This window comes from Varanus komodoensis, unplaced genomic scaffold, assembly GCF_004798865.1.
Source record: "Varanus komodoensis strain SLA01 unplaced genomic scaffold, ASM479886v1 scaffold11, whole genome shotgun sequence".
Lineage (NCBI taxonomy): Eukaryota > Metazoa > Chordata > Lepidosauria > Squamata > Varanidae > Varanus > Varanus komodoensis.
The window spans coordinates 8787326-8859414 of record NW_025335317.1 but is presented as its reverse complement, the minus strand read 5'-3'; the positions used below and the strand labels follow the sequence as shown (position 1 = coordinate 8859414).

The window sequence follows — 72089 nt, the reverse complement described above, 5'->3', positions numbered from 1 at the left end:
CGTTTGTTTGCATGTGAATTGGTACAGATGTAGGGAGGGCATGTCTGGTGCACAATTTTCAGTCCAAAAATTTTCAGCCCATATTACTTTCCTGGAGTAATATGAGGATCAGAGCACAGTTCTTTCAGATTTCATGATGCAGTCCTTGGCTTAAAAATGTGTTAATACATGCAAATTTGGAGGAATTTGCATACAAAGTGTGCATGCTAGAGAATGTTGCATACAAGATGAGCATGAAAAGAAATAGGAGCTTTTGTTCAGGCTTCTCACCACACTTTAAATCAGAGACAGTTATGGAAATTAGATTAAATGGAGCAAAAAAATTACACAGAAATTGGACAAAAATCGACATGGATCAGTAATAGGTTGGTTTATTCATTCCTAGTTAAAATTCTTTTGATTGGTCCGAAATCAGCTGATCCATTGGCTGCCTTCACACAATATGCATGGTTATCATAGTACATGTTCTTTGACCATGATCTGTCTGACAGATAATCACGTGAGTTCCAAGTTACCATGACTTCCGTCCTCCCTACTCAGTTCTCCTGTGGTTGACATGTATCCTATCAGCCACTACGCCTGAGATTCAGGCTCAAGGTGTGTTATTTCCTGCATATATTTCTTGCTCACTGGAGAAGAGCCTGATGCTGGGAACGATTGACGGCAAAAGGAGGAGGGGACGGCAGAGGATGAGGTGGCTGGATGGAGTCACTGGGGCAGTGGGTCTGAGCTTGGGTGGACTCCAAGGCATGGTGGAGGACAGCAGAGCCTGCAGGAATGTTGTCCACGGGGTCGTGGTGGGTCGGGCACGACTTTGCGACTAAACAACATATGTTTCTTGTGTCTACCTCATTGATCCACACAAAGAAGCTGGATGGCTGAAGCAACTCCTACAGTTGCTGATCTTTCCTAGTTGTATGCCAACACTATGGAAATCCAGGACTATGGGTTCAAACAACATGACAAGCCATAGGGGTATGAAGAAACTACTGTTTCTTATCATGGTTTCTAAAGACCAAATATACCATGGTGAAGTACCCTGATTGGGTTCAGACAATACAACAGGCCCTTGGTATTGAATGGGATATAAATATTTTAAATGGGTAAATAATTCCGTGTTTTGTCCAACTCAATGGAAGTCAGCAGCATGAAAAGCATATTTCCCAGATAGTGAAAAAACATTGCATGTGTTGATGACAGGAAAGTACTGAACAAGGGTGCCTAAATCGCTTGTCTTTCTTTTCCTCAAACTTGCAGGTAACATGCAAAGGGGGATCTCATGCAGCACCCTTTCAAGGAACCCTTCCAGAACCCCCTACAATCCTACACATGCGTCAAGGAAATACAGAGCTAGATGGCTGGGCTTCCAAGTGTTCTTCTCATATTAACTTGGAGTTTATTCCAGGGCTTCTTTTGGAGAAAAAATGGAAGGGTGTGGATGATTGCTTTGCTCAAACCCACTTATCAGAGAAGGCTTTTTCTCTGCTGCTGAAGGTTCTAATGGGACTTTTGGGATAGAAATGCTTTCCCTGGGGGTGGGAAAATGCTGAGAATGGTATGTGTGGGCAGTAGGTGCCAAAAACCATACCCTGGGGGTTATTCAAGGGGTGGCTTTGTGACTACCCCCAATTTGACCACTGTAAGATCTGTCTGCTGCCAGTATAAGAACTGACAAAGCCATTGATACTGATGGTTGTGGGGGAAGAGATAAATCCCATTCCCTCATAGATAATTCAGGGAGTCCTCACTCCTAGTTTATTTCTCAGGATCTGTTTCCTTATTCTAGGCAGTAAAAAAACCCCAAATTCAACCCAAAATTGGCCCATCAACCCAAAGAATATATACCACAGATTTATAGCACAATCCTATCTGTGTGTACTTTGATCACTCTGATCATAACACACACACACACCAAAAAAGTCTGTGTAAAATTGGTAGATTTGATAGCCATTCCTTCAAGCCAGAAGACTGGGAACTGTGGCTCTGTGAGTGGAACTATTCTTCTCTAACCTTTATTCTGCACTTTCTAAGAACTATTAATGGTGCTTCATGGTGGTGAATCCATTTTGGGGATGTAATGGTTCAGCACTTTGGATAGCATCTACAAAGCTCAGAATAAAAGCTGAAATAGATAAGGGGCCACACTGACACAGGAGACAACAGCCAGCCCTGTCAGCTCCCTTTACAAACCTCACAGATTTTACAGGATTTCCCATGATAGGTACACGGTTGTGTCTCAATCTCAGCTTTTACGGAACAATCAGGAAAGAGTCTGTTTACATTATATGACCCACTGCAGAATCACATTGTCTTCCAGTTAAACTATTTACCTCCTTGTGAGAAAGGTTATTATATCTAAAATAGAGACTCTGGCAGTTTATTTGCAAATTACATCCAACTCTTGAATGGAAATATAAATATTTTACTATTAGTGCATTCAAAGGACTCTTTAGCTATGCAATGAGACTAATGGCTAAGAACAAGGTGAAATAGTAATCCTCATGTCAAAACAGACATAATCCAGGCATGCAACTATGAAATCTACTGATCTTTCTTGGATCCTTTCTGGCAAGCAGATAGCCTGAATATCAACTTCACTGGTTGTGAGAATGTTGGAATGCTAATAGAGCATTAAAACTGCGGGGCTTTATGGCTTCTTTTCTAGATTGGGTTTTGGTGTCTCGCTGATAATTTTTACACCCTTCTCAGCACAAACTCTCCATATCATTAGCACCCTGGGAACACTTCCTGGCACAAAATTAACACCAATTAAAAGAATCTATCCTTGGCATTTCCTCCTCCTCTTGCTGAAAAGAGGTGAGTTAAAACAAAGTCTTATCTTCCTGAGCACAAGCAAAGAGAAGCAAAGGGAGCAGAGCTCATAAATATCTTCGCCCAGCCACTGTCCATAAGTGATTGTGTAATTATGCAACCCAGACATAAATCCACCTGCATATTTGAAATACCATGAATGCATTGACAGCAGTAAAACTTGGGTGGGAAAGGCCTAAGAAAAGGCCAGAAATAAAGGGCAGAATGGAAGGAACAGCAAGCAGTACAGCAGGGATGAAAGGGCTCGTCTTGACCCCAGGGACTCCCTACTTGACTCCATATATCCCCAGACCATGCCCTTCTGTGTATTATTGTGAGTAAGTCATGCCATGGGCAAGTAGGAGTGACAGGACCCAAGATCCACGAGGAAGGAAAATGTTGATGCGAGTCTTCAGCACAGTGCGAACCAACTGGGCCTTTGGTCTGCATCTGGGGCAGGAAGAGTGGATGAGAACCAAAGTTGGGGTCATGTCAGGAGGGGGTTCATCTCTCACCCATTACAGGCTGCTCAGATAGATTAGCCTTCTCTGAGGAGAAGGAGGCAGAAGAGCAAGGGGAGTTGACTAATTCAAGGTTACCTAGTGAAGTTTTTCAGGCAGAGGATGAGAATCTGCCTGCCTTGGAAAGGTGTGTGTGCGGGTGCGGGGTAGGGTGGATTCTGGGTGGAAGAGGAGCAGATTCCTCTGAAGCCGAAAGAATTTCTTGACCTGATCAGTTGGTGGCAGGAGAAATGAACTGCCCAGTTAGAGGGTCTCTGGCATTGCCTTTGTCCAGCCCTCACACAGCAAAAACCACAGTCTGAGGGTGGCGCCAGAAGCTTTACTGAAGGGGAGGGACAGAGGGAAAGTTTCAGTTTGGGTTCAACTCTTCACATGGGCAGATGTTTCTGCCATCACTGTAGTAAACGGTTATTTGGAGTTTGTATGGTTTCTGTAACCAGTTAAATTTTCATTTAAAAATTGCGCCTCAAAGGTTTTATACAAAGAAGGCAAAGAGGAAAGGGATCAGCTCATGACATGTGGGAAAGGGAGATCTCTCATCCTTCTTTTAGGGCCTTCAAAGCATTTTGTGTGCATTCTTATTATTCTATTCTATTCTATTTTTGCAGATAAGGGTCTGAGATTTAGAGAGAGTGACTTGCTTATGAACCAAATCAGATGTGATTCCAGGGGGAAGTTGCATCATCAGAAGGGGGCATTCCACAGGAACACAGCATTGGGATAAGAGTTGCTCTTAAGGCAGTCCATGGAGCTCCTAACAGACATCTTGCTCAGATTGTCAATTATCTCTCTACATTTTATGCTGCTGTTTAAGGCAGATAATATACGTGGGAGAATCTTGCTTGTAACCAGCATGCCGTCTGCTTTCATGAAAAGGGTTAACCCAGAGCACAAATGTGTTCAAATTGATCTCACTGTATCCCAAAGATTTAGGAGATGTGTTGATATGGAGATGCTGGTTGAAGCAGGAAACTTTTCTACACCAGCACAGACTACCTGTCCTTCACTGCTGTAGTCCTTCACTACAGCAGTACCTGGCATTTGAAGTTAGAGGCATGTTTGTGTTTCAACAGAGTTCTTTTGAGAAAACTTCCTTCTTTGATGTGCAATGTCCTTTGCATTTTGGAGAGAGAATCCAAGGGTGTTTTTCCAGGAGAAGGTCCTCAAGGTGTCCTCCACTCTATGCTTGGGACGTGTGAGGAATCTGCTTCGGGGCTGGGAATCCATTGGATTTCCTGGGTGTGGTTCCTGGATTCTGGTCTACTCTGTGGAGTCCCCAAGTCCAAGTTCCTGGCAGATGTGCCTAGTGTTGGGAAATGTGCCCCACACCCTGTGTAAGCAGCATCCCTCTTCCCTGCCACGTGCAACAGCCTTTGCTTGTGCTGCTGCACCTGATGCGGAAGAAGACTAACAGCTGTGCAGCCCTCGTTTTGCCAGGGCTCATGCACCTTCTCTCAACTCAGTTCAGTTTCCAAGACTGGGCTGAATGTCAAAAGACATCTGTGAATGCTAGACGGCTGGATTATGTGGTGCTTCAATGCATCTGTGCTCTGTGCCAACCAGCAGTGCCAGTCCTAAGTTTTGGAGGGCCTTGAGCAACACTTCCTCCATGGACTGCATCCCTCAATAAGCCAACTTTTCACCACCATTGTCACCAGCTGCCATTGCTCCTCTTTCTCATCATGGTCTCTACTTCCTTGCTCAACAGGCAAAGAAGGAGTGAGCAGGTAGGCATCTGCTACACCTTTTCCTCACTTCCACCATTATCTAGGACAGAGTGAGAGGCAGGGAAGAAGCAGGTTGCAACAGTAAATAGGAGAAGCAATTCCAGGGGTTATTTGCCAGTGGCCCCCTGCTGGTCCATGGATCCCTGGCAGGTGCCCAGCCATGCCTGCCTTTGCCATCTGCCTTGTCACCAGAATGGAAGATCCCATTCAGAATTGGCCTTTGCTGTCTTGCATGCAGTGGTGGTAGCACTCCAGAATATACAGTTGGATTCTCTGACCCAGCCTGACGTACAACTGGCAGGCATGGGTACAACCACAGAAGCATCACCACCATTCCTCCAAACCAGGAACATTCCCAAGACCTGCAATGTAGAACTGATGCAAAGTATCTCTGATAAGATGCTTTGGCCAAACTTTGGTGTGCCTTGATGGAAGAAGGAGCTGGAGAGGGCCAAAAATCCATACCTCTGTTCACATTCCCACAGCCACCACCTTTATTTGCTCCCACTGCCTGAAGTAAGAGCTGTTCATTTTCTCCCCACAATTCCTCTACAGAGCAATGCTACATCCAAGGCTCGGAGAGCGAAGGTCTCCCCACCGTCACCCCTCTGCTCCCAAGAGCCTTCCTAGGCCACCTTTGCCTTTAAAAGACACTGGTCTGCAGTGCAGTCATTCTCAAGAGGAAAGGCAGAATATTTATTTGTTTTTAAATCAGTAAATAGATCATTATGTAGCATTGTTCTGTGAGAGAATATTGTGGCCACAAGCCAGCGTTTTCTCGGGCAAGCACTTCTCCCTCCATGGGGATTTGGTGCCCTAAATTTCACTCCCTCCCAAGAAAGCCACAAATTTGATGGGCCATGCATAGGGCATCAAAGGAGAGAAGGATGCCAAGAACCCAACTGACATTAACTGGATTGCCCCACAGTTGCAGGAATTGCTCCTACTCTTCCTTCTAGGAGCTGACCGACTGAATATATATATCGAGTGAGAGAGGTGTAAGAGAGAAACGTATCTCTGATAATAATCCCAAAGGAAATAAAGCACAATCACTATCCTTAGGAATCGAGTGTTGGGGAATTACTGTGTTTAAGAGCCATCATTCTAAGAGGAAACATCCCCCTAATATAGAGACATTATGTACTAGCTCTCCTCCCAAAATAAAACAGTCTTTTATTACTCTTTTTCAATCACTGCTTTTAAGAGATTTATAAACTGGTGGTGCTGAAAAGGAAGAACGTTCCCTTCAGCAGGTCACAGCTACTAATAGCCACAGCTATAAGAGGAGATGTGCTAAACTGTGGGACGACATCCTCAGATGCAGGCTGTCTCCATTTAGACTTTGCCAGGGATCAATCCATGTATTGCCCACAGAAAGTGTGGAGCAGAGCAGAGGGGGCTTGTGAGGCGACAACACCCCCAAGATAGCCATTCTACCATTTTTCTCCAGCTGCTCACAACTGAGTTGATCCACATCCCTGCTCACCCTTCACGCTATTTTGCATTCCTGTTCTCACTGTCTGATCCCAGCCAATCAAGGATCACAGCATGAGCAGGGTGGCATTATACTGCTGTGGAGCTGATCTTCAGGGGCTGATTGGCTGGGCAAGGATGGTCACACCACCTACCCTCCTGCTGTGAACACAGGGTTGTTTCTTGGCAGTGATGGCATCCTGGGAATGCTCCCTCATCCCTGGGAATGCTCCTCGTGCTCACTTTGGTACCGAGATGGGGTGGGATACTCATCCTTGTGTTCTGCTAGCAGTCTGGATACTCTCCCCGGCTTTTACAGTACTTTTATTGCGGTGCACTTATAGCAAGATGCAGAACAAGCTAAGAGGGAGATTCTTCAGCTGCCTAGGAAATGCAGAGAGGTGATTTCTGAATCCATGGGAAGAGTGAACCCTTGGGCAGTCTTTGTACCCTTCCCGCTTAGCATCAATGAAAGAGAAGCCCTATTCTGTAGTCCACAAAGCTGGCAAGTTGGGTGGGTGGGGTCCTTCTGCCTCTGCCCTACTTTGGATCCCTCAGATCTGACCCAGATCTCATAGTTTGTCCACCTGGCTTGCATGTGCGGATGAGCCACCACCCTTCAGTCACAACCGCAGGCAGAATTTCCAGTGGCAAATTTGGCGCCTCAAACCATAGAACCAGCAAATGCTTTCAGGAGCCTGTTATTACCCATTTGTATGCAGTAATGAATTCAATTGCCTCCCAGGTAAGGAAGCTGGTGCTCTTTAGCAAGGCAGAGGTGCTTCTACTCAACAAAGGAGTTTGAAGAGCAGTCAAGAGCATGTGGGAAAGCTGCTTAGATAGCAGCCCTTCAGGGCTGCTGGGGAATATTTAGACTTGGAAGGGGAAACTGGTGGTTGGTTTCATCAGTGGGACTGATGACTGGATTGCAGCAGATGCTGCTGCCATTGCTTACTCGTTTTCACTTCTCGGTGCAAAGCTTGATTTGGGGTGCAGAGAGGGTCATCAAGCAATAATGGGCTTGCATAAAAATGAGGGATTGTTGCTTGTCTCCAAGGGAAAAATCAGACTGTCTCACAGATATGATATGAAACAGCTCTAAGCTTAGTTCGGTAGATATCACCCCTGGCCCATTAGGCCCTTATTCAGTTGACTAAGTGAGATTTCTGTTGAGTTTTCGCACAAGTAGGGAATGAGGAACTAAGGACCAATATCATTTGGAGCAGGCTAGATATGTGCGTGAAAGCACAGGACTCTGGGGCTAAATGGCGAGGGGCACTTTTCAGAAATTAATCACAGATCTTTTGCAAAGCTGGCAGTGTTTGGTTAAGAAAAAGAGTTGGGTGTATCTAAGGATGGACAAACCTGTTGATTTTGATTTCTTATTTTTCCAGATTTAACTCCGACTGACCCGAAACAGTGAGGATTTTTGGAAAAATGTTCACATGACAATTCATTTGTGACTATTTTTCTTAGTACCTGCAATTGGCATAATATACACACATTTGCACACAGTTTTCCTAAGACAATTCTTTTTTCCTGTCCAATTGATGCCAGAAAATCATATTTTTGACTGGAGAATTCCATTGCAAAATTTGGAAAAAGTTCAAAGTTTGAAGGTTACTGAGTTGAGATTTACTAACTAGTTCAAAAGTGCACATTAATTGCATCTGTATTAATTTTAAATGAAATTTGAACTGAATGCTGTCCTGTTCTTGGTTGTAACCTTTGAGTATCTGGGACTCTTGACTTTCAATATAGATACTGTTGCATTATATGAAATACTGTATATGTTTTATACGTATGAGATAGGATGTATGGATGGATGGATGGCTCATTTAGGTAGGGAAGATTCAGAAACAAGCTGATATACACAATGAAGATACAAATACTTACTGAAACTTGCATTGCAATGCGCATTCAGTTCCCACTGAACTGAATGGATGGCACCATTTGTTGTGCACAGTTACACCACTTCTAAATCATTATTATACAAAACTTGTAAATTTAGGTCATAAAACAAAACTGTATCATTTGCAAAGCCAGGATGACATTTGAGGCACCAGCCTCTACAAATACATTTGAGGTTTCCTTTTCGTTTTTAATTATGTACAACTTCACCTATATGAGAATTTAGTTCCTGCTTGGAAATCGGAAACATGTCCCATTCACAATACTGATGTGAACATGACCAGGAATATGTGGACCATTTTCTCAAACTTTTATTCATGTTCAAAAGTGTGCATTTGCACTCATGCACACTTCTGGAAATGTGCCCTTGTCCCATTGTACAAATAAGTGTGCATGTGTGTGTGCATGCATGCTCGTATTTGTGCAAATCCCTCCAATTCACAAATCTTGTAGGGAAAATTGGTACACTATTAAAAATGCACACTTCTCCCTTACGGAGATGTAAATGAGGCAAAAGGAACATTGAAGAAGAATTGGGTTCACCTCCACATTCAACATTGCATGTTCACCTACCCCGTCATAGGAAAAGTAGCAAATGTCAGCATCTTTTTAAATAGACAAGCAAGCATAATGTAATACTGACCCACAGCGGTGTCTTCTGAAAGGCTAAGGAGAGCCATGTTCCCGTTAGTGCTGCTGGCGCCGTTGTCAAAGAAATAGGGTGCATAATTTGCCTGAACTGCGAACCAACAAAGAAAACAGAACCCAGAGAGAATCCTTCTGTAAACTGCAAGTGAATTAATGGCCTACTACTGAATACAAAGCAAAGATCAACCCCCATGGGAATAATCCAAGTTCATAACATATCCAATTACACTAATGGATTGCATCCAGCTTTGAGAAAGTTTAAAGGCATCTTTAAGAGATCCAGTACTATGTTACTCAAAATGCCAATGGGAATGAAGGAGTTAACAGAGCATTACATAAACACACATATAATGCACTGGAAAGGAATTAAGCAAGATCCCACTGTACATTCCAAAGTATCCTGCTTGTTGAATTAACCTTCGCAAAAGGTTCCCTAACCATAAACTACTGCATGTTTTCATGAGCCTCTTTGACCTCCAGGCAATCCCTAAGAAATCTAAACTATATTTTAAAATGCTCTGATTTTCAGGGATGCCTACCAAGAAGCCGAAAGGAAATAATTACTTACTTGCTACAAGAGAACAGCAAAGTTCAAAGAAAATAAAGAAAAGAAATTAGTCATCATTCTAATCACAAATCAAGATTTTTTAAAATACCACATACAGCCCAGTTGAATCTGCAAACATTGCAATCAAGAGGAGAGAAAATGAGATCGGGGGGACTAGTAATATTTGCATTGTTAACAAGAAACAGTTGCAAGGCCACATTATCAAGGATAAGAGCAAAGCTTAAACAAAGGCAGCTATCCGCTCTTCCTGAAGTAGCTGAGTCGTTTTCTGTACTTACCCAGACAGACATGCATCAAATTGAGGAATAAGGATGGGGGGAAGTGCCATGCTTGCTTCATCTCACCAAAGTGAGGGTCCGTTTCTTCCTAGGTTTGTGGTTCTGGTGGTAGCGGGGGGGCGAATGATGCCCCCAAAGCCTCAGCAACGTGTCCTTCGGACCTGTGCAGTGGGGAGCTAGGCGAGAGGCAGGAACAGATGTTCAGATGTTAAGTGGATGACACACGACTTAATTTCTGAGGAATTTAAAGGCGCTCCTTCCTTCCACCTAATTAGACCAATTACTTTGCAAGGAGCCGTGGGACTCATTTCTGAGGCAGACTTTGGAGGAACCAACACCACTCTCAGCTGGGCTGTTATTGTTTGTGCTAGACTCACATCGCCTCACTAAGTGTTCTGCAGATCTGGAGGAAAAAAAGGTAAATCAGGGATTTTTTAAAAAAATTCCTTCTCTGTCTAGTGTCATTTCCCATCATTCCCCAGAATAAAAGTGGGGACTAGTGGCTGAGGCATGTTTTTGGTTTTATCATCCTCAGAAAACTTACAAATTCTCAAAACTAAATCAATTTTATGCTGACTTACTGAATAAGCAACAAGATGTACCTTTTTTCATAATCACAAAATCAGGGCAGGAAAACTGAAAGTAAATGTAAAGAGGGTCAAGTGCATATCTTGATTCCAGATTCTACTGGGCTATTTTGTTGTTTTCAAGGGTGACTTTCTAGGATGTTGAAAATGGTTCATTGAAAAGTCAACTAATTTTATAGCCCACACAGATAGTATATTGAAACAATAACTCCATCTGAAGTGCTTAAGTAGAGCTTTTGTTTCTCATTTTGTTGTTGGTTTTTCTATAGTTAAAACTGTTAATGCATGGTTAAGATTAATTAAAATAACAGCATTCACTAAATCAAGGAATAAAGTGATCAAGAAAGCATTTGCCATCAGCCTTTCTACCTATGGACAGGAAAAATGTGTTTTATAAATGATTGAATGAACCTTATCTTGTGCATTTTTACTTCCAAATGCATCCTACTGAGTGCAAAGGGGACTGCAGTCGAACTGAGCTTTCCCCAAAGTTTGATTGATAGAATAACCCAGCAACAAATTAATTTACAGAGAGAGCATGATAATGCGGCACTTGTACCTAGAATGGCCAAATAAACAACTTAGGTACCAAAGTATGATGGGATGTTTCTTGTTTCTGTTGTGTGTGTGTTTCTATGACAGATAGTTTGCATTGATTGGATCAGAGCCAGGATGAGAACTAATGCAACTGGTGAACTCAGTCAAGGCTGCCAGAGTCAAGGGGCATCATTACTGGAAATAACAACACAGCTTGCGGCAAGAAGCGCTGTTGCTGGAGTGTATGGCTAAACAAAGGAAACACCAGGAAACTACCCTGCTCCACAAGTCCCTTTCCAAGAGGTTTCAGTCACATGGTCAGGAATGAGGGAGAATTTTGTCTAGCTTGAATTCTGAAGTGCACCAATTTAAGCATATTTTTCAAAACTAGAAAGTGGATGACATGACAATTATCTTTCTTTTCCAAATCTTGTCATGCAGTTGTTAGATCAATCGAACGAAATAGTGTGGATTCTAGGGAATGATGCTTACAATAATGCATATTTTAGGAGAAATTGCATGTAAAAATAAATGCATGGGGGGTGTTTTATTCTGCAGATTAATGTGGAATCAGCAGAAACATGATTAAATACATGTGAAACCAACATGGACTAGAAATCCAGCTCTATACAGTGACCTCTCCCACCTCTGAGAAAGATTCCAAGTGCTCAAGCAACAACCCAAGAGGAATTTGACAATTTAGGTTTCTCTTCATTTCTATTTTTCCAATACTCGATTGATCTATCTTTAAGATCTTTTAAAAATGTCCACATGACATTTATGTGCAATGTTGCCCAGCACATGTATTGTTCTGCAAACAAACCTCCAAATGTAATGCATTTTAATGGTATTTTCCTTAATATGCAACTTTTGCATGCCCTTTCTGTTAATGTACACATTTTTGTACATTTTTAATTGGAGAAGTCCATCACGACATTCAGAGTCACATGAATTTGGAAGGATAGCTGAATTTCAGTGTGTATTGTTTGGAAAATGTGAAATTAGATAGACAAGAGACTGATCCTATGTCTTCTAGACATTGTTTGGGAGGGTGGCCATGATACTTTGGCCTCTCAGATTCAAGGCTGGAAATGGAACGCCAACCTCAGAGTTGGAATCTGTGCTCCATTTGCTTCCCCTTTTTGCCTCTGGGGCAGAAAGAACCAGTGTGGCTGCCTCTCTGAGGATGACTTTGGAGAGGGGCAAAGGAGCATTTTGGGGGGCAGGGGGAGGGGAGACTGCCAAAGCCAAAATATGATGTATTCTTTTGCAGCTTCCTTCTTTCCCATTCCAAAGCCAGTTGACTGAAAACAACTCTCTAGTGAGGATGCAAACCAGGAGCCATGGGGAGGCAGAAATCACTTCTGCCTTTCCTCTCACTCTGCCCTGGGTTACCATGAGCCTCCAAGTTTGGGGGTTTACAAACATCAAAGATGCCATTCTTAGGATGCTGAAATTAATTGGGTAACTAGATTACTTTCTTCCCCACGCTTACCACAGTCATGTTCCCCAAACTGTAATTCCTGGGGCTATCCAACAGCCCAGCTTGTGTCAGCATTGACCCACCTCGGTTTTCCATCCCCACCTCTTTCTGTAGTGTATCGAAACTGGATCAGATCCCTTGTTAAACCTCTTTGATCCATCTCACCATCTTTTCTCTCACCTAGAAGCACTTCTGTCCTCGCTTCATCCTCACTTTACACAATGATTATACCAGCAATAATGGGTGGCAAAGTTGACTGGGGGAGAAAAGAAGGACAAGCCAATCCAAGAATGGTCAGGGTAGAATGGAAGCTGGGATCTGCATAAACACAGTGCCAAGAGGGTATTGGTGGGAAGGAAAGACATGTGGGAAGGGAAGCCAACTTGGGGAAAAGCCATGGCTCAATGGGAAGAGCACATGTGTTGAATGCAGAAGGATTGATCTCCAGCATCTCCAAGGCTTCCTGTGCTCCTTTGGTTCCCTGAGAGAAGAAGCTGGACTCATAACCTGGCTTCCTCCAGAGAAGAATGGCATGGGGCTTCCATGGCCAAGCAAGAGAGGTAGCAAACTTACCCTGCGTCATTTGTGTGTGTGTGTGTGGAGTGGTGAGTACAGGTTTTTGATGGCCTCCAGACAAGGCATCCCTGTGGACCCCCTCTCGCCACCCACCCACCCATCCTATGTATTCTATTTATATCCCACCTTTTTCCTGTCCTACGGTAGTGTATACAATCCTCCCCTCCATTTTATCCTTGAATCAATGCTGTGAGGCAGAGAAGGGTGAGAGTCAGTGAGTTGCCCAGAGTCACCCAGTCATGGCTGAGTAAGGACTAGATTCAAAGAAAAGCCAAGCCAGGACTGGACATTTTATTCGATTTTATTTAAATCCCACCTTTTTCCTCTTGCAAAGGACTCAAGATTGCTAACGTGATCGTCATTCTCTCTATTGTATCCTCCCTAGAACCCTCTGAGTCCTTCCACTTCCCTGTCCTAAATCTCCTTCCAACCCACTAAATGGAATGATCCCACATCCAAGTGTTATGAGAGAGGGAGAAGAATCTCTCCTTCCATTTCTCCACACCTTGCATTACTTTAAACACTTCTGCCATGTCTTCCCTTACGCAACCTTTTTCTAAGCAGAACAGCCCCAGCTGCTGTAGCTGCTCCTTACAGCAGGGGAGTTGCTTCCCCACCCCCAGTCATTTTAGTTGCTCTTCTCTGCAATTGTTCCAACTCGATAATGTCCTTTTTCAGGTAAGGGAGGCCTGAATGATACACACTGTTCTAAGTGTGGTTGCACCACATATACGTACAGTATAAGGGATGTACAATCATGGCAGCTTGTAATTAGGATTTTAGGAAATTCTGTTCTAATTTTGCCTAACGTGGCATTTACCTTTTTCACAGCAGATGCACACTGGATTGATATTTTCATCAAGTTGTCCATGACAACCCCAGATCCCTTTTCTTGACCAATAATTGCTAGCTCAGATCCTGCTGAATCACACATTGAAGCCTTTTGTCCATTAAAAATATCCTTGCCCATAGAAAAATGGCATTTCGGGGGGAAAGGTTCAAAACCTACTACTCATTCTCACGGTTTAGTGCCCCATTGCAAAGCCACAGAATTCCCCCCTCCCCATTGTTCTCTGAATCGTACAGCCCAGGAAAAGCTGTTCTGTATTAGTCTGCCATGTAAATAGGTCAGAACTCTCTCAGTGATGCTAAGTTGGGTATACACACTTCTAAGTGGTAATTATGACCCAGAATTTTGCACATGAACATCAGTGACGCCAGTTTGCTGCCATTTGCTTCACCTATTATATCTATACCAAGAAAGAGAAGCTGTGAAGGAGGGAAAAAACCCTCTGAACCTGGTCTCCTTTACAGGAATGTTGTTTTATCAGAAGCACTGTGGCTTTATCTCACTGGCACCCAACCTAAAGAGAACAGCTTGTGACTGTGCAAAAGTTTCCAGGCTGTTCTCCTGGTGTCACACCTGCAGGAAGGTGTGCAAAAGCCCAGGAAGGGTGCACCGCATCTCACCTTCATCCTGGGATGTGAACTCTGTTTTACAACATATCACTTGCCAACACCACCACGGATTTAAATAGGACTGGGAATTATTGACAGAAAGCGATACAGAGCAAATAACATGTGCCATTCTAGCAGTTCCCAAATTCATCCTTTCTCAGTCACATCCGATGTGCTAACAAAACAAAAGGAAAAAAAATGCATCTACTATTACTTCATGCTAATTGGAAATTTTCTAGCACATTTCAGAAAATGTATCCTACTTTTAATGATGGCTGAATTTGAAATGTGTAGAACAGTTAAAACTTTGCCATGGTCCAGGGAGGCATGCCATGGACTGCAGCTTCCCAAACATTTAAAAGGCTGGAGGAGGGCAGGTGAGAAGTTGCAGTAAAGGGGACTTGGGGTGCTTCCAGATGGAGGTCTGTGCAGTCCGTCCGTCCTTTCCTCTGTCATGGATTCTTTGCAGTGAGATAAAAGAGACAAGAAGTAGTGGGGCAACATGGGAGGGTTATGACTGAAGGATGCCGTTACGTGGACCCCAGGTAAAATTCCAGAAATGAAACAGGGCAATTGCACCAGAGAACCTAGTCTGAAAGCCCCTCCGGCGCTTCTACTCTCTCTCTTATTCTCGCTCAATTGCCAGCATGTTTCTCTTTTAAGCATCGTTTGTATCAATTTCTTAGTAATGCAGACCCAAGGAAGGGCAAATCTCTTGTGTAAGAAGCAAAAGACTGACCTAATTCTCCCTATTGCAAGCCACAGCTTCTCCTTTCCCCAGGTCCCATGCCAGAAGGATCCGCAGAATTTCCCTCCCAGTGTGGCTTGCCTAGCTTCCAATCAAACTGCCCAGAGCCCATGGGCTGTTTTAGGGTTCTGGGATAGCTGGCTAGCCAGGGCAACAAGCCACTCTCATTATGGCTCTGGCAAGGATAATGATGTTCATCTGACCCCTGGCTTGGGAGAGGGACGCATGGTGGGGGAAATAAGCCACTGTGTCTTGTTCAGCCACTGTGATGGAACGAGCCAGCCCAACATCCCCCTCTGCCCCAGGACCCCATGGCATGCCATTGAAAAATATACAACAAAGTAAGATATAATGTGATCTATCCGTTTTCAAGGCCATCTGCTATACAAAATATGTAGAAGACCAATGGGGGCAGTTGGTGGTTGTGCAGCTGGGGCTCTGCAAGTGTTTGTGGACTTCCTCTTTGCTTGTCTTGCTTTGCAGGGCCAGGCCAAGTGTGAGAGGACACCTGCGGATGCTGAAGGGCAGATTCCAAATGGATTCCCCCCAGCCCTACACACTATCCAGTTTCTGAATGAAGGAGTGCTCTAAAAATGTGTCCCCTTTGCAAAATATCATCTAATGACAGAAACTGGTTGAGAGTTTGGAATTTGCAGTCTGTTTAATGGGAAGCTGTGCTTCTAACACATTTCTTCACAATGTTATTTTAGGCTGTCTCTAGCAGTGACAGCCTAAGAATAGGACTGTGGGGAAGTCTCTTGGGAGCATGGGAGGACCCATTTGCCCTGGCTTGGAATTCCTCCAGGCTTTGGGGGGCCTCTGTGCAGGATGCCTCCCGCAGGGACTTTACCTTCTCGCCTCTGTTTGCACCAGCTCCTGCTGCTCTCCTCCCCTTTCTTAGCACTGCTCCCACCTGCTTGCAGGAGAAGCAGCATGCCAGGGAGCGAGGAGGCTGGGCATCTTCAGGTGCTCCTTCACAGCACTCCTGTTGCCTGTCCAGAACAAGAAGGGTGGGGTGGGGGGGGGGAAGCAACTTGAAATAGGGAAGAGGGGGAGTAGGTTCGGGGGGGGGGGGGTTTGTTGGCCCCTGTCAAGTGCCCAGCCATGCTGACCCTTGATGTCAGCCCTACTGGCAAGATGTAATATTTAAAGGGGAAAATTAATATGAGTCCCACCCTGGTACCAGTTTATTATTCCCAGTTTTGTCACTAGGAAGAATGCAAAGGGAGAATGTCATATAACTTAACAACAGGAGCAATCTCATTCCAATTAGCTTCTAATTTAACTATCATCAGCAGAAACACCTCCAGTAAAGAATATGCTTTCATGAGCCAACTGGCAGTAATTGCAAAATAAATACTTGCCACAGAATTCAAGCTGGCCCCATCTGAGCCTGACAAACAGAAAGCACTTCTAGTCAATATTGTAAATAGCAGAAGGAAAAAAACCATGATGCCAAGGCTTGGGGATGTTCTTTATCTGATCATAAATGGGAAATGCATATTCTCTCTCCTAGGGAATGCAAAACGGTCCATCGTTATGACTGGATTTTAAACCACTTTCATGGGTCAAAAATACTTGTAAACAACCAGGTTTTTAGGCCAAGCATAGGTGCACCTACTTCCCAGAAAGAGGAACAGAATATTTTTCAGAGTAGAATAAGCTATGAGGTGGAGTTGTTAGTAAAAATAGTAGCCTTTCTTCTTTCTTTCAGTAACATTTGGTCAGCCCTACACTCCTCATTTTCCTGTTTCAAGTAGAAGCCAATATTTTTCTTAATTCATTCTTTCCAAGTCAAACCCGAAACCTAACAATGAAATACTGTATTACAGCTCCTTTAGATGATATTTGAATGAATCTATTCAAGTATAGACCATGTACCCCAACATGTTCTAGGTATAGCAATGTAGGCCTTTTCTCTGGAATTGTCATCCTTTGTACTCTCACATGCAAATCACGCAGTGCTTTAAACTATTTACCTCCAGCTTCTGCTCCATTACTTAGCTTTAAATGGCAGGGAAATTGGGACGTATCCAAAGCAGAGTTTGGATTAGGGTATCTCTTGCTCGCTCTGTCTCCTTTCTGTTGTCCCACGCATTCTATTGCATTTTAATCCTGCCCTTCTGTTTCCTTCTAGACCAGCATCCATCATTCTGAAATAAGTAAGTGAACACTTGCCATGACTAGTTTTCGGAAATCCTCTTGGTTCTTGGGCAGCGACATCTGTGGCTCAGGAGTGCAAGACGTGGGCCTCCGTGCTCAAAATTACGGTGCCTTTGGGCTCTGCCAGTGGATGATGGATGTCCACTTGGCTAGGTCCACAGCTGAGTGAATGGAGCATGGAAGGGGTCAATGGAAACCTAATTTGCTTGCCCTGTCAGCCATAAAAAGGCATTATACAAGCAGCTGCCCAATGAGAGGAAAGGGGATCAGTGCATAGGAAACTGGCCACTAAGCTATGCAGCAGGCAGGTTTGGTCCCACAGGAGTTGCGTGGCACCAAAAAAGCAAAGAGGACAGATTTCCATATGGTTTGCATGGGCTGATTGATACATAAGCACACATTTAGAAAGAAGTGTAATGATTGTAGAATTAGAAAGGCAGGGCATTTCATCACTGTGCAGAAGACTGTGAACAGGTGACCGGTGAGACTGCTGTGGTTTGCTGCCCAGGTCTGAACTGTTCATAAGAAACTTCAAGGCAGGGGTGGGCAATGTGCAGGCCATGGGCCCCCCTGATGGCCCCCACCATAAGAAACATGCTTTGAAAATCCACGAAAAAATGGAGTACACAGTGCCCAGAGGGGCTCTTGTAACCATTCCTGCAAACAGACTAGATTTGCCTTTCTGGTGCTCCCAACCAGCCGGCTTATAGCAGGAATAGGGAAACTCTGTCCCTCCCAGTGTTGCTGAAAGACATTCCCATCAATCTTGAGCATTACCTGGGCTGGCTGGGGCTGTTGCGATTTGGAACCCAACATCTAGATGGCCTCAGTTTTTCCCCACTCTAAAATCTAAATTACATTGGTTGGCCACCCAGTATGATGGGAAGGAACCTAGGAAGTGGTGTCCAAGTGTATACAAACTCGCACATGCTTGTGAGCCAGTCTGTTGCAAATGAAGATGTTTAAATGCTCACATGATCTGCTCGCTTCTACTGGCACAGGCTGACCTGGTTTCTTCATTTACACTCCAGTGCAGGGGACAGATGGCATTACGCTTATGTGAGGATTATCACCTAGCAAATCCAAGTTCTTATCCACTTCCAGTCAGAAGATGGGTCAAATGGAAATTGTGAACACTAAATCTTCCGCACCTGAAGATACTGATGGGAAATGTTCTAACACATGTATGTGAAAAGCACAAGGTTCACAGTTTGACTCAGTAATAATGGAAGCTTTCATTCCCCCAGCCCCTCAAGGTCAGAGACAAGTACCATGCTGGATTCCAGATTTTATCTACTCATTTGCAAAGCAGACATTTGCTAAACTTGTCCTTCTGTTAAAGACTGTTGAAATGTAGCTAAACACACACAAGAATGCATGTGAAGTCCTGTGGCTCAGTAACAGAAGTGCATACAGATAAATAAAATTCCTTCCATCCATCCATCCTTCTCCAGGACCCCATTCAGCAGAAATCCTAAAGGGAGGCAGTAGGCAGCACCTATTTCTTTGCAATGAGTGAGCTGCAGGAATCCACTAATTGAATGGGGCTTATTTTCAAAGATGAAGCAAGCTGTAGGGCATGTTTCATGATCCCTACTGAGTTACAAAAATAACTCAATAGGTGCTGCATCTGTCAAGCAACTTAAGTTTAGCACCCTCCAGCTGTTAGTTTAAAGAGCATCTTCTAGCCCTCAGAAGAGCAAGGGCTTTCAGCTATCTCAAGAAACATCAGCTGGCCATTGGTAAAGGTAAAAGTAAAGGTTCCCCCCCACACACATGCTACTTGTGTCCTACTCTGGGGTTGGTACTCAGCTCCGTTTGTAAGCCAAAGAGCCAGCCATTGTCCAAAGATGCTTCCATGGTCATGTGGCTGGCATCACTAAATGCCAAGGCGCACCAAATGCTGTTACCTTTCCCACCAAAGTGGTACCTATTTATCTACTCCCATTTGCATGCTTTCAACTTGCTAGGTAGATAAGAACTGGGAAAAAGCACAGGGACATCACCCCATCGTGCAGATTCAAACTGCTGACCTTCCGATCAACAGCCCAGAGGCTCAATGGTTTAACCCGCTGTGCCACCTGCGTCCCAGTATTCGTATTCATGGGCAAACTTTAACAAGAAAGGAATAGTGGCCATGTGGAGACTCTACTGGGAAAATGTCAAGGAGGTTCTTAAGGTTCAGTGAGTGGTCGAATAAACTTCCCCAGGGTCCAAACAGCAAAATAGCTTCTTGAAAGTATGCCAAGTCCTCCTGGCGCTTGGCTTGTTAAGAAGAGCATCAGCGATAATAAGGCCAAGCATCCTGCCTTGGCAAAACAAATGGAGCCGCCTACCGTGGTGAAACAGGCATGTGCTCCGAGAAAGAGGGAGGGGGCCTGGAGGCATCCTGGCAGGCTTTGCAATACTGGCGGAGAGCTCTAGGGGATGCCTGGTGAGAGAGGCTGTCTTCCAGTTCTCGGCCTCAGGGAGGAAGTGACTCATTGCTTGCCCGGGCATCTTTGGAGGTTCACAGAAATAGGTCTGGGGTTCAGGGAACTGATGGGCCAGAAAAGGGTTGGGTAACGGGGTGTTTTGGTTTGTTTATTGCTGCATCCATATATAATCAAAGTATTTAAAAAAAAAAAACTATAGGGCAACTTCATCCTCAAACTTAAAGTAGGGTGCCTTGGTGGGACCAGGCTCAGAAGACTTTCTTTTCATTTGACACAGGATAAAAACATTCCTATTCCCTGTTGGGCTTCATGTTTCAAAAGCAATTTGTATATCCAACTGAGTGATCCTTCCTTCCTTCCTTCCTTCTGCTAAAGATATTGCTAACACTTTTGAATTTAGAAGATTTGTGTCCTATGAAAATTCACGTGCATGGATTGCGTGAGCATTAATGACGCACCCCTCAAAGCCAGTCCTTAAACCAGCTTTTCTCATCTGCAATGTCAGGGCTGAACAGGGCTGATTCTGTCTCTAGATTGCATCAGCTCACTCTGATCCATGTAGAGCTAGTTGGACAATACTGATGGATGGCTTATGGCCATTTGGTGATTGTGTGTTATTCAACATATCAGCTGCCCAGGTCATTTTGTGTCCCAGATATCAGTCCATGATTTGACAGGACCAGCAGCAGTATCACCAGAAACCCTCCATGTGTCCTCTGGAAACCATCTGGATCTATTAGCATCTGAGAATGGGGTATTTTAATAGGTCCCTGACCTTGCAGTGGGGAAAATTTGCCATGAATCTTAATCTCGGCAGGCAGTGATCTGACCATGACTAAGGGACCAATTCAAAGTCTTCACCTTCAGATCACTATCCCCATACCTGGCTGAAGAAAGCACGCGTCCTATTCCATGTGTTGTGCTGATGACATGTTGGGACAGTCTCACGGTTGCCACGGAGTCCATGAAATCCCAAGCAGCCCTAGGTAGGGCTACTTTGTGGCATGGATGTTAATGTCCCCCGGGACCATCAGCTGGGGGGACCTCAGCATCTCAACTGAGACCGCCTCTATCAGCTCAGGTGTGGAATTCCCATAGAGCACAGCAACCAGCACTCAGGTCTATCCTGATGAGAACTGGATACCCCAGTGTACATACCTCCTCCCTGCTTGTCCACCAGGCCTCAGGAATACATGCCAGATTGGCCACTTCATCTACTATTAAATGATGGATGAAGCAGGTTGTATTCGGACCATTTTGGCATTTAGCAGCAGCATCAGGAGACCTGAGGGGAGGTTATAAAGCACCCACCAACATGCAGGTGTGAGGAGGACCAGAATGTGGCACAGCTGTTAACTGTCTGGGCTGCGTTCCCCTTACCTGGCTAGTCTTCCCAATGCATCTTCCATTCTACTGATTGGGTCCTCCTTGGATCACCTTGCTTCAACCCGTATCTTCTCCAAGGCATGATTTCACACTCAGGGAAGGGGAAAAGCCATTTCTCCTTCGCCACAGGCATTAAGCAAATCAAATAGGCAAAGGCATCTGGTGTGGGTTTGTGTGGCCCTTGACCTTGTTTACCAAAGTGGTTCCCCCGAAGGGGCAGCCAGAATTGGGGTCCTCTCCCTTGGGGTCACTGGCACGCTGCTTGGAGGGAAGGCCTTTGGAGTGCCCACATTAGCCATCTGCCAGCTTTCATCACTTGACAGCAATGGGAGCTTTGCTCAAAAGATGGTGCTGAGACCGACAAAAGCAACCTACAGCCTGGAAAAGAGGCTGGTAAGATGGTTAAAATTAATAATAGCAAAGTCTTCTTTCATCTCTCTTGGAAAATGTCCTGGTTTGCTTGCAGGCTTCAGTTTTTGAACATAAGCACATGCAATTTGCAAGTTTGGATACACAATTATGCAGAGGATTAAAAAGTGACTGAGCTAATTTCAACACAAGACAACCTGGAAGTCTGCCCTCTACTGGGCTGTTTTTGAATTACTATGGTTTTGGCAAATCTGTGCTTATAGGGGAAAGTTTGCCACAAGTAAGCTAACCACACAGAGAAAGTTTTTAAAGACATGATTCTATGTAGGTGCAGCCAGAAACCTACCTGCAATTCCCAGCAAGCCCCAGTAAGCCATACTGTCTGAAGCATCCTGGCAGATGTAGGGTTTACTCCCTAAATAGGTATAGGATGGCACCCTAATATTTCAGTCTGACATTCCTGAATATGGAACCATTTTGTTAGGAAGTTGCTCTAATGGATGTCTAAAAGAAAGCCAAGATGGAGCACGGATGTGCCACAAACTAGGGAGAGCTGGGTTGAAAAGCCCTTTTATTTTCAAATTTACTTAGGACACAATCCTAACCAAATTTATGTAGGGAAAAAAGGCCTACAACTCCCAGCAAGTCCGAGCTAGCAGTGCTGGGTGAGGCATGCTGGGAGTTGTAGGCCTTTTTCTCCTTTTCTCTCTGAACTTGCTTAATATTGCATCTTTAGTGACCAGGCCCAGTTACCAGTTCTCCATCTTACTGACCCTTCACAGAGCGGATGGTGAAGATGGGGTGCCAGCATGCCCATGTGCCACCCTGAGCAACAGGGAAGAAGGGTGGGCAGAAATATGAAGAGGAACTTCCATGGGGCCGCCAGTCTTCTTGGTGGAAGACTGGCATCAGGCGGGTTTGAAAAGGAGCCAGGGAAGCTTGAAAGAGTGGCAGCAACAAACGAGACATCTTCATTCAGCTGAGCCAGTCATAAAGCTAAGAGAAAATGATGCGCCACCAACCTCTCACCTCTGGATTGCATTTGTCCTGATACTGAGAGGGGAAGACAACCCTGCTATGTGGGAACAATACCTGGTGCTCTGCAGATGTTCCAGACCACAGTTCCCATCAGCCTCAGCCAGTCTGAACTATGATGGGTAATTATGGAAGTCTGCATTCAATATTAAACAATATGGCTGCATTCAATATTAAACAAGAAGGTGCTGGAACCCTCTGAACATTTATTTATTGCATCTTTGAGCCAGAATGTATCTTTACAGGTTAGAACGGGAAGCGAGTGACATTTCATGTGAGCACAATTAGGATTGTAAACTTAGAAGAGCTCCTCTGGATGGATGGGTGAAAAAATCAAAATGTCTTTGCTGCCGGCATGATCGAGAGTGAAGCACGGGCCCAAGTGAAGAAGCAGTTATCTGGGATTCTTCCCACGGTCTTCCATTTCGCTGGGTAAGAAGCCCACCCACCTCCCCCACAAGCAATTACACCGTGATGGCGGTAGGACCATTGCCTATCTTCTCGGGAAAGAAAAGCCAGGTGCTTCAAGACAACCAAGATGGAACTGCCTCCCCACATTCAGGGGGGTAATCAGTGAAAGGCAAAACATGGGATTCCTACACCCCTTGTTTCCATCCCCAGCTGGTGTATTGTGCAGCACAAGGGCCATATGGGAAGCTAATCTGAACAAGCAACGAAGACTTTGGAACCCGACTTAGAAAGCAAATCACAACGATGGAGCAGGAATATATTGCGACTGAATGGGCATCACTGAGCCAAGTTTGTCCAGAGGCAAGAGAGACCCCACAATACATCTGTGGCTTGTGCTTCTTCATCTTTGCCTTCAGATTTAAAACAGTGGTGAAGCAGGCACTTTAAAATCACAAGGCTTACAGCACCTCCTCCTGAACCCCTTGTGAAACCCTGCAACACAAAATGGGAGAAAGAGCAAAAACCTTACCAGCTGGTTCCTTTCAAGGATGCTCCTAGAACAGGGGCAGGGTATCTTTTGGGGCCTGCTGTCGCCGCTGACATGATGAAAAGTTCATGCAGGTACCATCATGAATAGCTGGAGTGGGGCACACCATTAGCCAGTCCCTAGGATCTGGGAACAAGGTTTGCGCTTGGCAAACCCATAATTCACATGCCCATAGAAATTTGATTGCTGAAACCTGATTTTCTGCCCCCAACTTATTACTGGTATTCAATTGTCCTTATTCAAATTTAACTATGTTAAATTTCTGCCCACCCTGATATAACCTCTGGCCCTGAAAATACACGTGCCTTTGGAACAAAGAGATGACTACTTTTGGAGTCAATTGCCTGAAGAGGTGGTGGGTTCTTCCACAGTGGAGGCATTCAAGAGGCAGTTGGACAACCATCTGTCAGGAATGCTTCAACCTGGAGTCCTGCATTGCACAGGAGGTTAGACCTGATGGCCTTTCCAACTCTACTGTTTGAGGATTCTAGGATGTTAGGATTTCTCTTCCCTCCTGCCCATCCCCACTAAATTCCCTGAAAACTATGTGGGTTTGGTTTGGCCAAAATCACCAAGGAATTTTGACCAAAACAACAAACTGAGCTAAATAGATCAAATTTTAAATGGCGGAATACAACCTGGCAGCTCACAGACCTCAATGTCAGAGGATTGTGGGCATTCAATGGGGGTGGAAGTGAAGGTTCCCTCTGTGTTTCCCTTAGCCTGCCAAAGAGATAGGGCAGGTTTTCCTGCTAACTGTGGCTCACCTCCTTCACCTTGCATGATTCCTGCAGTGTCTGGCTGTGTCCTGCTTCGCCATGTCCTGCTTTGTCAGGATGAATTGTCATTCTTGCCTCACTGGATCATGCCAGGCTTCATTGTCACCTTGGCTTTCCTCCCCCGGTTTTGCTGCCTTGCCACTTAGCCTTGCTTTGCTGCTCCTGGACCCTACCAGGTTATCCTTCCCTAAGGCATCTGCTCCTTACTCTATTGCTTCCCTGGTTATTTACCTCTAGCCTGTTCTATGGCTACAGCTTGAACTCGCCGTTACACCTTGCCATTGGACTTTGGACACTGTATTGCCTCTGATTCATTTCCTGTTGCCCACACCCCCGACGCTGGCATGCAGGAGGTGGGGATGAAAAAGATTTCTCCAAGTCTCGCCCTTGAGGAGTCCCAAGGAGGCTCCATGGACTTCACTGTGGAGCTCAGTAGACCAGATGACACATGCAGAGCAGAAGTTCTGCCTCCATGCCATAGAGTCTAGCGAGTGAAGAAGGTTGTTGATGATCATCTCTCCATTTCGAGGAACCAATCACCCACAACGCATCACTTCACAAAATGCCCACAGGTTTAAAATCTGGGCTCTCTCAATAGGCATTTGATATGATTCCCTTTCAAACAGCCTTCCCCAGCTCAGTGCTCTCCACCTGTCTTGGACTTCAAGTGCCATCAGGTTCAGCCAACATGGACAATGGCTGGGAATGCTGGGAGCTGTAGTTTAAAGCATTGTGAGGGAACTCGGTTGAAGAAATCTGGGTTAGGGTGACAGACTAGGACTGGGGAGGCCTGGGTTCAAATTCTACTAAAGCTGACCACCTTTTGTCAGTTCATTCACCAACAATTAATTTATCATGATCCGAGTAGTAAACAGTCTTACTTACTCGTCAGGATTACTTACTTGTCATTTTGCAACAGCAGATCCTCCTAGATTTTAGACCTGGGGAACGATAAACCAGATGTTATCAACAGAATGTAATATCAAATGCCCAAATACAAAGGAGCCTCACTCATGAGCACCAAGAGGTTGAAGGAGAACACCACCAGGGGAAGAAGCAGGCTGCGGTAGTGAAGAGGAAGACAACTCCAGGGGACTCTAATCCATGGGCCCCTTGCGCCTGTCCAGCCATGCATACCCTTGACACTGACTCTGGCAATAAATGCAACTCTTTGAAATAGAATAATAATTAAAAAACACCGATCATGGTATCAGTACCTTTCAATACAACTAACACAAGCATACACAAATACAAATGAGCTCATAAATCTTCAGAGGTAATTAAAAACCCTTTGAATAAACCTTGGGTAGCTCAAAAGCCAGCCAGCCCTTAATCTTTCTGGGAGCCTAGCGCCCTCCCCAACCAAAACCTGAGATTCCACAGAGAATTTGTTAGGGTGTCATTCAGTCCACTTTGGTAAGCTTCCCAGGAACAGCCTGCTGTCCATTATGGGAAATGCTGGGTCAGCCGAGGGTTCGGATGAACTGTATCAGAATTCGTCCCTTCAAGCATCCGCAGACTTCCTCTTGTGCTCAGCCTGGTCTCCCACAGCAATGGGCAGGCTGCTTTCCTGGCAAGCCCTTCGTGAGTAGATGTTTCTCCAGCATCAGCTGCAGCTGCTCCCACCAGGTTCTTCCTGACTCCGGAGAGGGACGCTGCTTGTGCAGCACGTGGCGCTCGGTTCCTGGGGAGCGCCCCATGAATGCAGGGTGTGCTGGTCAGGCACGTGAACTCTGGGCCACTGAGCCACCTCGGAAGGATTCCTCACACAGCCATAAGTCAGACCAACCCAACCAGACAATGCTTAAACTTTGCCATGTATGCTTTATAGAGCAAATTATTTACCTGCACCTTCAGCTGAAAAGACGCCAAGGCAAAGGATCAAGATGAACAGCAAGCCGAAGAGTTTCAGGAACTTCATGGCTGCACCAGGTCACCGACAGTCTCTCAAGAAAACTGAAACAGCTCCGTGCAAGGCTCATTTATTTTTATAGCTAGCAAAGCACATATGACTGTTCATGATAGGAGAAGATTCAGCCTTTGCACTAGTTTCTAGGAGTGTCACCTCTGTGCTGGCAAAAAATTGGACACCTTCCAAAATCAACATGACACATGAAAATCAGAGAGCTATTGTCATAAAGTGACAATTCGATTGCCATGATCAGAATAGTAAAAAGTCTTACTTATCTCTGTTGGGAATGAGCTTGAGCTGTTCATTTTGCAACAGACACATCAACATTTAAGTGTGGACTGTTTGTTAAGTGAGATGCACTACTGGATTGTATCATGTTTGTGAAAGTGGGGAAAGAGGTAGGGCAAGAAAGCCAACGAGGCGACTCTGACCCCTCCAAACTCAGAAGTTGACGGATATCCTATGTGTGGTGAGTGGAATGTGAAGGTTGAGGTTGCTTCTGCAGACCTCCTGCCACACAAAGGCTGATATCTATGGAATGCGCTCCCCAGAGAGGTCCACCTGGCGCTGTCGTCATTTGTTTTTCGGGGCCAGGCGAAGACCTTTTTATTCAAAAGTCATTTTAACTGTTAATACTATTTATTTATTTTATTCTTCGGCCAAGGCGACTTATTTTATATTGTTAACTTGTTTTTATATTTTTATTGTGTAATATTTTAATTGATATATTTTGTGAGCCGCCCCGAGGCTTCAGCGAATGGGGCGGCATAGAAATTTTCTAAATAAATAAATAAATAAATAAATAAATATCAGCTGTTTCAGTGCAGCAGCTTGAGCATAAGGAGAGGTGGTGGAGGCATCACCAGAACCTTGCATACACTGGTGGGGCTTTTCTCTTCTCCTCATAAAGAAGTACAGAAATGGTCCAAGGTCACCCTTGCAGTCCTGGAGCCATAGCTGGGGTTGTTCTTGTGTGGTGTTGACTGACTTCCTTCTGCATTCCATCCGCACGGGTGGACACCACAGATAACTGTTTCCCACTCCTTGCAAGTGCATGGCACACGTGTGCTCAGATCTCATAGCACCGGGACTGGAGAGAAACTTATTCCTGCAATGGATTGCCACTGCTGGACCACACGATTAATTCTAAATGTTCCAGCATAGCTTTAGAATAATGCAAAAGCAGTATTGCTGCTGAACATCAAGAAAGCAAAAATCATGAGTACAGAACAGTTACAGGACTTTACTGTTAACAAGGAAGAAATTGAAATTGTGAAAGATTTTCGATACCTTGGCTCAGTCATCAGTCCAAAGGGAGACTGTGGCGAAGAAATTAGAAGAAGACAGACTGGGAAGGGCAGCAAGACAGAAACGGGAAAAGTTCATCTAGTGTAAGGAATGGAGACCAAGGCCAAGATTGGTCTCCAGAATACACTATTGTATTCCTGATCACTATGACAGAGCGTGAAGGCTGGACAGTGAATTAAACTGACAAGGAGAAAATTGAGGCACTCAAACATGGTGCTGCAGGATTGCTCTGAGAATACCCAGGGGTGAAGTGGATCCTAAATCAAACCAAGTCAGAGCTTTCCCTAGAAGCAAAAATGACAATGCTCAGGGTGTCATCCTATGGACACATCATGAGAAGGCAAAGCTCACTGGTGAAGACAATCATGCTTGGAAAAGTCAAAGGCAGAAGACCAAACATGAGATGGATGAAGTCCATCCAGGAAATCACAACCTGGAATTGACAAATGCTGAACAGGGCTGTCATGGATAAAACATCTTGGAGTTGGAGATGACCTGATGGCACATGACAACCACTACAACATAGCACTATAAGGTCAGAGTTTATTCATTTATATCCCATCCTTCACTGTGTCTCAGGGCAGTAATACAATAAAATAAATAAGGCACAGCATCAAGATATTACAATAAATAAAACCCAATCTTAGAACAATATTAGCATTAAAAATAAAGGGATGATAAACAGGTTTTGGCTTGGCGCTGAAATGAAGAAAGCATCGGCGCCAGGCACACCTTGCTGGGGAGCCTGTTCCATAACTGGGGTGCTACCCTTCTCTGTGTAGCCACTCTTCTGATCTCCTTCAAAGAGGGCTCCCAAAGAAGGTCTTCCGATCCAGATCATAGTGCGTGGGCAAGTATGTATAGGAGGCGCTCCATCAAATATCCAGGTCCCGAGCCATTTAGGGCTTTATCAGTCATCACCAGCACCTTAAACTGGGCCCGGACATCAATCGGAAATCAGTACAGATGGTACAGGACCAGCGTTATGTGCGTACCTAAGCCGGACCCTGTTAGCAACCCGGTTGCTCTATTCTGAACCAACCAAAGTATCCGGGTCCAATTTAAGGTCCTGGTGATTATGATCCTTGTACTTGCAGGACGGCCCAGTGGCAAACACCTCCCATGCCAAATGTTCTAATCACATCTGGACACTGCCAAAGTCCAGATGTGACAGTACCCCACCCAGCAAAGGCTCCAAAGCTTTGAAGCTTCTTTCCATGACTCCAGAGCGTACCTCAAGGAAGTAGGGCCAGAGCTTGTTTTGTCTACATTCCTCTGGAAGGCAAATAAACATGGCATTATAGAGGAAGTAATGGTGCCATTTCTCTTCTACTTTAAGCTACTTCCACACTAGCATTGAATCATCATGCTTCATTTACTCATATATGAATGTATAAGGACTTCATGGGAGTCCTTACCACCTTGGTACCCACCTTTTTCCAGGGCTGCTTTTGTCTTTTCAGAGAAACTCAACTTGTTTTTGAAAAGGACTGAAGAGCTCTGCAAATTTCCATGGGTGCCCTTAGTACTACCATTTCATTTAAGAAGTGCAGTTTTGATGTGAACTTTATTTGGCAGGGGAAGCCCTCACAGCAAAGGATATTCATTACACAGAAACATAGAAACAGAGCGAGTCAGAAGGGACCTCCTGGGCCATATAGTCTGACCGGCTCCAGCCGACTCTGCTCATGCAATCCCCAACATGTGGTTGCCCAATCTTTCCGTGAACACCCCCACTGATGGGCCTCAACCACCTCCCTTGGAAGCCCATTCCATATCCTAGGGGTCCTAACCATCAGGAGGAGCTTCCTGACATCTCACCTGAAGCCTGGTCCTTGAGCTTTGCCTGACTGGAACATGTCCCACCCTCCACTGCAGGGAAGAACAGCTCATGGTCCTCTTCCACATACCTGTAAGTCACTCAGAGTCTCCTCTTCTCCAGGGTGAAAGGACCCAGTTCCCTCAATCTCTCCTCATGTCATGCCTCCCAACCTGGCTACCATTCTTGTGACCTTCTGCTGAACCAATTCAGGCACCATTGTATCACCCACACATTTTATAGCATCATTCCTACAATTAGCATTAAAATGGGCACATAAAATGTTGTATAAATAAGAGAGTGCTCTAATGCTGCACCACTAAGTGAAAAAAATGAAGGAAAAACTTTTCCTTTAATACTTCCAGTCTATATTGAACACACTACTTTTTGACATTTCATGGGTATTAATGTTCAACCATGGATAATGCAGTCAGTTCTAAAGTAGTCTAGGTTCAGATAACACAAGCAGCTGTAGTGTTTTTTGTTTTGTTTTAGCATTGTTGGTCTGCTGTGTTGTCTGAACGCAGTCTTTCCCGTATGTATTCTCTAAGAAACTGTCCTTTTGCAGTGTTGTTTGCTGTACTTCCAAATTCTTTGAGGATACATCTGATAGCCATTCTGATGGCCCACAGCATACTACTAGAATTGCTTGAATGAATGTTTTGTACTAGAACGTGAACATACTGACATGTTCTGAGGCTTTGAGTGGCTTACATTTTTACTTTCCCCAAAATGAGAGTGTTTGGAAACTGGTTGAAAAGAGTAATGCTTAGTGTGAAAGAACCTCCTAGGGAGAAATAATCTATCTGTTCTGCTCTGTAGAGGAACTTGATTCAAATACAGCTTAAGCATATACCGAGCCCAGAAGTCACTTAGGAAGGCTATCTTCCCTCCAGCTTTCTCAGATCCCCTAATTCCTCCTCAAAATAACGGTTGCCATCTGCCTTACTCCCAACCCACTCCCTCATCGAAGGCTATATTACCAGTTTCCATATCCTGTCTAAAACGGCACTGCAGTAAGTACAAATCTAAACATAGGTGATTTTAAGATCTATATTCATAGTTATCATTACAGAATTCAGCAGCAACAAGTTGCTGCACCTCTTGAACTTTAGCAAATTTATTGTGCTATTAAAATAAAACATCAAGATTATGAGTGTTCAGAGATTTATGTAGGAACACCTTCCTTAATCTGTTGCCTTCAGATGTTTTCAACTTGAGGTTCCACCAGTTCCACCTGGCATGTCCAAGGATTGGGAAGCTGGAAGTTGTGGTTCAAAACACCAGGTGGATACCAGCTCGGGGTCAGCTGATCTTGTACTATTGCTGCTAATCAGCACTAGATGCAGACACTACTAGGAAATTGTGGGTAATAAACATAGCACACAGGTTTACTCCACCACCTGAAAGTTAGAATTGCAATGGATAGTTTCTGAGGGCTGCCTGGGGAAAGGAGTAAAAAGTTCATTTCCCCCAACTGCAAGTCAAAGAACAGGGATTTTTCTTTCTACCCCAAATTGCATACAAAGAAATTGCACTCAGTATATTAAATGCGAAGTGATTTGCTGAAAATAATTGCTGAATTTATTCCCAAGGCAGGTTTTAGAAAAGTTTCCTATTAGGGTTATTCAAGAACTAAAGACAATGTGTGAAATCTGCTGCAAAAATCAATGTTGGGACAGCAAATAATTTAGATTTATTTGCCTTACGAGGCAATTGGTACTGGCTACCTTGGCAAACACTGGGCCCAATGTATGCGAGCTCCCATGGAGGAAAAACTGGGCCTTATCTTTCCCTGTATCTATGAACCCCTTCCCATATAGCTTCTCAGAGGATGAGGAATGTACCTAGCTCTTAGCAATTATAAACATGTTTTCTTGTTTTGGAAAAGTACTTATTTTGGCCTGATCTCTAAGATAGTCACAGTGCCTAAGTAACTTGCTTTTAAGAAGGTCCGAGTTACAGTATTGTATACAAATGCCCCATTTGTTGAATAGAATGGCTGGCTTTGGATAAAAATGTAGTATTACATGACATATATGTGATGTAACACTGACCACCTAATTCTTTTAAATTTTCCTTGAGAAGGATATTTTAGGAAATGAAAATGGCTTCAGTTATTAAAGTAAAATTTTAACCAAATCAAGGTCTTTCTATATCATCAAATAAAACACTGATAAACTGCTGGGCTAGGACTTTTATTGTTTCCGAAACTGGTACAAGCATATATTGGCATGGTAGAAGGAGAATAAAGTCATTGAACTGTTGCATAACAATGGTTCAATAGATGAGTGTTAAAGAAATTACGAGGCTACAGCACTTTCCAAAATAGCTTTTATTCTACCTGATAAATTTTCATACATCTGTTCTGCCAGCTTATACAAATCTTAGTTGCAAAAAATGTGGTTGTTGAATTAAAGGGACACCCCACTTGAATGTCTTTTAGAACTCATTGCTCAGTTGCTCAGGAAAGAAGCCCCTCACTTGCATCTTGGGATAAAATCAAAAGAAACTTATGACAGTGAAGTTAATGGGATTTTGAGTTGGGAGTAGAGAAGAAAACGTTCTAAAATGAAATTTGCTTCCCAGCTTGAGTTTTAAAGGAGTCTGAAATTCCCAACTGGTGCCCATTCAAGAGACTGCCTTTACCATGCCTTATTCACCTTGCCTTAACTATTTTTCTTTTCAAAGAGAAGTTACAGGCTTGATGGTAGTTGTGTAACAGCAGAACAAATACTAGTTAGTAGTTCCCCAATTTTCTGCTGATGTGCAAGGAGAATCCTAATAATTATCCTTTTAAAAATTAGGTATCACAAGTCACAAGTAGGTGGTGGCTACACTCAGCTGTTATCAATATATTATGCATTTCAGCACAGTTAATCGGCTATAAATAGTTTGAGAACATATCTGTTTCCAGTGCCTTCCAAAAAGGCTTAAATGGGGTTCTCCTGGGCTATTCCTATATATGAAGGGAGATTACAGCATAGCATAGAGCTTCACCTTTTCAAAGGAAGGAACTGAACTGATACCTGCAACAAATATACATATATTGAAATTAACTTCTCTGCCATTCACCCCCAATTAGAGAGGAGATGACTGAATGTGGTATGCAGCAATCTAGTTTCCACTCAACTGTTTAAAAGTTAAACAGGAAAATGAGCCAAGTCACATTACACTGAAAACACCTTAAAGGTCATGTCGAAGTGCTTAGAATGTCCGGCTTCTACATGAAAGCTGCTTGTACACAATGGAAATTTTATTAGGTATTATGCACTAAGCAGACAAGCCAAAGTGCCTGATGACCTGCCAGTATGGTCTGCCAAAGGAAGTGGCTCTCTACTTCTTCCTGCCGCCGCCGCCAGTCGCAAGCATAGTGGCCACTCTGATAAAGATGTTGAGCGTGTCCATGTAAATACCCATACACCTGAAACACAAGAGAAGCAGGCCCAAGTTCAACATACCTCAGCAATAAAATAACTGGCCGAGATTCTGCACTGGCCTCTCTCATGCAGAAAAGGACGACCTGCTTGCATTGTAGGAGCATCCGATTCTTATCTAAATTCATTTAGTCTGTTAGAACAGCCCTTGCAGTAAGTCCAAAAAATTACTACTCTATGCTAACTTTTACTAGCCAACCTGCCCACCCATCTTCATTCATGATTCACGGTCAAGAACCAGAGAATTTCATAGCTCTCCCTTGCTTAGCTGTCTGAAGACTACTATTACAGAATATAATATATATGCGCATGCTTTTAAGACTCACTCAGCTGGTGTACTGGCAACCATCTAAAGAGTTACCAGCAGCAGGTGTAACTACTGCCAAACCCAGCCTCCTATTGTGCCTCTTACTTTCTAACTTTAAAAGCCACATAGAGCACAATGACAGTAAACCTTTTACTAAAGGATGCATAATTCCAGCTGCAGAACTGCAGGCTGGTCCAAACCTAGTAATCCGTTACTTTGCACCTCCGGGGAGGTGTGGTCCAACCACATCTGGAGGACTGTAGTTTCCTCAACTCTGGCATAAGGCCTCTGTAAAGTTTGGGCCCGGGAGGGGAAAGACTACTGAGAACTCATGTAAAGCTCTGACGGGGTCAGTGCAGAAACTATTTGGAGAACCTTGGCAAAAGTATCCAACGTTTTCCATGGGTCCTTCTGGCTCTGTCGCTCACTTGTATTACAGCTGGGCTCAAAGGGGCTGCAGGCAATTTGCCATGCATCTGTCAGCCTCCCCTTCCCAGGAGCAGTGTGCCAAGCACACTGTGCGAGGGCCTGCTCTTCACCAGGTGACTCTGTTGCATCATTACACTAGGGCAAGGCCAGGGCTGCTACGGGGGGGAGCACTGGCACTACCGTGTGGATGTGCGCTCCATGCCCACAGGCTTCTCTGCATTGGTGAGCCCACTGTTAGGAGACTATGCATGGATTTCTGGCACAGCAGGGAGGACCCAGAAACAAGCCACATTTTCTAGTATTCCACAAGACTGAGCTTCTCTAAATCTGGCCTGTCAGTTTATGCTACATTTAGCAAAAGGATAGACTTACGAATTGATGGGATCATACTTCTGGAGACCTACACCATACAGCGGTTGAGTCTCTGCACGTTTTACCACTTTCTGAGTATCATAGAGCAGGAACAAACTAAAAAGGACCAAGCCCCCATAAACGGCCACAGAATAGAGGCCAGCGCCAAATGCAGATGTTGGAGGGAAGAACATGGATCCTGAAAGACACACAGAAAGGATGTCAAGAACAAAGCATGCATTCTCTGACTGTGCACATACACTAGACATGCAGAGCTCTTTCAAATGCTACAAACACAACATAATGGAAAGAATTACCAAAACCAGCTCTTCATCAATAATGGGATCACTGGATGATCCTGAATATGGCATGACACTGTTTCAATCTCCCTTTTGTAATGTTTAATTGGAGCTGTCAGATATTTGCTCTTCACAAGTCCTCAAACAGGCAAAGAGAATCAGGTGATTCTAGTCTCAATGTAAGGATTTCTAATATGGTGAGAAATGTATGCAATGCAGGATCTATTTGCACTGCATATATGCTAGGTGAATAGCCTGAATACATAAAGCTCAATGTTAAATTAAATGTTCAATTAAATTAAATGCATAAAAATCCATGTACATATTAACTGTATCAAATACTTTTGATTCTGGGCACTTGAGGCACGTTCTTAAGGTAGCACAGTCCACTTACCAACGGAAGAAGCAAGCACAAGGCCAAAGCCGACTCCCAGAGGGGCCCCCATGTTCAGAAATTTCTCGCTTGGTGCGCACATGGCCACAGTGGAGAGCCCACCTACAATCCCTGCTGTGTACCAAGCCGCTCGGATGAGCAGAGGGCCGCCCAGAAGAGTGAGAGGAGCCACCACAGCACCCATTACACCTAAGCAGAAGAAAGACGGAGCTGTGGTTAATTCCGTGACATATCTGCATGAGGGGCACACTGCCTACAGTCTAGCATTTTCAGTGGTTTGTTTATACAGTGGAATAACCTAGCATCACGGGGCATCTGCAATTGGGATTTTCATGAACTGTTTCTCTTTCAGTGCAGGTGCTCGGTGAACATGTGGAGCCAACACAAACACGGAGAAGATGGGGTGGGAAGCATTGCTTTATGTTCTTCTCACACACACACACTCTGAGCCCAAAAGTCCTTGTCAGTGGCAAGTACTCAAGCCACTAATGTATGGTGCTGAGGCAAGCATAACATCCTCTGCAATAGTCAGAGCACTCTGACTTCTATTCCCCCTACCCTCCTTTATAGAGCAGCTACAAACTGTGATCTATGTTAGATCCAATTTAAATTCTGGAGGTATACTGAGTGGTATAAAATAGAGGGACCCAACATGTTAATGCAAAGGCCCTGAAACAAATTTCATAGCTATGCAATAGTGCCCTCCACTCTAGAACCTTTTATGCTCCCAAGCAACAGTTGATTCAAACATATTTTAAATGTGTGAAAGGCTTTTATTAGCTCTTTATCACAAGGTCTGAGGCAGAAAGACAGAGCGACAGAAAGTTGTCTAAACTCTCGTCACAGGTTTGTGGCTGAGGGATAGCTGAACAAGAGACATCCACATTCCTACCTTGTACACCTACTCACACTGCTGATACTGAAGTTCTCAGATTATGCCAGCTCGACTGTCTAGAGCAGGTATTTATTTCACTGGCTGGGGGCAATTTCCTAGGCTCGAAAGCCTACGGTGCATGCATGCATGCGAAGATGAGCAAGTTCTAGCTGTAGATCCTAGGGCTTTTGGTCTGTTTGGTACTGAAGGGTCGTTTTGGAAGTTACAAGGAAATGCCGCCCAAAGGGAGCAACCAAGATTCCCTCGTGCGCGTGTGGAATACTGTGCATGACCACAGCCCAGTTAAGCACGATCACATCTGTGGATATGTGGCTCCAAGCCACTGTCGTTTGAACATTCTGCGCTTGTGCCCCCACTGTAAAGGTATTCCATCTTTGGCCTGCCCCTGACACTGAACCACCCAAAAGTTCTGCAGCATGGGACACTCATATCCTTTTGTAAAGTCAGGTACTTATTGTCTGCTGCTGTATGGGAAGGTCTATGGAACAGACTAAGAAGCCTCCGTCCTGAACCCAACTATACACAGGACATTAGGACAATGCCAGAGCCACTCTTCCCAGCATCAGGTCAAGGTGACAGGATAAGCATGGAAATGGTCATCCCCTTTAGCCCGATGGATTTCAGCGAACAGTCACCCTACCCATGTCCCGGCAAGTAAGGGAAAAAAGTTCCCACTGCCTTAAGGTTACTCCCTGGAACACTACAACTCATGTCCAGACATTCTGCATCTGGCAGGAGAGCGCAGCCCACAATCTAGAACCAATGCATTGCAGTGCTTGCAATCACACGATTAATACAAGCTAAGACAAGACTTGATTATCAAGTGTGCTTGTGACCACAAGCAGGGATAGAAATATGTTCCGGTGAGGTGAGCTGTTCAGGGGATCTGATGCCAGCTAAGAAAAGACGCACAGGAGATTAGAAGTCACATACCTGCATGCAGCATCCAAGCCAGGTGTTTAGGGACAGGGCTATGTTCATAATCTATAGATCTAACTAACATTCCGGCACCAATCATTGCTGCAAAGGTTGCACCTATCGCCTGAAAAAAATTAATAATAAGCCAATTTTATTAGCTGTTTTATTTAATGCTTTACAGCTGTCTGAAGTTCACCTGCAATATTTATTCAGGGGCTTTCCACCTGCAATATTTATTCAGGGGCTTTCCACAGGCATTAGGAAGCTGAACCGAATTCTGTTCTTCTGATGGGTATCACTGGGAAACTAATGTGCATCTCAATCACCATTATATTTTTAGGTGCGTGCTGAAAATTGTCGTGTTTGGATCAGCATTTAAGCGTATCAACATTACTGGATAGGCTAGCAAAATACCACTTTAGGACACTGTAGAGAGTTACTCAACCTAGAATTGATCTATTGTTTGGTAACGTAAACAAACCCTTATGTAGCAAGACCTGCCATTCCAGGTCCCTGAAAATCATTTCACATGCCATTGAACTCGCTGCACATACGTAGCTTAGTGGCTAACACTTAATTTTTTTATACATCTTGTTCACATTTATGTATGTTCTATTTCTATGACCTTCTACATAAAGACAGCATTTTACTAAATTAAGAAGCATCCAGTATTGTGACTGCTAAACATTAAGTCAAAAGCTGTACTAGAAAAATGTTTCGGACAAAAAAGGTAGAGCTCGGCGATTAGTACTGTCCCCGCCTAACTTTCACCTGTAGAAAACACTTCCATCACCAGTGCTGGAATTTCAGGGCAGCGAAGGGACTGCAGTGATGCAGTGCCCAGCCCACCAGCCCACTATAGTGTGCTCTTACAAAACTCTTTGTTTACAGCTGCGTGATAAGGCAGGGAGCCATGCATGACCTCTTGCCTCCCACCAATGACAAGCAAATTCAGCAGATACACCTCAGAGGCTTTGTTATTACATGGTTCAGTGATGGGAGCCACGGAAAACCTGCCCACCAGCCCCAGCAATATGGACCCCACTCATTCAAGACACCAGGTTACTTCTGGCATTAGAGCCGGCCTGTGTGAGGAAGCCCATTACATGCTTGCCCTTCATCACACAGACAGAGGCCCCGGTAGCAGCACTGAATCCCCCATTCATCTGAATTGTTAGCAAAGCTGCTAAAGAAGCAACTGCCTTGTGTTAGCTGTCAAGTCATACTTGTTCTACGCTTGACTCGCTGTTATTTCATATCCTGCCTTTTTCTCCTTTCAAGGAAGTCAAGGTGACCTACCTAATTCCCTTCTTCCTCTCAATCTTCTCACAATGACGACTCTGTGAGGTAGGTTGGGCTGAGTGCCTGTGACTGACCTGAAGTTAGCCAGAGAGTTCCACGGCTGAGAGGGAACTTGAACCCAGATCTCCCAAGCCCCAGCCCAGCATTCTCAACTATACTTTATCACTCTGAGGCACTCTCTCTGTCACCACCCAACTGCAGAATGGACTGCCTACACCTGCAGAATAGTGACCTGTACCCCTCTCATCTTTTCGCTACTGCAAGCAGAATCAGAGGACGCCCATGTCCTCCACTCTCAGGGTTCCTTGAGCGAAGGAATGCCACTCACATGGGCTTGAAACCACTTGTTCTTTTTAAAGAAAGTGGTCCACAGGGCAGCCTTTTCATCAACTGCACTTCAGGGAGCCTTTGCTGCTTATGAGAAAACCTAACTCCGTCAATGAATAGTGGAAGACTTCTCTTGCAATATGTTCTCTGATGTGTGCAGGTAGATGACACTAAAAGAGATCTTACCAGCCAAGAGCCCTTCATCATCATACCCATCAGAGCAGGAGATCTACTGACGAGTACAGCAGACAAAGCTGTCAAGCCAACACTTCCGGCAAAATACATGTAGGTGGACCGGATTCTGTCTTTCACGTACTGTGGCCAGATACTAGCAACAAACAGAAAACACAAGAACATTCTGTGGAACACTACAGCAAGCAATAATCCTTACTCCACACCCTACCCCTGACACCATATAGAAGGGCTTCAATGCAACAGGTCCTTGACTAGGGTGTGTGGATTTAGTTAAAACCATTCTACCCATGGCTCACATCTTTTGCTCTGTTGTCTTTTCACTGATGGAACTGGCTTTGTTTTGGAATGTATGAGAATTGTATTCCATTTGCTCTAATGTGCATTAGCACAAGTGCCACTTAATACAATCCCCCCAGAAGTTAAAATACGGCCTGCAACTCCGTGGAATCCATGCAATTGTGAAAAAGCTAGGTGCTTTATGGAAACTACTGATAGGTTCACAGGAATTCCAACTCATTTGATTCCATCATGGTTTTTTTCTGACATCCCTGTTGATGACATGAACTTGAAGTTCTGTCCCTTTAGGATACCATGTATTATTTATGGGTAGCATATCAAGTGAACAGTTAAAAAACAGACTGGATCCATACATCATCATGCTAAGAGGAGTTTCACTGAAATAAATGAGACAAGTTACTCATAACTAATTTAATTCCCACTGGTTTCTATAGTTCTTCTTCCTGTGACTATCCCTCTAATTACACAGCACCTGCCCTTTCAGAGCAGTCTTTGGTATCTCAACTGATAAGTCTTTTTTAGATCTGTAGGCAATTACACTGAAATAAATTTGCATGGTAGCTCAGTACTTAGGTGCCTTTTTGAAATACTGCTTTCCAGATACTAACAGAGGACTTGTCAACATTAGAAGGAAAGAGTCTCTGATATTTTATCTCAGTTCATTAACACACCAGAACCAAAATAACCTGAGCAAAATACTAGCATGACTTTAGCAGCAGGTCTACCAGCTGAAGATTAACTTCACTGTCAACAGAGCATTAGCTGTGGAATATGTGCATTAAAATTTACAGGTCAAGTTTTAAAAAAATAAAATACTTGATTATGGTATTTGAAACATTAATGTACCATAAGGCAAACTATTACTTATATATTTTATGTAGTAAAAGAAACATTCTCAAATTGACATCTGCCCCCCCCCCCCACCGTCCCATAATTTCCAGTACAAACAACTGTTTCCCTATTTGACAGGAAACCAATGTACAGCTTTGTGGGTTTTTTTAAATCTGTGCCGATTTAGCCAAGGCTTAAGAAATAGCCACGCTTATTAGATCTATTCTAGTTCCATGTTTCCTGAATCAGAAAGAACCCACACATTCTACCACAATTTCTGAAGTGCCTGAGAAGGGAACAAACATTTTTTGTTATCCCCTAACTCCACATTAGTTATTCTGACTATCTATCTATTTAAAGCTTTCCTAACCTGTCCATCCCTGATGTCTTGGGACAGCTTACAATAGAACTACCTAGTCTTGGTTAAAAAAACAAACCAAACCAAACCTCCAATATACTTTAGGTTTTTTGCTTACGCAGCTTTTTCAATGGCTCCAATCTCATTGGACATCCCCAGTCCATAGTAACAGACAGCTCCAAGACCGACGACAGCACCTCCAGCAACAAACCATCTTCCCAGCCGATCAACTAGCAGAGGAAAAAAAAACCTCAATCATTCTAATTCTTGAAATGCTTTCCTCTCCTCAGTTAGGGATCACACCAAAACAATTTTTCTAAAATTTTGTACTACATGTCTGATTTCTATGAAATACATGCTGAACGGTCAAACCGTTATGTGTTTTGATATGCGCAGCTTGTGATTGGAGATAATTAAGTTCAGGTACAGATAGTAGACAAGCAGATATAAGTCAGAATAATTACAAGCATGGAAGTATATCTGGCTGGCACAGATTTCTACTCACTATACCATACATCACTCAGTGGCCATTTATTGCCACCCATAATTGCCCCAAAGAGTCAGCAAAAGTCAAACAGTTATCAACCTCATGGGGGACTGTGATACATCGACAAATGAGATTTAGATTGGCAGATTCACAAGTTGGCTTGACGTGCATAATCATTTTTAATTTAGATGCTTAGATCCAAAAGCCCACTGTAACATCCAGCCTCTTATGGCCAGCAGTCTACCCAATGGGATCTGTAAGATCAAGCCTCTCTTTACATAAAAAATTTAGGCTGAGCATTTTGAGTTACGTTGAACATAGAAACCTCTCCAGAGGAAAAACATAGGTTTATTTTGATTTTACAACTTAATAGCTAAACGTTCATCTATTAATCTAGCCTTCCTGAAGGTCTCCTCCACACCTGAGATTATCTACATCTGTATATCATTATCACCACAGGACTGAGGAAATTGCTGCAAAGTCTGGTAATTTCACACCTATTGTCTGTCTCATGCTTCAGCGTTGATAGTTTCTTCGAGTCCAACCTTGTGATTTCCATGTGTTCTAGGCTACACCTTCCAGCATTTCTGAATGGTAGCTCTGCTGGCAGAGGATGGTGGGAGTTGAAATCCAACATGTATGGTGGCTGCACAGTTGAGGAAGGTTGGTTTAGAACTGTACAGACTGATCATCTCCTGAATTTCGTTGGTGCATTTCAGGATTCAACATGTATTTGCAATATTGCAATATGAACTTGCAAATATGAATGAGTAAGATTTGGAATCTTGGAAAGAAAGATTCCAAATTATTTCTTTTTGGATCTGTTTTGAATGGCAAGCATTTCTCACTGCATACATGATAAAATTATTTGCGGCATCACCTTCAGAATCACTTCGCACGTGAAATCAGGTTTCTTCTGCAACCCATCTAGGCTCCCCTCTCCCCCACTCTTTTGCGCTATAGGAATTGTGTTTTTGCATTGTTCCCTAAGGGACTGCAGTTGGCGCAGTGATTTAAACCACTGTACTGCTGGGTTGGTTGATCGAAAGGTCGCCGGTTTGAATCTGCACAATGGGGTGAGTTCCCGTTGCTCCGTCCCAGCTCCTGCCAACCTTGCAGTTCGAAAGCATGCAAATGCAAGTAGATAAAAAGGTACCACTCCGGTGGGCAGGTAACAGCATTCCATGCACTTCGGCGTTTAGCCATGCCGGCCACATGACTACGGAGACTGTCTGTGGACAAACGCTGGCTCCCTCGGCTAGGAAACAGAGATGAGCACCACCCCCTAGAGTCAGGCATGACTGGACTTAATGTTAAGGGGAAACCTTTACCTTTATTCTTTCCTAATAATGTATTGGGTTTCAGTTCACAATTCTTCTGGTTCATGGTCAAGTTAGGAATGTTTTTTAAAATATGTAGTATCTTAGCAGTTTTACTATCTTCAGTTTTACTCTGATTTTTGATATTAATAATTCATGGTCACTACCAGTCTGCTCCTGGTCTTATTTTGGCTGTGAGAGTACAATTTCTCCACCCACTTCTTCCAATTATGTGGTCATTTGATTTCTATGTTGGCTGTCTGGTGATTGTCATGGGTAGTCATCTGATCAGTCGTCTGAAGTATGTATTTGCAAGGAACAAATGGCTGGCTCCATCATTCCTCTGGTTGTTTTAACCCCTAGCTAGGCAACCTCTCCCACAATATTTCATCCTATTTTGTTTCCAACTTCTGTGGTCCAGTCACCTGCCTGGATGACTGGATGTCTTGTTTTGGTGCATTAACAATTTCTTCTTGGATGCCTGCATAAAAATGTTTTTCGATATCTTCGCCGCCGCCTCATCTTGATTCATTCTGGATTATTTCATCAGAGGACTTACAAGGTAAAAGATATTCACGAATTGTCCACCGTTGCCTTCTTTTGCACCGTATTAAGAGGAGCTAGCTTGAGCATCACCACCACTGTCTGTGAAAGATTCTCTGCCACTGTTGCCTTCAAACTACCATGGCTGCCCAGCAGCTGCCCTTCAGGAGTTTCTCTGCCCCATCAACATTAGAGAAATCCATTCCCTTCTGCTGATGGTGATGATTACTCCTGAAGAGGGTGGACACATCTTAGTCTGGAGCTTCAGCATTGACCATTCTACCTTGGGTGACCCTGCAGAGACACCAGACTAGTGAGAGCGATCGGCCTGCTGGAGGCACTGTTCTCAGCTTCTCTGACACTCACCACACTGAGCTTGCGCATTCTGATAATGAATTAAAATGCTTTTGCTAGAAAACCATGAATTACATTTAGAAGACACTGCTTGTATTAAATGTATGTCTCATTTTTAAACAATTTTCAAAATAAAGTAATTTAAAAATTAAATCTGTTCAAGTATGTCTCCTTTAAAATAGATGGTTATTACAACTGACAAGTGAAAATACAGAGGTCATCAATTTCTATTATCCTGGTTTTGAGCTTTGCTTTCCCTGTTATTTGATAGTCAGAACAAGGCTGAGAGGTGCATGCCCTTACTTTTAAAAGCTCTCTCCATCGCTGGTTCAAAAGCAGCTTCCTTAATTTCTTGACCAGTTCTTCCCCGGCGAACAGCCATCCTAGTTTTGGTGGCATACCCCTGTTACAAGAAAAATTAAGAAGAGAGTATTTTAGATTTCTATTATGTAAACACAGCTAACGAATATTCCTCTGGTCACCTAGGGGAAAAAACACATAATACTATGGCAGTAATAATGTGACACAGGAGTCAGACACTGAGAAAAAGTGACTGGAGACCAGAGTTTTCTTTGGCCATCTAACACATATAAAGCTAAGAGAAAACACATATACCAACACTCAATTCATCTTTTAAAAAAGGACAGGGGGCGGGCAGCACTGGGAAATTAAGGGTGCAGTCTTGTGGGGAACTGCACAAACCCCTGAATCAGGAGGCTAAGAAAGATGGGAGGAGTGGAAGATGGAATTTTTGCCTCATGCCGTACTTTCACTAGATAGGCTTCGTTGTCCATCTTGCTGGGGCATGCCAAACGGGGAGGGAGGGCAGCTGGAGAAGCATCAGGACAGCCCGTACCCAGGCCTCCCTAGTTTTCCACTCTCTCTACCCACTGAACAACTACCTTTCCCACATCTGAGGTTGTGTTCTCAACTTCGGAGAGGCAGCCAGCAGAGTTATTTCTGTGCCAGCTGCGAGGCAGAAGCGGGCAGGATTCTGATTCCGAGCTCTGAGGTTCACTGACCTTAGAGCTGGGAATCAAACATATCCGACAGCCCTTTGGACACCGCCTACAGTTGCAGAATTGCTCCTTAGGTGATTAACGTAAAATAGCACTAAGCAAGCATAAAGAGCAGTCTCTCTTTATAATCCCAAGAAGCATTAATGTTTACCCTAGTAGGTAAGCAGTTTCAAAGAATATAATAACCATGAAGAGGGCACCTTCAAGTGCACCCTCAGTGGCATGGAGCCCATTTCCCTCTAATGGTATTATGCACAGCTATGGAGTGCAAATGATGCAGTCATGTAAGCAAGGCTTTTCTCATATGCCTTTCTTACCTGATCATCTCCTGGCCATTAAGAAAGGGACTGCCCCCAGCTCAGCTGGCTGTGCTGCTCACGTGAATGCAACATCCACGTGATACTGCACCAGAGAGAAGCAACATCCGTCCCAGTATGGAGGCATGCGAAACAGGCCAAGAACAGGATAGATTTTAGGCTGCTTATGATGAAGCTGCATCACTAAGCCAGTTGCGCTGCCATGGTCATTATTCACACCATGCAGGGCCACAGCTGCTCAACAGAATGTCCTGGATCAGATCTTACAGAAGTCAGGCTTTCTCACCATGTGAACATATGCACGGGAGCCTCAGGATAGTGTGCTTCCTCCTGTTTTACCCACCAGAAAAAGAGACTGAAAGCTCCTACTTTAAAACCAACCAGTTCCCTCTTAATGTCCAAATGTGCACAGATATGACTTGTTTAAATCAAGGTTAGTGAATCAGGGAGAGAAGAGGAGGGCACACCTAAGTCTGTGTATTTTCCTGAAGCAGAGCAGTAAGTCACCCATCCCCAAAGGCCCACACTTTGGTTTAACTGCAAACAAGCAGACATCTTCCGTATCTCATTGCACACTAAGCAAAAGATACCCAATAGCTAACAGCTCAAAGTCATACCATTGGGTATTAGGAGACAGAGCCATGCTAGGTTATAAAAAAACAAATGCTAAATTATTTACAGCACATCACAATTCATGTAAAAATGGAGTGACATGCAATGAAAGCTCTTAAAGAGGTAAATCAATGAGAAAGCTCAAGGCACGGATTAGATTCAAAAAGAGACCTACCTGATACGGTTGCAAAAGCCACTGCTTCGTCTTCAGAGCAGAATTCCGCAACGCAGGAGATGTCTGAGTGAGTGCAGGGCGCAGACTCCTGCACGGGAGAGCCCGAAGGCACACCAGCCTTGCTGCCAACATGACTGCACTGTCACGTCAACGTCAATGGCTATTCCTGCCTGTAATGATACAAAAGCAAGAGAGTGACTTCCACAGCCCAAAGGTTGGAGAACAGATCCACTAGAGCAGTCAGGCTGCTTCCTAACATCACCATAAAAAAGAGCAGTGATGTATGGAGGCACCAAACATCAGGTGAGTTAGCTCTCCAAGGCCTCAAGTTCAGGTCTTGTTTTTCGCCTGGACATGCCGGGTATTTAACACAGGGGTGAACAACTTGTGGCTTTCCAGATGTTTTTGCCTACAGCAGCCAATACTCCTCATCGTTGTTTATGCAGCTAGGGCTGATGGCAGCAGGAGGCTACAAGTTGCCCACCCCTAATTTAACATTTAAGCCAGGAACTTTGCTATGTTAATCATGTGCTCTAATATTGATGTAGCCCATGCCTGAACATAAGTTCTAAAAGTTGAATGAGAGAGCAAACTGTTTTGCATGATAGAAAGTTCAGTAAGACTACTTGATTCCTTTTGGAAGGAGGGCAGTGATTTCTCTCAGCCTGGACCTCTGGAGTTTGAAATGAGGGGAAGGCAGAGAAACGGTTGTTGTGTTCACCAGAATTCAGTCAAGTCTGAAAGCAACTGACCAGTATGAAGAAGGCACAGAGTTGGATACTTCCAATGGCTCTATCTCCAGAGTCTGCCGTAAGATCCTAGGATCAACATCAGTTGCCCCAAGGCCAAAGAGAAGCTGTTGGTATGTTGTTCACTTTGCATGCAAGAACTGATCTATCATGCTTTAAAGCAAGTTGTTCCACAATGCACTTTTCATTTAATAATTGCATGGTGTTTATCTGAAATCTTTATCTTCCAAATTACTTGTGGATTGTGGTTTCATCTCATAAGCCCAATTTCCTGTTTGTCTGCTGTAATTTAATAAATCTTGAAGCCAGGGAGACTGGAATCGAGATAATACTCTCACCAGGCACCTTCACATTTGAGTTTCTCATGCTGTTAGACTAAATCAGAAACACAGGAAGTGCATGCAAAGAATCCTCTGCTAATGAAAGCACACATCCTCTTTCAAATCGGAATGCTGGTTGTATATACTGTGTGGTAGGTAATGGCCGATTCCCTCTGGTGATATGGTTTGCTAGCAAAAGAACTGGGAGCACTATAGCACAAGTACAATGATTGGTTTGTGAGTGTGCACTGCACTATTCACTGCAGAACGCACCTTTTCAAAAGCTCCATGCAGCTAAACCTTTGGTGTCCTTGATGTAACAGATACCAAATCAGTAAGCTGTTTAAGTAGCTGTAACTTCATTATTGCAAAAAAAAATGGACAAGGATTGGATGAATGTGTCACTAGTACATCCATCCTCTTTAAACTTAACACTGTGACATGGTTGATAATTATCATTTGATATTAAATCACCATCAAGGCAATCTTTGATTTTCACCCTAAAGAAACTAAACAGGCAGTCCTATGCATGTTTAGGGAGAAAGAAGTGCTACAACTTCCAAAATGCCCTAGCCATGCATGCTGGCTCAGGAATGCTGAGAATTGTGGGACTATCTTCTCTCCAATCTTACATGGAATTGCACCCTAAATCTTGAAACAGCTAAAATCATAAGCCCAGATGCTAACAAAAGACAAATTCAGAATTAAACTGAGGACAGCGGCAACCATTTCCACACATGACAAGTTTTCTCCCTTCTACACTTCTTTCCCAGATTCTAGGATTCAGCTGACTGATCTCTAAAAATGTATTTTGAAGATACAGAAAACATCACATAAGGGGCTTTTTTTAAAGCAACATCAACTTAGCAGGAATCCCGCTGTGAATGAGGCTGAGGAAACAATTTCATAGTAGTGGTGAAGGGGAAAAATGCTTGTGCTTGCTACTCCAATAAAAAAACCCAGGGAAATAGCTTTATACCACATTTGCTGCAGAAATTTGGTCCTGAATCTATTACAAATCTTATAACAGTTGGCAACCAACTGTGGGGGGGGGGGGAGACAGACTGATGATGAAATCCATGTATAAGTTACAGTTCTATACATACATACCTGGGAGAAAATCCCAATTTTAACAAGAAAAACAAGATTTTTAACAAGAAATATGTTTCATAAGCTTTTTTGCAGACTGTATTTTTTGGCTTCTCCAAAGTCTTGGGGGGAAAAAGAGAGAGTAGATGCAAAAGACATGATGCAAAACCAAGTAACAATGCTTGGCCCTGTGCCCATTATGAGTTATCATTCTGTAATAGCAAGCTACTATGCTGAGTCAAGTGGTATGATGTCATAATGAATAAAGAAGCCATGTGCGTGAATGTCTCTTATCTCAATTCTCAGAAGAGGCTTTTCAAGGGATATTAACAGGGGCCGAAGCACCTACTTAGAATCAAGAGTGGAGCACTAATATTGTGGTGATCTAATAAATTGATAATACATCCAAACACCTTTTTAAATAAATCACTTATGGATCCAATGCCCAAATCAGAAAGCCCTGTGGTTCCATTTGCACCATTATACATTTTGCTTTATATTCTTTTCAAGGCTGATTATGCCAATCGGTAAGGATATTTTGTTATCTATGTAATTTGTATAAATTTCAGTGCTTAAAACTAAACCAAAACCACCTATATATTTCCGTTCCTAAAATCCCAAATTATTTTCATTAGTTTTCACTATGGTTTTATTCTGCTTTAAATTTCTCTCTTGCTCTGTGATGTTATACTATATTATTTTATTTCAAGTAGTTATTATTTTTAATAGATCCGCTGTGAGGCACTAGTCAGAGTCCTGGACTAGGGACCTGGGAGATCTAGTTTTTAGTCTGTACCTAGTCATGAAGCTTGCTGGATGGCTCTGGGCCAGGCATTTATTCCAAGCCTAACAAGGCTGCTGGGAGGGTAAGATGCAGGTATGTAAGCGGGTGGCTACCATGAGTTCTTCACAAGAAAAAAAGTACAAGATACAAATACAACGCACTATTACACTGCAGTTATACCCCACTTTTTTCCCCTCTTGCAAAGAACCAAAGGTGGCTTCTAAGATTCTCCTCTTCTCCATTCCATCCTCACAGTAAAGACTCTGTGAGGTACGTTAGGCTGCGATTAAATGCCTAGCCCAGAGTCATCCAGTAAGTTCCATGGCTGTGTGTGCACTGGAATGCAGATCACAAACTTGAAAAACCGAACCCAGCAGACAAGACCCTATCCAAACTGGAAAATCCTACGAGGCAGGAAACTAAACCCTTACAGTTTGGGGGAATACTTGCAAGAGTACCCCTCCCAAATGCAATCTACCCAGACACTATGCTCAACCTTTAGGGCCTTCCTATGAATATCAAGTCCGTGACTCAGAAAGTGGCAACAAAGCGGGGCGGGGGGGCTTGTCACTGGTGGCCCCCATTCTCCAAATGACCTCCCTGCCACCAACCTGGTATCTTTTCAGTACCAGGTTAAAACAAACCTTTATGCTGAAGCTTTTAAAGACACACTTGATTATCCAAGGGCTTGAGGGTATTAGCTATCCCAAGTATTTTTTGTTTCTAATTCAGAGAATTGCTCTTCACTGTATGTCTTTGGCTTCTTTTAAAGTTTCTTTGGATGAGATATTACAATACGTGATTTTATTGTACTCTTTTATGCACTGCTGTAAGCCAACCAGAAAGCTTTGGCTGTGGGCTGCTACAGAAATGAAATAAATGATGGTGGTGGTGGTCAATAATTACACTATTGTTACACAACGGCTATTCTGAATGTAACATAAAGTGTTGTACAACAGAATAGAGTCCTACACTTGGAAAGGGCCTAAAAGGTCACTGAAGTTCAACCCCTTGCCCAATAGAGGCCTCAAGCTCCCACCTAGATCCTAACCTGGCCCCTGCTTAGCTTCCGAGATTAGGCAGGATCAGGCACTTTAGACTACATGAATAATATATATTATTATATATGTGATGTGTGTGTATAGACCGTACTGAGACCTCGGAAATGGACGGTATATAAAAGTTTTAAATAAAGGTAATCACATAATAACAAAATAAGCAATACCGAATTATAACAGCATATTGTGCATTATGTAATAACTATGATTACGACAGCGGTGGGCTACACAGGCTCCCCCCTCAACGCACACGCCTCTTCTTCCCTCGGGGGGCCCTCTCTCGACAGCTCCGAGTGGGGCGTGTGGAAACGATGGGGCCTCACGCCATGAACTGCGTTACCCCTGCAATGCCTTCTGCCCAAGCATCGTAATGAAGCAGGAGCGGGCCCGTCCGGATCCGGGTCCGGGTCCGGGTCCGAAGCCGCCCTCCGCCCGCCCGCCCGCCGAGCCGCGACCGCACTCACCTCCCAGCCGCCGGCCCCGCGTCAGTGGCGTACTTGCCAACGCAAAGCCCGCTGGGAAGCGGGCGGCGCCACGCCTCCGCACTCTATTGGCTCCGCTCTGTTCACGTGACCTCCGCGCTCCCCGAAGAGAGGGCAAGACAGCTTCGCCGCCACCATCTTGGCTGAGGGTTGTTTCTCTGCCTAATCGCAAGTGCAAGAATCTTCTGGACGTCCCCTCTCGCGTGACTAGGGAGGGTCCTCCATCTTGCTTTCTGGTAGCTGAAGCGAAGGCTGCCATGTTTGGTGTGGTCACTGGAGAGCGCCCCCTTCCCCCCGCGCCGTGCAGGGCTGGGTAAATTTCTAGAGCTGTTTTGATTCAGACGCGTTTCTTTGGAAGTAAATTCCAAGCTTTTCCCCCGATGGATGTGTACGAATTGCTCTTAACGTGAGAGAGCAGCAGGAAAATATTTTAAGGCGCAATGCTTTGCATGGCTGCACTGCCCAGCAAGTCCTACAATGCCCAACATATCCCTGAAAATTTCACATATGCCAGGCCTGTAATTGACAAAGCTGTAAGAAAAATTTGTAGATTTTAAAAAATCAGCATTCGGTCCATATTTTTAAGCACATGGTACCTAAAAATAAATTGTTTTTTAATTAAAAATCGGATTTTAAGCTACTTTTCTATTTAAGATACTTTATAGCCCAAAGGTTATTCATGAAATAAAGATTAGTTTTTAATTATGTAGCATGAAGCTGTATATTCATGCAATGTTTAATTTTTTTGGTAAGTGAATTCAATTAATCCATTCACAATGTCATTCTCTTCCAGAGGTTTCTGTATGATTAGTAGGCAATTTTTCTGTCTAGAAGATACTGTCACAGGTACTTGGTTTTACAGTTCTGAATTTGAGACTGCAGAGATCACATGCCTCTTCACAGCAAACATAATATAAAGCTACAGAACTGAGAGAAAGACCTTAATCTCATTGTTTCTTTGCAAATCGATGCACACAGAAACTACCCCTTACCTCTTACTTGCTAAGTTTTTAAAAAAATGCAATGAATAGAAGAAGATTGTTAGGAGTGAAATAGATCTGCAGAAAGATCTAAGTGTGAGGCAGAGGGCAAGCAATATCCCACCAGTCTTCGGATCTTTTTGTGTACAGCCTGAGGTTTATCATATTATTTTTCCCCTGGAGGAGAAAGCCTGTAATGGCAGCATGCTGTAAAAGAGACCGTTTGGGAATACTTTAATGAAGTTTCTTTACTTAGAGGTAAGGCAGGCATGCGTGCAAATTAGGTAGAAAACTATTATTAAATCCAGGATTGCTGACTAGTGATGGATTTAAATCAAACCCACCCTGTTTAAGAATCTTGCATTTTCTTTTGGTGAGAACTTTCAGACTGAAATAGCATGGAACACTTCGCACACTGAACTGAACCACATGTTTTCCCTGTTTGATCATTCAACAGAGGAGGAATAAATAAATGTAGTTCATTAAAGTTATTGGTGTACAATATGTTTGCTCGTGCATGACACTTTAAAAAAAACCTTTAAAACCTGTTGCTTTTTGCAGCACATCATTATGACATGGATTGGGACATTTGGAATTTTATGATGAGCAGGATCACAAGCTTGCTTGCTTCCCTGGCCATTGGGGAGTGTGGGGGGGGGGGGGAGAGCAGCAGTTACAAACCCTCTATTGGACCTGGGTACAACTTCTACTGGGGACTGTCTCTCTCCTGTTACAAACGGTCAATGGTGACTTTAGAGGAAAGGAAGCAGCAGCACTTAAATTCAGATTTGATCCAGCTCCTTCATGTGCAGATCTTTGGAGCTAAGAATCAAGTGGCCAAATGTGTTTTTCCTCTTCCCTCTCAGTCCTCTTTCCTTTTGTGCTGTGTCTTTCAGATCACAAGCCTTCAGGCAGGGGCTGTTTAGTTTCTTATCCTTGTAAGCTGTGCTGGGGGCCTTTTGGGATGAAGCTGAGGGGGGAAATGTTATCATCAAATAAATGGGTTATTACGAACAGCCTAGGATTAATTCCAAACATGCAAGTTCCTGTAGTTGCAAACAACATATAATGTGACATTGTTTTCCTTCTTGCATTAATTTTATGAAGAACTGATAAACCTGAATACGTGCCAAAGGAATGTGGTATATTTAATCACAGACCAGGCAATGAAGCTGGGAACCAAAAAGAAAACCAAAACAAACGTCATGCCAACACAAATCAACCAAACAAAAAGCAAGCAGCTCACCGGCCTGCCCCCCCCCCCCCCCCCCCCAAAAAAAAGAAAGACTTTTCAGCTGCTATGGGATAAGGAAGATACAGAAATTAGGATTCGATTCTTCACAAGCAAGGCTACCTGAAATCAAGTTGAAATAAATAATAATATACCCCCTGCAGTGAAAGAAGAGCCCTGTATGATTGGGCAGACCCAGGATCTGGTGCAAAAGCTCTATGATTTTGTCCAGGTTGTTCTTTCAATTGGACCAAAAAGGAGAAAATAGTCTAGGCTCATACTGTTATCCTTGGAGAAAATTTATTTTGTTTCTCTGGCCCTGCCTCGCTCTGTACGAGGGGGTTGAAAGGCTGGGACCCCGCAAGTGCTCCCTGGTCCATGAATGAATGTGCATGTGCTAATTTTTGTACACAGATGCAAAATTAGTAAAAATTGTTATTTTAAAAAGAAAAATGCAGCAAGCCTCACCGTCGTGTGGAAGACTGGATTAGGCGGCCTGGGAGTTCAGTCCTGCTGGTGATCAGTTTCACAGCCCAGTTCTTCCCTCCGGTGATTCCTTTTTCTTTCTTGCAGACTCGGGATGGACAGGCCTTCAATGGGACAGCTTCAAAAGAGAACAGTCCTCTGGGCATCCTTCAAAGAGACAACTCTCTTTTGTCAAAGAGGAGGCATGGCCACCCAACTTTTATTGTTATTATTTCTTTATTAAAAGCTTTTGTATGTCATCCTATTATACAAGATCTCAGGATGGTTTACAATATTTAAGCCGTTTATAAGGAGGGGGGACTAGATTAGAAATGCAGGAATCCAAGCAAGCAGCCATTTGCAAGCAAATCGCCAGTGCAGTGTTCCCCCTCCTTTGCTGCCTGGCTCGTCACCCTAAGCAAGACAATAAAATATCTTTAAATGTAGCTGCACGCTGCCACCGACTGACAGCCCACGGGAGACCCAAACAAAGCTGTAATTGCATTAACAAGCAGGGGGATCATGAAGTCTGAAGTCTAAGCTCATCACTCTGCCATACCGCTTGGGTCCCTGTGCAGAAAGGAAGGGGTGACTTTGTGTTCAGCAGCAGAAAATAAATGAGTCTGCGGTGCTTAGCTCAATTTCGCCTCAGAGCGAGCTGACTGGCTGAAATTTCTCGAAGGAGATCTGAAGCAGTGTAAGAAGAAGGCTGTAGGTGGGCAGAGAGTGGGAGAGGCATGAAAAGCTGGAATGCTTTCCAGCGTTCCTGATTCTTCAGCATTCCGGATGCTTCCTGTGGCATATTGCCCGTGACATGAGGATTTATCTGCGGCTGCTTTGTATATGATCGGAGCCCATTTAATAGGAGATCCCGTTCCTATTTGAGGCTAGGGAATAAATAACACGGAGTGGGATTTGCGGAGACAATAGTGCTCTCTATTGCCAACGCTGTAGCTCACAGATGGGGAAGGTATTAAGAGCATACCTTTCAGGGTGGCTGCTCCCCATCTGGATGGAGCAGCCGTAGGAAACATGCTTGGCAGACCTTCGCCAGGGCGGTTCAGTTGGCCATGGTGCCCCAAAGCACTTGGCAGGGCAAGCATCCAGGGGAGGCACGGCTGAGCAGCTGCCATTAGCTCAATGCCCAATAGTGGCCCCTGTACTTGCTCCTCTCCACCACTGCAATCTTCTCATACACCTGCCGCTGTGTGTGGGCAAAGCTACCACAGGGATCAGTAGAGGATCCACTGGCTTCCTGGGCTCACCTTCCTGGACACAGGTCCCCTTTGACACAGTCGTGATTCTGAGTTCGTGACAAGTGTGTCCAATGTTTGCTTGATGCTCACCAGGAACGGGGCCCCACTTGACGGCTGCGTAAGCAGCGTTCCTCTTCCGGGCCACATGTACACCTTTGTATTGCTGCCTGTGACTTGGAGGGAGGTTGCCAGCTGCACAATTTAACATTCTGCTATCACTTGAGGGCTTTCTCTTCGCCCAGTGTGCTTTCCAAGAAAGGAAAGGAAGTCGACAAGCACTCGAGGGAGGGATTCTGTGGAGTTTCAACACATGCCTAAGTTACAGTGGTGACTAGCAAAAAGGAACGACCTGACAGTAACAATGACATTTTGTTTACTATCTCTGACTGGCAATCTCTGACTGCTTTGAAGATTTGCCAAAAAATGAAAAAGAAAAACGACACAGCATGGGAGGAAAAGGGAATGGGAAAAGAAGAGGGAAGTAGTCTTTCAATGGGACTCTGGCCTGGCCCTGCCGCCTTCCTCACTTGTGGTCACAGTTCATGCTTCCAAAGCCTCAAAGTGCAATATCCCTGTGTGATAAAGCAAAATGGACAATACCTATTTTTCCTTCCGGAAAACTAGTCTGAATTTCTGGACACTTGATAGTCCCGGTCTCAGGGAACCCTAATTCCCTGACATGATGAGAACTTTTGGTAGTCACATGTTTTGGGGGACCAAAACATCTACCTCAGTCATTAAATGGTGAACACTGGGGTTACTGTCCAGACTTGTAACATCACCAGTTATTTTCCTTAAGCATAAGCTATTGTCATTTTCTCAAATGCCTGGGAATGCTGTGTTGCACTTCACAGGATCTGGAACTTGTTTTTGAAATGGCTCTTTGTACTTTCTAATTACTTTTAGCATCTAAGGTGCTGATCCACAGCTTTTCCAGGAAAGGAAAACACTCCTTTTAATTCACCAGGCTCTGATTTAAAGTGATTGGTTTCCACCTGGATGAAAGGAAAATTTCTTCTTGGGAGGTTTATTAGTTTATTAATGCATGCAAATACATGCATGGTTTTTTTCATTTCAATCCACTGGGGATAATTACACAAAGCAAGCATTTAATGCACAAGAAAAACAAGCGTAAGCCCTGCAAGGGATAGCTGAGGTGTGGAATATTTAAAAATATTTTTAATACACTAGCATCTGTTTGGCAAATACAATAAATGTTTCATGAATCAATTTCAGCTCTTATTAGTAAGATTATTTATTCGTTTTCCAAAGTGCATAGATTTGTAGCGAGCATCATCTAGCATGTATATGTTATAAGAAATTAACAGCATATTCCAGTGTGCCTGTCTGTAACCCTCTGGAGAATTAGGAACATCCAGTGGATTGATGAAGAAACATGGCAACAAGAATTGTCCTTCTACCACCAAAACACTTGTTTGTTTACTGCTTTTGTATATCCTTCGTAACTATCAAGATGCTCACAGTCAGTGCCAGCCATCTCAGGCCACAATCCTATTTCTGTCTAACTTTGCATAGGATTGCAAATTCCCATCTCGTGTATATTCACAGAATCAGAAGAAAGGGCCATGAGGGCCAGTGGGTCCAACCCTGCACTGTTGCAGGACTCCAGTTTACACCATCCCACTCAGAAGATTGACTAGTTTTGCCTTGAATGTCTCCAGTGTGGGAGAACCCACCACCTCCCCAGCAGCTGGTTCCCCTGTCGTATCGCTCTGACAGCAAGGAAGCGTTTCCTGATGTCCAGCCTGAATCTGGATTGTCGCAACTTGAGCAAGAAGAGATCTTATCCTTCCTCTTTGAGACAGGTACCTAAAATGTGATATTGTGCTCTCCCTCAGCCTTCTCTTCTCACATATATTCCTCACATACTTTCATATCCTACGTCTACTTGAAATGTTTCTAGCTGTCCTCTCTAGCCCTTGCTTGTTTGTTTTATCCAAGTGGGGTCTCCAGACTCACCTTGATCTGCCACTTCAGGTGAAAGTTCAGTTGCAGCCCAAGTTACCTTCTTCTGTCACTTCACCTTATTTACTGCAGGTTCATCAGGAGACCAAGGAGGAGAAAAGGGCAATCGAGGGAGCATGGGTTAATGGGTGACCTGGAAGCTCTGCCATTTTTATCGCAAGAGGCACAGGCTCAGAAGCAGAGGAGGTGGAGGTGCTGCCAAGATTTCTTGAAGGATGGCAATGCCTCCCTTCTCCCTTTCCCACCAGTCTGGAATGCCCCCTCTGGGAGTGGGGTCCCACCTTCTCTCTGGTTGGAGCTGGGGCTTTAACTCATCCAATGACAATCTAGGCAATGTTCAGCAGCCCTAGGATTGTCTGCTGAAAAATATTTCTCATCCTGCACATTGAAGCGACTGCTGAAAATATCCCCATGAATCAGAAATCGTTTTGATTCTGTTTTGTTTCACACTGTTGTTTTAAACATTCATATTGTCTTTATCAGGTTGTAGTTTATTGTTGTCATGGTTATGAACTTTGGCTATTGGTATGGAAATAAATACATGGACTATAAATAACATAGCCAAAAATCACTACTTTAAACATTCCTTTCCACATTAATAATGAAAGAGACTGTCCTAAAACTTAAACATGTCCTAAAAGAACTGTAGTGTACAATGCACCTGTGTGCTGCAAAAAGCAAATTAACCAATGTGAGAAAGCAAGAATGAAGACGAGGCTGCAGAACCCAAGTCCCACGGAGTTTCCTGAGTCATTCTGTAGAGCATCCTGGAATTTCCTCAAGGGGTGGAGCTTGGCTTTCAGGCCCCACCTCCCTAAAGGAATATCTCCTGGGGGGAATCCCTAATTTCCTCTCTGATCTGAAATTGCTAATAGAGATTCCCCTGTACACTTTCCTTGTGTTGAAGGTTTAAATGTGTCGGGAAGCCTCGATGGCAGCCACAACAAGGATAAGCAGGTTCAGTCAGGAAAGACCCTTTTCGCCTGGAACCTCAGCAGTTTTACTGAATGATCACCCAGGACTCCTGCAGTTACTTATGACAGCGTGATCCCAAGGAGTGGTTCTCACCACCAACTACAAAATCACAGCCCATGTACAGAAACTTTCATAACCTGCTAGTCACATACACCAATGCAGAGTGTTAAGTTTCCGGATAATGTTGGTACAATAGCATCCTGATGTCTTTGGGCATGACATAGTGTTCTAAACTGATCAGAAATACTGGTAACAATAGTATGGAAAACATTACTAATTGCTTTATTGACCTGTCAATTGAGTAGACCGCTTTGCAGTTTGGATCCTGTTTAAACATGGAATGTTGGAGGATGGAGGAACAGTTCAGGAAATCTGGTTTGGCAACTACACTGTGCAGACGCTTGCCTCTATGGGACTAGATGCTCAAGTGGGTCCATTCAGAAACAAATGGACACCATTGTTTCAGTTTTCCTGCAGCTGATGAGAACACAGGTATTTCCTCATTACTAGTGTTAGCCTACAGCAGCTTCTCAGTCCAGTTAAGAATTCCCCTTCCTTAAAGTAAGAGCAGCACTAAACAGTGACCTGACTTGGAATTCTGGTGCCTTCTGAGAAAGGGGTGCAGGTTTGATTCTATAACACAAATGCACATATAAACAACCCTTTTCTGCCAGGATTTATCTGAATTTTCCCAACAAATGCAACACTGATTCACCCTATGAATTCTCCTTTGCAGCGCAGGAGGGAATTTTAGCAGCCAATACTAAGTCCATGTCACTTGCTCACTGCATGTGTGTATAGAAGTATGCCTACCGGGGAGCACCTCCAGTGGATTGTTGGCAGGCGAGGGAAATTGGGATGTGAGGGGAGGTGCCAGTCTCTCCCCAGCTGGAGCAACTGGAGGTCCAAACTGGGCAATTGCTTTGGGCACTACAGTTTTCTGCAAAAATGTGATAGCCCAGGGAAGAAGAATGCCATCCAGATTCCTAACACTCCAAAATTTCATAGCTCTGAATGAAACATTTTTAGTATTGTTCTCCACCCTGAACCAAGTGGGGTCTCCAAATTCACCCCTAACTGCCACGTTCGGTGAGCATTTGGTGGCAGATTGCGCTACCTTCTTCTTTCACTTCACTGGATTTATTGCAGGTTTGTCAGGAGATCAGTGAGGGGAAAGGGCCAAGCAGGGAGTCCGAAATGATGGATGTTGTGGAAGCGCCACTGCTTTTCGTCACAGGAAAACTGCATGGGCCAGACTGTGAGTGGGGTGGGGGTTGATGCTGCTTGCAAAAACCAAACCACCTCTCTGTAATCACATGCCTCAGCAATACAGTAGAACAATGATGCAGAGTTCAAAGAAGAGTCAAATAGAGGAAACTGGAGCAGTGCTCCCATAAAGGAGTGGAGAATCTCCCACAGGAGGCTTTTGCATCAGCTTCAGGAAATGATCGTAAAACCTTTTTGTAAAGCTCCCTGGCATTTTTTTTTTCAGTGAATGACATTCAAGTGCTGCTACTTCTTAAAAAGCAGCTGTGTATGTTTGGGAAGGAGCTCTTTTGCCCAGCTCAGGGAGTGGCGAAGTGCCAGGGAAGTGAAACCTGGAGGAGTGGCAGCCGTCCTATGGCATTTCTGCTGCACAGAGAGAAAAGGGAGAGGTCATAAACATAGCTGGTTCCATGATATGCCAGCAAGTTGATAGGCTATGAAGAGGGCCCAAGGATCAGTGAATAAAGGGGAATTAGGTTCTGCTCCCGTTGGGAACCCAGAGGTCATCTCCGAGCAGAGGATCTCCACTGGTCAGTCAGTGGAGCCCCAAGAGTAGGACTTTGGGGCAGAAGTCCAGGGCTCAGTGCAACAGAAACAGCAGGAGAGCAGCTGAATGCTGCGTGGCTGCATCACTCTGTGTTGAGGCAAGGTGTGTCCTGTGCATTGCTGGCTAAAGCAGAGGTGCTGACCTTGTGGCCCAAGACACTAATTCAGCCCTTAGGAGTACTCCTCAACCCGGAGCTTTCTTTGGAAGCTCAGGTGACAGCGGTAGCGAGGAACGCCTTCCTTCAGCTTCGGCTGATTAATCAGCTGTGCCCCTACCTGGAGTACGACTGCCTGGCGACGGTGACACACGCGCTGGTGACTTCCCGCCTAGGCTTCTGTAACGCGCTTTACGTGGGGCTTCCCCTGAAGACAGTCCGAACACTTCAATTGGTGCAAAATAGAGCTGCCAGGTTGCTGACGGGGACGGGGCGTTATGCTCACATGACTCCAGTCCTCCATCAGCTTCACTGGCTTCCCATTGAAGCCCGGGCCCAATTCAAGGTGTTGATTATGACCTACAAAGCCCTAAACGGCTTGGGTCCTGGCTACCTGAACGAGCGCTTACGTCCGTATATGCCCGACCGCCCTTTGAGATCTGCGGGAGAGTCCCTTCTCCGGGAACCCTCCATGAAAGAAATTAGGAGAGTAAGTACCCGGAGGAGGGCTTTCTCTGCGGTGGCGCCCAACCTATGGAATTCACTCCCCAAAGAGGTCCGCCTGGCACCGTCGTTACTGGTTTTTCGGCGCCAGGTAAAGACCTTTTTATTTAAACATCATTTCAATTGTTAAAACATATGATCTGGCCTGGGCAACTTCTTCTTCCTTCTCTTTCTCCTCCTATATTTTTATTTTATACTGATAATTTTAATTTTGTATTTGTAAATCAATGTATTTTTTGTATTGTTATATTTAATGGTAATTTATTATGTACTATTGTATTTCAATGTATTTTATCATGTTGTAAGCCGCCCCGAGGTTTCGGCAAGGGGCGGCATAGAAATGTTATAATAATAATAATAATAATAATAATAATGATGGTGATGATGATGATGATGATGTGGCCTCTTTGGGTTCCTCCAGGAGTGGGGGCTTAGGCTCCAAGGCCCCGTCCAGATCAGAGATGGGAGTGGTAGTGATGATTTATTTATTTATTTATTTATTTATAACATTTTTATGCCGCCTCCATCACAACAAAGCCTCGGGTCGGCTTACAACAAAAACAAAAATATACAAAATTATACAAAAACAAAGTTGTACACTAAAAATATTAAAACCCGGTGCATCTCAGCTTAAAAATTTTAAAATCCTACACAATAAATTAACACTTAAAATAAGTTTTAAATAAAAAGGTCTTAGCCTGGCGCCGAAAAACAAATAACAACGGCGCCAGGCGGACCTCTCTGGGGAGCGCATGATCATGTCAAGCTCTGGACTTGTCCATGCTGGGGAAAGTAGTTCACCGTGAGCCTGCCCCTTCTGCTCAGTGGAGAAAGGAGGCAAAGCAGGCAAAGTAGGTAAGTCCCCTTTACTCCTCTTCCAAAGAAGCAGAGGGGAACAGTAGATAAAGAAACACAACTATTAAAACAAACAAGTCATTAACTCAGTCGCTATATTAGAAATGGAGAAATGGAGAAGGCATCCAATTATTTAAGATTCCAGAACATACCTGAGGGAAAGACTGAAGACTTAAGGGAATTAATAATCAACATGCTGGCAGATGCATTGGATTTGGAAAACGAAGAGGTGGATGGAAATATTGACCTTGTTTATAGAGTTAATTTCACCTATGCTAGGAAAAATAAGCTACCCAGGGAAGTTCATGTTAAATTTGCAAAAAGGTCTGTAAGAGATAATGTTTTGAGGGCAGTACATGATAAACCTTTAAAAATCAACAATCGCCATGAGGTGACTGTCTTGAAACAAATACCATGGAGGATTAGAGAAGGACAAAAGAAATATTTATTTCTTACTACAAAGCTGACCAAGAAGGAGATTATGTTTAGGTGGTTAATGCCAGAAGGAATATTCTTTACCTGGAACTCTACAAGATATAAGTTGGATTCAATTTACAAGGCACAAGAGTTTTATGAAAAATTCAGAAGCTCATTTGAAGATGAAGAATTGGACGTACAAAAAGAAGGAGGGAAAGGTGCTGAAGCAATGGACATAATAACATATCACTCTGAAGAAAGAGAAATAGCGAAGATAGACTTACAACAAGACGAACAAATGTCGGAACCAAAAGAAAAGAGAAAAGGTAGAACTGTAAAGGCTAAGCACAAGTAGATAAATATATACTTTTTAAATATGGCTCTTAAAATGGAAGGAAGAATTGAATTGTTCTCTCTAAACATAAATGGACTAAATGGGCCTTCTAAGAGAAGAAGGACTTTCTCTCATCTCCAAAAACTGAAGTTAGATATAATTTGTCTACAAGAAACACACATCAAGAAACAACACAGTAAACTCCTGGATTGTCCAAAGCTTGGAAAGCTATTTGTATCTTCCACTTCTCAAAAGAAAAGAGGTTTAGCATTATATATCAAGGAAAAATTAGATCCCAAACAGATACTGACTGTTGAAGATGGTAGAATCCTGATGGTTGAAGTTAAAATGAAATTCAAAAAGGTGCTTTTGGTGGTGATTTATGCCCCAAATGACCACCAGGAAATGTTCTACCAAAAATTACATACTTTACTTTCGCAATTGGTTTATCAGACTTTGTGCTTAATGGGAGACCTCAACGCAATTGTGGACAAGAAAATGGATCATAAGAGTGAGATTAAGGAGAAGAAAGGCAGGAGGATACTTTCAAAGTCTTGCTTTAACATAATTGAAGAATTTAGATTGACAGATGTTTGGACATAAAAACCCAACCTCTGTTAAATATACTTTCTATTCCAATAGACATTGGTCATGGTCCAGAATTGATATGTTTTGGATAACCTCAGATTTAGTAGCAGACCTGTTAGAAGCTGAAATAGAGACAAATGTCTGGGCAAATCATAATCCTGTAACTGTGATATTGAAAGGGACAGAAAAAAATGCCCAGATGGGTCTTAAACAAAGCCTTATTAAAGGATAAAAAGTTCAAAGAAGAGATAAATAAGGAAATGGAAATATTTTTTAAAATCAATAAAACTGAAGAAACCTCTTTGCAAAGTGTTTGGGATACAGCTAAAGCCTATGTTAGAGGACTGATAATAACATACTCAGCAAAAATAAATAAAATGAGAAAGCAGGAATGATCTAAATTAGTAGAGGAATTGATGAAGCTTGACAGGAGCTACAGGAAGATCCATCTAAAAAGACCTTAAGACACAAATGAATATTTTAAAACACAAACTGAACCTCTTGGATACAAATGAACTTACCAAGCAAATGAAACTTGCTAAACATATTTTTTTTTGAAAATGCTAATAAACCAGGGAGATGGTTAGCTTATAAAGTAAGGAAGGAAAGAGAGAAGAGATTAATTTCAACTGAGAAAGTTAATGAGTATATACGAAAGGGAAAACTACCAAAGCTACCAGAGAATTACAGAAAAGCGTTAAATGAAGAAGTAACAATGATAGAAATAAATGAGGCAATTAAGAGACAAAAGAATGACAAAACCCTAGGCCTGGATGGGTTACCAGCAGAGTTCTATAAAACTTTCGAAGGAATCCCGTCTATGCCTCTTAAGGACATATGTAATGCAGCATTGCTTGATGCTAAAATACTTCGACAGTGGCAAACATTACACTAATACCGAAAGAAGATATGAACTTGACACAGATCCAGAACTACAGACCTATATCACTATTAAATGTGGATTACAAAATTTTTGCCTCTGTAATGGCAGAAAGACTAAAGAAGTATCTAACAGACTTTATACATCTAGACCAAAATGGCTTTTTACCTAAAAGACAAATGAGGAATAATATGAGAATCATCTTGGACATTTTAGAGTATTATGAGGTACATTCTGAAAAATCAATGGTGTTATTATTCATGGATGCACAGAAGGCCTTTGACAATGTCAACTGGCAATTTATGAAGCAACTAGTTCAAATGGAGTTTGGTGAAAAAATTATTTACGCAATATTAAGCATCTATCAAAAACAGTCTGCTAGGATTATAATTAATGAAGAATTTACAAACATTATAGACATACAAAAGGGCATGAGACAAGGATGTCCTTTATAACCACTGTTGCTTATATTGATTCTAGAAGTGTTAAATAGAAATATAGAGATTATATGGATATTAAGGGCACTAGAATCAGAGATGAAATTGCAAGCATTCATGACTTAGTTTTTATAATTGAGGAACCCTTGGTAACAATGCCTAAACTCCTACAAAGGATTGAAGAATATGGCGAGGTTACTGGGATGAAAATAAACAGAGACAAGACAAAATTGTTAGTAAAAAACCTTACGTTGGAGCAGAGAAATACTCTGGCAGAACAAGTAGATCTTCAAATTGTTAAAAAGGTTAAATACTTGGGAATTCTTCTTACAGCTAAGTGTACTACATTGAAAGAAGATAATTATGATAAACTATCTAAGGAAATTAAGTGTGACTTGGAAAAATGGACTAATCTGCAATTATCATTGTTGGAAAGAATAGCACTAGTTAAAATGAATGTATTACCAAAGCTTTTGTTTTTATTCCAAATGATTCCCATAAAAATTGATAATTTTTTTTGATGATTTACACACTCAAATTTTGAGATTTATATGGAAAAAGAAGAAACCAAGGGTTAAATTAAAAATGCTCCAAGAGGCTAAAGAGAATGGGGGTTTTGGTCTTCCTAATTGGATGTTGTATTATAAAGCCTCTGTTTTAATGTGGCTAAAAGAATGGATAACTTTAAGAAATAAGAGAATCTTGTATCCTGAAGGGCATGACTTGCAAATGGGTTGGCATGCTTATATGTGGTATGAAAAATGTAAGGTACATGGTTATTTCTTAAATCATTATATTAGGAAATCACTAATGTCGGTGTGGGAAAAGTTAAAGACAAAACTGTATACTAAATTACCAAGATGGGTTTCGCCTATGGAAGCTCTCGTATATCCAAATACATTGAACTTTGATATGATTCTGAGATATGATGATATTTTGGATAATGATGGAGGATTGAAATTGAATCAAAAAATACAAGAACAAGGAATTAATATTTCTTGGTGGCACAAGGTTCAAATGCAATCGAGATATGCCAAGATCATAGAATGTGGGGTTTTTATAAGGAGTCAACAGCATTTGATCACATGATTCTTAAATCTGATGAGAAAATGATTAAAAGATTGTACAATTTACTACTGGAGAAGAGAATGGAAGATGAACAGGTTAAGAAAACTATGATAACATGGGCACAAAATTTTGGATATAATATTGAGTTAGAGAAATGGCAAAAACTGTGAGAAAGAAATATTAAAGTAACATTAGCAACTTCATATAAAGAAAATTTTATAAAATGTTTTATAGATGGTATTTGTCGCCAAATAGGTTAGCTAAGATGTTTCCAAATATGTCAAATGGATGTTACAAATGTAAATACAAATTGGGTACATTTATCTTATGTGGTGGACTTGTGATAAAGCAAAAAAAGTATTGGATTAAAATACACAAATGGCTTGAGGAAATGTTACAAAAACCTTTAACATTTAAACCTGAAGTTTTCTTATTAGGCATTGCACCTGATGAACTTAGCAAACAAGCAATGTATTTGACTCTACATGTAACTACTGCGGCGAGGATTACATTTGCCCAACACTGGAAGAGTGAAGTACCACCTTCCGATGAACTGATTCTAAAAAAGATTTTGGACTGTGGGGAAATGGATAGACTGACTTTGTCTCTGAGGGAGAAAGAAGATACAGACTTCTATCAAACCTGGGATTCTTTTTATTATTGACTAGAGAAATGGGACTATGCATAGACTTAAATATGTTTATAGTTTAAGATAAAAAGAAATAATGTAGGGGGCTGACCCAGTAGGTCTGATGTTTTCGATGATTGATGCATCTTAGTTTCTTTTTGTTAGGTATATTAAGAATAAAACTTATTAAAAAAAAAGCAGAGGGTAATCAGCTGCTTCTCCTTCATGTGCAGGAAGGTGATAGAACACAGCAAGTACAGGCCAAGCTCTCTGTTGCTTTCCATCAGAAAAGAACAGAGAACACAGCTTGGCTTCACTGAATGTGGGACCTCCTGGACTGGGAAAGCCTTAGGCAGAGAGTGAGTGACTGGCCCAAAGTCACCCATGGCCAGATGGGGACTAGAACCCAGACCACCCTGGTCTCCAGCCCAACCATCTACCCACCACACCACACCGGCTCTCCAGTATTCAATATTCCAGTGCCCCAGCTCTGATAGTCTCTTCTTCACCTCCTCTGCCTCCGATCATGGGAGCTGTACTGCCAGTGATGACAATATAACTGGGTTTCAAGGAAGTTTAAGGTAGCAAGAGACATTTTGTGAGCACTTCTTCTGACAACCGACACTGTGAGACAATATCGGACAACATCTGTGCTTGCTGCATCAACATTTGTTAGAATTACAGCCCACCTGCTAGACATCGGCTGCTTTCCAAATGAAGTGAAGGCCAACGCATTGATATCATGCATGCTGCCTACAGCTCGCTTTGTTTCTCTGGGAATTCCGCCGCTGTGTTTTTCCTGCAGTGTACACAAGCTTGCCAGCAGGGATTACTGATATTTGCCCATTATATAATTTGGACATCACATTGATCATAACGCTCATCTTAATGTCACATCAATTGCAGGGGAGGCAATTTTAATCTTGCATTAGTGGAAATTGAGCGGGAGTGCATTTCCATTTTGTAGCATCTCCTAGCGTATGCGCAGGAGATGCTCCGAAAGGCATTCCATACTCACCCCTTCATCCAAACTGGGGCCAGCCGTTCTCTGTCTGTCTGTTTGAAATAGCACCTTGGAAAGACTGAAGGCAACTCCATGATTCCATTAACATGGATCTTGCGTAGGAACCGTGGATCAGCTCCTGCCTTCCCAGGTGCTGCAATGCCCATAAACAGTTCATCTGGGCGAAGGTTTCTGTCCCATTTCCACAGTGCGACGTCTATGAGAAGGACTCTGTTCAGGCTCAGGTTGTGAATGATGAATGATGGCTGCCTTTGCCCCATGAGCGTCACTGGCTGCAGTTGACTGTTGTTGATAGCAGCATGGATAATCACAGCAAATGGCATCATTTCAGAATTTCACTCCTTTGCACGGCACCCTTGTGGCTGGTTTCGCACCCTTTATACCCTTGTTACAGGAGACAGATGAAACAAGATCATGCAGGTTATCCTCGGTTTTTCTCTGCGTTCTGAGGTTAGCGCAGAACAAGCTGCCTTATACTCAGCCAGATCATTGGTCCATCCCACCTAGTATTGCCAGCACAGGCGGGCAGCTGCTGCCCAGGTTACCAGGCATGGTTAACAGGGAACCTTTTACATGTTCTGCCACTGAAGTACTGCCTTACCATCATTCATTCTCTCATGCAAGTCTCTCTAGGTTCTTGGTTGTTGTCTTGTGCAACAGGAGAAGTCTGTTTTGGAAAGCAAAGTAACCTTTGAGAGGGGTTGGACAATTCCTGGGTACTCTGTGTCTAAAACCTGAATACTGTTCCCCAGAAATCACAAGGGTATATCTAGCATTATGCAGGACAGCCTTCCATAAATGTTAAATGCTCCCATGAAGGGGATGCATCCAGTGTTCCTCTTGCAGCAAAATGGGGTCTCATGGTTGATAATATGTCCGCTGCATTCGCAGCTGGGTTCCTGGTCCCCTCCAGTTGCTTTCCCACTGTCCTCGTCACCCCATCCCATACGGCCTGCTCCCTCTCTGACTTGCCCAGTGAACTGAAGAGAGAGTGCACAGCCGCTTCCTACCTCCCCTCTCTTGTCCTTCAGAAAAATGAAGTATGGGTTGCCTTAAATGTCTCTTTTGTCTTCCTGCCTCAAGGAAAACTTGCTGAAAATGTACTGATAGAAATGTCCGCTTGGAAGTAGATCGAATTGTCTCCAAACCGTGCCTGGTCCAGAAGCATGCCACGTTGCTGTCCATGCCGCTTACTCTTGGGAAAGGGACTTGGAAGAGGGGCTGCACGTACTTTTGAGAAATCCTTTTGGGTGGAGGGAAATGGGAATACAGAACCTGCTGGCTTCCCTCCATAGAAAGTGTGGGGGGGTGACAGCAAAGAGCACCCCCCCCCCACACACACACTCACTTCTCTCCCCGTTCTTTTCTCCTTCGTGATACTTTGTGCAGGGGCGGGAGGAGTTGTCAGTTCCCCCTACATTTAAAAATCATCACCTTTGCACGAGAGCGTTTAGTTGATTTAAGTTATTTATTTAAAGTTTTTCTATGCTGTCCCGTTACTAAAAAAAAGTCTCTGGACAGCTTATGAAGAACAAAACCCCAAAGAACAGAAACCATAACAACTAAAACACACAGCACACTGCATCTAAAAATAGTGATAAAAACAAGGATAAAACCATTAATTATTAAAATACCGAAAAAGCAAAAACAATTAGTCTAACGTATGGAAAATGACAACCACCGCCACCTTTCCTTAAGGGGCAGTTTCCCTGCATATATTGCCTTCCCCGTTCCTACTTCTCCCACAGCAGTGTGACACAGAATCACATTTTCAACACCGTGTAAACTGTGCTGCATCCCTTGGGAGCTGCCCCAGTGACATTTACATGCCGCAACAGCTCTCCTTGATAAATGGCACACTCCCCTGTACATCCCCTCTTGTAGAAGCCAATGGCTCTGGTTTGTTGTGTAATGTCGAAACTTTCAGACTTTGGCACATCATATGTGATCCTGCACATTTTATGACATTTTGCGGATCACTTGACTGCTGCATGAGGATCATCTAAGTATTTCATACTTGATATTTCCTTTGACAAAGCATTGCGTCCTGCAGAGGGGGACACATTTGGAATGGGCTTCCACAGGAGGTGGTTGAAGCCCCTTCAGTGAGGGGGTTCAAAGATAGGCTGGACATGCACATGGTAGGCATGTCATAAGCAGAGCTGGCCCAGGGTCAGACTAGATGGCCGTGGAGGCGCCTTCTGACTTGCTCTGTTTCTATGTCTCTATTTTTGACCAGGGTCACACAACCTTCATATTTTGGGGCTACATCTGGCTGATCTGATTCATGTTGACCCAGTACATAAAGATCCCATCTCTTCACTGGCAGTGGAAAAGATGTCCTTGAGTTTATGCTTGATTTTTTTTAACCTCTTCTCAAGCAGCTCCACTGCAACGTACCTTCTATTCATGGTTTATTTCAGATCTGCAATACACCAAAACTATTAGGTATTACTTATTTATAGAACATCAGCCATTAAGGAAAATGGTAGCCTATGATTTCACAGAAGCTCCTGGCTTTCCAATCACTCCCCCTGCTCTTACCCCATTGCATTTTTCAGCAGAAACCTATATAGATCTGACATGGCCTATACTGACGCCAAGGTTGTTTTTGTGTCTCAAGTCGTGTGTCTCAAGTTGTTGACTTTCATGACTATCCTGGCTTCGGAAAACTAGAAAAGCACATTGGTTGCCTGAAGTGAATTATCTCTTGATTTTTTGCTGCACTCTGATCTTGAAAGAGATAAGATACGGACCTTGATTTCTATGAAGGACCAGGTCATAACTCAGGCTTGGATGGAGATCTAGGGAGAAGTGAGGCTAGCTCTGGGACCACATGATTTAAATTCCAAAGTATTTATGGGCACTCAGTAACATTTACTGCACTATTGCTAAGTGAAGGAGGATAGCTGTAATTTGTTCTAGTTAATTCATTGCTAGTAAGGAGAAATGTGCAAAGTGCAGCACACTTGTTAAGCTAAAGTGCACTTAATGATTTCACAGCAGTGGCTGGCTGCATTCCTTTGGCGAGGAAGTAACAGATAATGCGTCCTTTCACATTGTTCATGCTGTGCAAGGTGAGAGAGGGTGTGGCTAGGGATGTGTGAAGAATCTGTTTTGCGGGCAGGAACCTGTCAGATTCCCTGGGATCGGCTACCTGGACTCTGGTCCACGCCATTGTGGCACTGAGTCCAAGTTCCTGGCAAGCAGGCCCAGCATTTGCGTGGTGCTCACCAGGAAATGAGCCTCCCACCATGCAGGCAGCATCCCTCTTCTGTGCCACCGGCAAGCAGCCTCTGTGTTGTTGCACATGATGCAGAAGGTTGCTCACACAACACTCACCTGCAATGGAACTCTGCACAGCTGCGGTGTGAGCAGTGTCCCACGCCCTGTGCAGCAGCTTTTGTTCGTGCTTCTGCAAATGAGGCTAAAGAAGCTTGCTGGCTGGCTGCACAGCCTTCCCGTCTTCCATAAGCATTCACAGCCCTTGGCTCGGCTCGGCTCGGCTCGGCTCGGCTCAGCATTCTCTTTAAGACCAGACTGAGCATCAGAGGAAGGGATGGATTTCACTGAGTGTCCTGCCAACACTAGACCTGACCTTGAAGAGGGGGAAAATAGCTATGAAGGGCTAGCTTGCACATGCTTATGCACATTGCGTAGGGGGCAATCCTATGGTCCCTAGACATAGACTAAGGGGCTGTGAGATAGTCTCAATTCCCAGCTCCAAGGTTAGCAACACACCTCAGATGGGAGAACTGAAGCTTTCCCCCTGCCCCCTGGGCAGGCTTGTCAATTCTGCTTTCAATGAACCCTCTAGAAACAACAAATGAATTAACCATCAATAAATCGTGGGTAATTGTTGGGTTAACTCGGGGTTGATTAACTGATAAACAACCCCAAAGTTCTGAATTTGAACTTCATGAAGCAATGCTTCATGTGATTCTTCATCCACACAGTCTAATGTATGCCTTTTACCTCTCATATGAACCGTGAAAGGCTGGGGTGCTCAACCTCCTTCAATCACCAAATTCTATTTTGGAGATGCTCTCAGGGTCGGGTGAGGAGAGGAAGCTATGGGGGTGGGGGGAGGTTCAGCAGTAGTCAGGGCCCCCCTTTGATGGTGGGTGGCTTCAGCACAAGGCCCACTGACAGCACTATGTCATGGTCACACTAGAGTTTTGTGCTGCCTGATTCACCATCTATGCAACTGGTGCACTTGGAGCGACTTTGAAGAAGGCTGATCTCACACAGGAAAGCAGCAGAGAAAACATCCAGGAAACAGGAAGGCTAAGCTAGTGGGAAATCCAGAAAAGGAATTATGCAGATGTGACACACCAACAAATATGATTTAGTGTTGTGTACAAGGGACTTTCAGAGGCCCCAAAATTCGGCCAAAAGCATTAAAGAATGAAGCTTCCACTTCAAGAAGCCCATTGCCATATAAATATCTGTGCTTTCTCTCACGGAGATGAAGGCTGGAATGGCTTGCCTAGGGCAAGAAGATGTTAGCAGCTGTTCATTATGTGAGCAGCGAAGGTGCAGTGGAAGGAAACGGCTTGCCCAAAGCAACAGAATGCGGGGGACTTTATGCTCTTTTGGAGATTGGCTCAAGTTTGAAAGAGTAAGAAGAGACAGTAGCTCATTAAAAGTGGCTGGCGAGGTGTCTTTAGGGATACTTCAGGAAGTGTTTGCTTGCTTTAGACATACTAAGAGCACCTGAACATTTCAAGCTTTTCTGCAAAACCCTTTGAAGAGAAACGTGGTAACAGCTGTGGCAGTGGAGGAAATGGGGATATGTTAATAAATGTACCGATATAGCAATAATGACGGTCTCTGGGGGGCTGGATGATGGAACATCGAGTGGAAATTCAGCATGGCGACTTGGTGGTGTAACTTAGGTACCTGCAGAAGAATACCCAGTAATTGGCTGTGAGGTTCTTTGGCTCCACTTGGCCATGGCTCGAAGTTGAAACTATTGCTATGATGGGGGTGGACTTTCCACCATCTACTTAAATGTCTCAAATGGAAAAGAAAAAGGAAACAGAAATGGACTGACTGACAGGTACTGGGGGCATGTCCAATGGCTACCAATTGAAGTCCGGGACCAATTCAAGGTGCTGGTGATGACCTATCCAACCCTAAATGTCTTGGGTCCTGGATACCTGAAGGCGCTCCTTCTTCCCTATGTGCCCTCCAGCCCCTTGAGATCCGAGGCAGAGGCCCTTCTTCGGGAGCCCTCCTTGAAGGAGATTAGGAGGGAGGCTACCCAGAGGAGGACCTTCTCTGTGGTGGCACCCCAATTGTGGAACACACTCCCCGGAGAGTTTCACCCGGTGCCAATGCTTTTTCCCTTTCAGCACCAGGTGAAAACATTTTTATTTTCCCACTATTTTCATGGTTAATTGTCTTAACTTCTGGTTTTATATTTATTATTGGATGCTGTGCTACTTTTATCTCTTTATCCTGTTTTATTGGTGTTCTCGTAAACCGTCCCAAGACATCAGTGATGGGATAGTATATAAAAGTTTTAAATACATTACATAAATAAATAAAAAACATTCAGGATAGTTGACCTATGAGAGAAATTTCAAGCATTTCTCTTGTAGAAGAATTGGTGGAGATAGAATATGAAAAACAGAGCCTGGTTAAAATGCATCCATTTTATGGAAAGTTGAAGCATAGAGTCTGTGGCTGTGCTGGAGGAATAGCAAGGCAACCATTAAGGTTCAGGAGTCGGTACAGAGAGTTTTCTCAGTGTCCAAAAGCTTGCATGATTTCTTGAAAACAGGCCAAAGCCTCGTGGCCTTCAGCCTGTTGGGAAGAACCCAGAGATAATTGCCTTGAAATTGCCTTGTCCAATCTTTTCATGGCCTCCAACTGCCACCCACAGGGGAGGTTAGATTGGTGGCAACAAGGAGGAAAACCTTCTCCATGGCAGCCCTCCAAGTGTGGAACAAGCTCCCCACTGAGGTCCATCTGGTACTAGTTCCTCTGCCCTTTTGGCAGATTGTTCTCTATGACAAGGCATTTAATCAGCTCTACATCATACTTTGGGGTATCATGTCAGCAGCTCAACAGCCTTGTTTCAAATTTGTGCTGGCTCTTGCTGTTATTTTAGATTCAGTGCTAAATTTGGTGCTTGCATTTTATCGTGAATTTATACTGAAGGGTCATCTCTTCAGTTTCAGATTAAAATGGCCTTCTTTTCCCAGGCATATCATGACATTTAATGGCATATGTTGTTACGTTATGGCATATCATTAAACCACTTTTCCACCTTTTTATATTGGAATTTTATATTGTTTTACATTTGTCTATCAGAAATTTATATTATGCTATTGAATCTGTATTTTTATTCTTTATTTTATTGGGTGGGGGAGCGTTTTGAGAAATGGTTGGGAACTGCCCAGAAGACTTTGGCTTTGGGGTGGTATAAAATTAAAATAGATGATGGTGGTGATGTATTTAGCCTGCATTTCTATTTGTATTTTAAATGCTGTTGTAAACCATCCATAGACCTTCAGCTACTGAGGTGTAAAAATAAATAAGAGCAACTTTTGCTGTGAGAATGAAGCTCCTTGCCTTAGTGAAGCAGCATTGCCTGCTGCTTCTCAGGAAGAAAATGAGGGATAAGATGACTGACTCTGCAACAGTGGGGAGAGAAACCCTAGAAAATCTGTAGCAGGTGGTTCTGGGGAGTGTTGGAAGGTGCAAGATGCAGAATTCCCAGGTCAGTGCTTAAAATTGAGAAGGGTGCATTGCCAAGGGTATGTCCCTCTTTCAGTGTACCTTCGGTTGCTACTTTCCCCCCTTTACTGGTGCTTTCCCACTGACCACTCGGCAATTGTGTGCGGATCAGCCTATATAGAAACATAGCAAGTCAGAAGGGGCCTCCTGGGCCATCTAATCTGACCCCTGGTTCCAGCTGGCTCCACTCATGACATGCCTATATGTAGTCTTGCTTTTTCAGCCTCTTACTTACTCCATTTTACCACTCCCTTTGATAGCTGAAACAGGTGAGACAATTGACCAGGCAGAACTACAAATATTGGACAGCTTATAAAAATGCACTTGAGAACTTGCAAAAGACCCCCACCACCAAAAAATAATGTTATGAGCATGGTTCATAGCTATGACCCCGGTTATGCTTTTGTGGTTCCAGAACAAGGAAACCAAAACCAAAAAATGGTGGTAAGCAGAAAAGGGTTGCCATGGGAGGGAGAATCATAGAGGGGACAAGAGGAGCCTGCTGCAAAGGACACTGGGATATATGCTGGAGCTGGCTGGAGGATCAAGGGCAAAATAGGTGGAGAACAAGCCATGGTGATCATCTGCTGGAAGTATGGTTGGTTGTTC

General features: G+C 43.6%; 2 protein-coding genes across 2 annotated transcripts in view; both read right to left on the bottom strand.

Moving 5' to 3' along the window:
• Window positions 1-9998, bottom strand: part of CDHR1 (cadherin related family member 1) — a 64648-nt gene extending 54650 nt beyond the window's left edge. The window contains exons 1-2 of the mRNA XM_044420124.1: window positions 9938-9998; window positions 9087-9182 (exon numbers count right to left, since the gene is read on the bottom strand). Coding sequence (XP_044276059.1) covers window positions 9087-9182; window positions 9938-9998 — 157 coding nt within the window. The remainder of the gene's footprint in view (window positions 1-9086; window positions 9183-9937) is intronic.
• Window positions 9999-31672: 21674 nt separating this feature from the next.
• GHITM (growth hormone inducible transmembrane protein) lies at window positions 31673-49174 on the bottom strand. Its single transcript, XM_044420336.1, has 9 exons — window positions 49121-49174; window positions 44657-44826; window positions 42837-42936; window positions 39949-40060; window positions 38336-38477; window positions 36536-36644; window positions 34708-34896; window positions 34036-34213; window positions 31673-32914 (listed from the first exon to the last, which is right to left on the bottom strand). The coding sequence occupies exons 2-9, from the start codon at window positions 44786-44788 to the stop codon at window positions 32827-32829; spliced, it is 1050 nt and encodes a 349-aa protein (XP_044276271.1). The 5' UTR covers window positions 44789-44826; window positions 49121-49174; the 3' UTR covers window positions 31673-32826.
• Between the last annotated feature and the right edge of the window lie 22915 nt (window positions 49175-72089).

Excerpts from the sequence above, each read along its gene's own strand:
- GHITM (XM_044420336.1), bottom strand. The coding sequence starts at position 44,788 with ATGTTGGCAGCAAGGCTGGTGTGCCTTCGGGCTCTCCCGTGCAGGAGT. Across the intron at positions 34,897-36,535 it reads GGCTTGGATGCTGCATGCAG|GTGTAATGGGTGCTGTGGTG; the intron begins GTATGTGACTTC and ends TCTTCTGCTTAG. Across the intron at positions 32,915-34,035 it reads AAGTATGATCCCATCAATTC|GTGTATGGGTATTTACATGG; the intron begins GTAAGTCTATCC and ends CTTGTGTTTCAG.